General features: G+C 32.7%; 1 protein-coding gene across 3 annotated transcripts; it reads right to left on the bottom strand.

Annotated features, from left to right (window-relative positions):
• Window positions 1-51,723: 51,723 nt before the first annotated feature.
• On the bottom strand, window positions 51,724-57,882 carry LOC107606202 (ubiquitin carboxyl-terminal hydrolase 16). Of its 3 annotated transcripts, XM_088492918.1 has the most exons (12): window positions 56,940-57,862; window positions 55,448-56,727; window positions 55,278-55,360; window positions 55,096-55,184; window positions 54,928-55,013; window positions 54,659-54,818; window positions 54,455-54,575; window positions 54,125-54,282; window positions 53,631-53,715; window positions 53,319-53,531; window positions 52,781-52,842; window positions 51,724-52,673 (listed from the first exon to the last, which is right to left on the bottom strand). In XM_088492918.1, the coding sequence occupies exons 1-12, from the start codon at window positions 57,245-57,247 to the stop codon at window positions 51,971-51,973; spliced, it is 3,348 nt and encodes a 1,115-aa protein (XP_088349044.1). In that variant the 5' UTR covers window positions 57,248-57,862; the 3' UTR covers window positions 51,724-51,970. The 3 variants fall into 3 exon arrangements, with proteins under 3 accessions (XP_088349044.1, XP_088349043.1, XP_020962163.1); XM_088492917.1 differs by having other exon boundaries at window positions 55,278-56,727; window positions 56,940-57,882; XM_021106504.2 differs by having other exon boundaries at window positions 55,096-55,193; window positions 55,278-56,727.
• Window positions 57,883-72,089: the final 14,207 nt, after the last annotated feature.

Here is a 72,089-nt window from a genome sequence, read left to right as displayed (position 1 = left end):
ATTTTATTTATTAAAAAAATTCCAATAATATAGTATAAGCATTGAAAATAGTTAGGAAACAGTGTATATTAATTCCAAATTGGATTATTTGGACCAAGGTACGTAATGATATGATCTGATCCTACACAATTCACGCACTCTGCACTCACCTTCCAATGTAAACGTTCTGCGCTTCCTTTTTTGACCATCTTGAAATTAAATCTCTCTACCGACTCTCTTTAAATCTGTCTTTGTTTTCTCTGCTGTAAAATCTTCCACACTCAAATACCTTTTAATGTGGCAATCCTATCTAAAATCTAAGTCATTTCATGACAACTATACTAATAATAATATTTTTGAAAATTTGTTTTTAGTGAACAAAGGTAAGCGTACGTTTCGGTTTGTATTTTTATTTTTATTTTTATTTTTAATATTTTTTTATAAAAAAAATTATTTTTGTATTTATCATTTTTATAAAATTTTAAAAATAAAAAATATTAAAAATAAAATCAACAATAAAAATACAAAACTAAATATATTCTAAATTTTTCTTATAAAGGGATATATAATATTTATATAAAATTACAGATGATTAAGCATAATTACCTTTAGGTAATACAGATAAAAAAGGTAAAACGGTTAGAAGATGATTATAGTGGAGAGACCGAAAGAGATACACAACCGCAAAGAACCATTAATTAGTCGAGAAGAAGGCAGAGTTTAAGCTTGGTTTCAAATTTGAAAGCCGATTCGATCAGATATCTGATTGGCAATTCAAATTTAGTTTGGACCCTAATCATTTGAGAATTCTGGAGAAGAATTGCTAAAATTGAAACAGTCTTCTTCTGTAAAAAGTTACTTTGATTATTTCTATGATTTGGCGGCTAGAATTTATGGTATAGATGATATATTGCTATTAGATTGTTTTATTAGCGGATTGAGTCTGGATCTCAAGAGAGAAGTCAAGCCTCGTGTCTTTAATGTAAGTTATTTTATTAAAACAATAATGTGGTTTATGTAATTAATGAAACTAATTCTAATTATAGTGAGTTATATATGATGGTCGTTACTCAATGAAAGAAATAGAATTAGTGGAAGTTTTAAAATAATAAAAATAAAGAATATCCTTTCCCTCTCTATTTAGAACGGAAAAATACATAATTTATGGTTTTCAAAAGAGAGACGTGACCAAAAAAAGAAAACCTCTCTTAAAAAAGAACAAATTTTAATTTTCTCTGTGCCATTAATGAAAAAGTAAAAAAAAAAAGGAAAGAAGAGAAGGGAAAACATCCACAAACATTGGGAAGCTGCCTAATAGCTCAATTGATTAGAGCGTTGTATGTCCAAATGTCCATAACACAAAGGTCACTAGAAGTAGTAGAAGCGTAGAGCGGCACTCATAATCTTCAAGTTCCTGAATTAGGATCAAACTCTGACATCAAAAAATAACCATAACTCAAGAACGATCTAATATAGATCCGGATATGTTTTGAATTATGCTCTTATGACGTGATAATCATAAACTTTAAGGTCTTCTATTATTGTTAGAAATAGTTTCTGTATTGATTGTAGAAACTAAAAACTAACATGTGGTATCATAGCAAAGATATGAAATTTATGATTATTTATAAATTTAATGTTTTCAAATTTGTTTAAATCAAATAAATGTTATTTGAATATTTTGACAGAATGTTCCAATAGTGTAATTTTTTTTTTTGGTGAATTTGGAATAGATTTGTTAACTAGCAAAGCGGTCATATATAATAATGTAAAAAAATATATTTTTGTGTTTGTTGCTATAAGACATTTAAGAATCACATCTAAGGGTGGATTAATTATTCTTATATTAAATTAATAAGATTTGTGATGTATATATATGTACAATATTATAAATATTTAAATATTTAAAAATATTAAATATTTTTAGTTAGTGTATATCTGATAAGTAAATTAAAGTAAATTAAATTAAATTAATTAACATTATTGTGTTATTGTATGTTAATGTAACACCCAAAGAAAAATATTGATATACTTTAAATATTTTATCTAAATCTAAATAATATATTATTTGATTATTCAAAGTGTTAATGCGTGAATTTGTATTATATTTGCAGCTTCCATGAATTTGTTTGGTTCAAACAATAGAATTGTCAAATTTAATAGACTTAACTATGCTGATTGGTCTAAACAAATTTAATTTCAATTGAGTGTTATGGACTTAGACATGATATTAGTTATGAATCAAAAGCCTACTGAAATTACTGAGACTAGTTTCGATGAGCACAAGCCTTTTTATGAGGCTTAAGAATGGTCAAATAGGCTATGTTTGAACTTGATGAAAATAACAATGGTTGAAAATGTTAAGTCATCCATGCCTAAGACAGACAATGCTAAGGATTTCATGGCTAAAGTTACGGAATATTTTCAATCGGACATAACTGACAAGTCTATTGTGTGCAACCTTATGATAGAACTGACAACTAAAAAATTTGAATAGTCACAATCCATTCATGATCATGTGACTGAAATATCTAATTTGGCAGTAAAGTTAAAATCTATGGGTATGGATGTGAGTGAGGCTTTTCTGATTCAGTTGATCATGAACTCGCTTCCTCCTGGTCAATTTCAAGTGAAAACACACTTAAAGAAAAATAGAATTTTCAAGAAATTAAGGCCATGTTGATTCAAGAGGAAGAGAGATTAAAGAAAATGAAATATCACTCTCTCCATCTCATATTTCAAGTTGGATCCAGTAGCCGTAAGGATAAGTCCGGTAAAAAGGATAAGAAGGACCATGCTTCACTAAAGGTTCATGATGGCAATGTTCAAAAGAAGAAGGTGCTGAAATATTTTTCTGTAACAAGACTGGACATGTAAGGAAAGATTGTCCGAAAAAAAAAAGAAATGATTCGAAAAGAAAGGTATTTATTATGTTTCAATAAATTTCGAATCAAATCTATTTGAAGTGCCTAATAATACCTGGTAGTTAGATTCTGATACAACTACTTATGTGTCACATATGATGCAAGGATTTCTTTGGATCCAGTTCATAAGAGGAACTGAACAGTTATTATATATGGGAAACAAAAGGAAAGCACGAATTAAAAAAATTAAGACGTACAGATTGATCCTGGACAATGGTCGCTGTTTAGATCTAGAAAAGTGTCTTTGTGTTCCTGAATGTGTTAAGAATTCAACTTCTGTTTCGAATTTGGACAATGTAGGTTTTAACTTTAAGATTGGACATGGTGTTTTTTTTATTATATAAACTTGCTTATTATTATGGTTCTGGTATTTTAGTAGATAGTTTATATCATTTCAATCTTGATGTTAACTTTGTTGAATCTCTATTTAATATTGAACACAGTACTAGTAATAAAAGCGATGCATTTGTTAAAAATTCTGCTTTCTTGTGGTATAAAAAACTGGGTCATATATCGAAAGAAAGGATGTTAAGGTTAATGAAAAATAAAATTTTACCTAAATTAGATTTTTCTGATTGGGATGTGTGTGTAGATTGCATTAAAGGAAAGCAAACCAAAATCATTTCAAAAAATTTCAGCCATAAGAAGCAGTCAACTACTTGAGTTGATACACACTGATATTTGTGGTCCTTTTGATAATTCATCTTGGGATAGTGAAAAGTATTTTATCACTTTTATTGACGACTTCTCTCGATATTGTTATTTATATCTTTTGTATGAAAAGTCTCAATATGTGAATGCTCTTGAAATATTTATTAATGAGGTAGAGAGACAATTAGATAGAAAAATAAAGGTTGTGAGATCCGATAGAGGTGGTGAATATTATGAAAAAAATACTAAAAATAGACAATGTCAAGGTCTATTTGCAAAGCTTCTTAAAAGTTGAGGCATATGTGCACAGTATATAATGCCTAGTATACCACAGCAAAATAGTGTAGTTGAAAGGCGAAATCGTACTCTTATGAAAATGGTCAGAAGCTTGATAAATTATAGCATTGTACCTTTATCTTTATGGATGTATGTATTAAAATTCGCTGCGTATATGCTGAATAGGGTTCCTAGTAAAGCGATTCTTAAGACACCTTATGAACTATGGACAAGAAGGAAACTCAGTTTGAGGTATTTTCATGTTTAGGGCTGCCCCAACAAAAGTAAGAGCATATAATCCACATGAAAAGAAGCTATATGCAAGAACTATTAGTTGTTACTTCATCGGCTATCTAGATAAACTAAAAGGGTACATATTTTATTGTCATAATCATAATACGAGAATAATTGAATTTGGAAATGCTAGATTTGGTAACACCCTACCATACAGAGTCTTATGCTTAAGTCATAATTCAGAGATGGCAAGGTATTACAACCTCTAAAAATAAAATTTAGTACGTATAATAGTGTGAAAAATGATTATAACTAGGAGCCTTTGAAGAAAAAGGGGTACAACAAAATCGTAACTCGAAAGCGCAACACTCCGATCGAAAACGTAACGAATAAAGGAACATGCCAACGCGAGATTATATATATATACAAACGAGTGTCAAAAACAGAAATATCAAAACTCAAAATCCGGTTGCAAAGATAATCGGTCCGAGCATAGCAATATATACATGTAAATAAAATAAGAAACCCCAAAGGAAACCCAAAGGGACATAAATACAGAAAACCTATTCTCCAAAATCTCCTATAAGAGGAGTCATCACAGTTTGTATTATTTAATAGAGATAAAAGTATCTAAGAAAAACATATAAACCAAAATAAAGTCCCAAGAAAACAAGGATCTTCGCTTATCCAGGAGTCTCCAGCATGCCTCAGCGAGAAGCCTCACGTCCTGTATCTGAAAACCACAAAATCCGCATGGGTGAGAACCGGTGGTTCTCAGTATGGTAACAGTACCCACATATCTAACATGTAATGTCTCGGAAAAGTCGAAGGCAATTCTAGAACTTTCACCAGATAAATCAAAGCTTATAAACAGGCTAAACCATAAATGGCAACTGACTAAAGATTCTTCAGTCTATCTATTACTTCCCTTTCTAAGTCCTTCAGACCTCCCAACCACCAGCAGGAGTATAATATTGCAAACACATTTATTTCAGACAAGAGATATACAAATAGGAAATAGATACGGCATCTAGACAATTAGCAAGTAATATACAGTCAATTAGGCAATTCCAAACAATTCACGTAATATGTATATGATGAATGCCTGTCCCTAATGGCTGATGATATCATCTGTCAGTTATATAGCCAACCCGACAAGTCCTGGTAGCTAACCATTGGACTGTCCCTCTGTTGTGCATCCCCAACTCGAGTTATACTCAACATAATCATGATCATAATCCATATCCAACACCCTCACTAGTGTATATTCACGGGGGCGAGCTCATCCAAAACTTTCACAGTGTCCGGCCACACTTACGACATAGGGTCAGCAGAGTATCGAGTCTCCACCTAGAGCACGTGGTGGCTAGCCACTGCTTTCACCCAGGAAAACTCGTATCTCAGATAGTGGAAGTGCAACATTCACATTTCATTCAATAGCATATATGCATTTATACTCGGCCATAATCAATAATGGCTCCGCCGTAACCCGGTAATAACTCAGCCATCCGGCTCACAGTTCAATCCAGAACCAGCCAATTTATTAACAAATACAGCCTATCGGCCCATGGCACATACAGCACTTCCATCACCATCCTTCGTATCTCATATAGTCATCTTTGACCATCATTGATCATAAGTTTTCCCTTTCTTCATTCACAAGTTACCACATCCCCTAGCCCATTTCTCATTGCTAGGTATATCATAATGATTTAAGACATAAGGGGTGAAATCGGAGACTTAGAAGCATGAAATTTGGCTTTTAAAACTCAAAAATTAACTTTGGGATGAAAACAGGGCCACGCGTACGCGTCCTCCATGCGCACGCGTGGATGGCCAAAAGTTCATCGACACGTATTCGTCGCCCACGCGCACGCATGGATGGAAAAACAACCAAGTGACGCCTACGCGTCAGCCACGCGTACGCGTGGGTGCGTTTGTGCCCCACGCACAAAACTGGCACAATTCTTGCACAACTATCGGGAAAATGGCTGGGCATTTGGTGCAGCGCATCGACGCACACGCGTGGGCCACGCGCACGCGCGGATGGCGCATTTTTGAAAAACGACGCCTATGCGTCAGGCTCGCCTACGCGTGAGGGGGTATTCTGCTAAAAATTTTTCTAAGTTAAAAGTTGCAGAATTCACAGATTAATCCCCCAATCTTCCAACGGACATAACTTCTTCATTTTAAATCATTTTTCGTCGATTCTTCAAACGGTATAAACATCCTGGATCCAATTTCATTTATAAATAAGTTTGGCACAAAACGGGGATCCGTAGTCCAAGTTATGTCCCATCAAAGTATGCCCAAAAATCATATTTTCATACAAAACCACAAAGTGCCATTTCAAATCAAACCAATTTCATCCCTTTTAAAAATCAACCAAAACATACCAATTTTAACCATTTTGAAATCAATCCAAAACATACCAAAAATCAACCTCAAGCCTCCTCAACTCATACATTAACATTCTTATCAAAAATCACCACCACCATGCCACCATTTTAACACATCTCAATCAAATGGCTAAAAATTCAAACACATTAACATGTCATACATCCTTCCTCATCCCAATTTCTAATAATACAATTTCCAATCAACCATCATTATACATAGTCAATATCATACCTGCCTTCAACATGGTTTCACTCACAAAACCACCTCAATCATTCATCAGGCATATATCATAACATACATTTTTCTCACACATCACACCATCAAGGCATCAATATTCATAATCACATATATGACCACATCATATATCTCAACCATTCCACAACATCAACAATTCAATACCTATCTTAGGACCTCTAGCCTAAGTTTTCATACCACATTACATTTTAGATATAGGAAACCGAGACCATACCTTAGCCGATTTCCCACGCTCAACCGGAGCACTTCCAAACCACTTTTCCACAAGCTCTCAAGGTTTTAACACCTCCAAGAACAGATTTTTGCACACCAAAGCCCTCTTCCAAGCTTTCCAAAATCTCAATCAAGCTTCAATATTCACATACACACTACCTAAGCCACAATTATCATACCCAAACACAACATCTCAATACCCAAGTATCATAAAACAACAAATTACACTAGGGTTGAGAATCTTACCACACCCAAGATTCAAGGAGACAAGATTAATCTTCTCCTTCAAGAGAGTTGGGTCCTATAACATCAAAGAGTCCAAAATCTCAACACATTTCTCCATGAAACTTGAAATTTAGGGATGAAGAAATGAAATGATTTCGTGGCTTACATCAAGAATAAAGTAGTGGTTTTTGTAGAACTGCGTGGCCACAAACGATGCGGCAATCGGAGCTCTAGATCAAAAGTTATGGTGGTTTGAAGATCAACAAAGGGTTAGAACTTGAGAGAGTGTTCTTCTCCCATTCCCTTCCATTTTTCAGCGTGTTTTGTGTGTTGTGAGGAGAGAGAGTACTGAAAACTAGGGTTTTGGTTTAGTTTAGGTTGGGCCAAGGGCCCAATATGGGTCCAATTGGCCCGGTTTGGCCTGTTCGGTCCAATCTTGGTCCGATCTCTATAAAATTGGTATCGAAATTCTCGTCTCAATCTCCTCTATCATATTAAGCCATAAAAATTATATTTTTGACTTTCTAGGATAAATTCTCATTTATGAATTAATTAGTCATTAATTAACCGGGTTTTACAGATTTCTTGAAAATGGTCATTTTAGTAGGAGTGAGGAATCACAAAATGTGAATATTTGAGTGAACCATGTAATAACTTCTACACATAATAGTTTTTCTCAAGTTGTTATTCCTATTGTTGTGTCACGTTCACATAATATGCCAAAGTAACAATGCAACATTCCAAACTCACTATATGAACATATAAATGTTGAGCCTAACAATGATGTACAAGACCCAAATGCACAAGAAATAGATAAATCACAAGAAATTTTAAAAAGGTCAGTAAGGCAGAAAAGACCAGTAAAAATAACAAGTAGAACAAAAATCAAATGTGCAGAACTTTGAATAACGAGAATGAGTAGAAGCTCACCTTAATACAGAGCAAAAAATGCAAAAATTAAAAACAACAAATATAACAAAATCAAATCTAAAATCAACACAAGAAGTAGCAAAAATGAAACATGTAACTGAGTAGGAGTAAAAATTGAAAATGTGGAGTCCTAAAATGAAGTATGTGATTGTTGATCGAAAAATATTTTTGATAAAAGTGAATTGATTCGGAATGAGTTAGGTTCAATTTCTCGAGAAGATATACGCATGAGCATGAGGTTGGAAGCAATTGGCGTTGATTTGATTTTCGACTGTTTTGTTAAATCGAGTCGGCTTAATCGAATAGGAGATTCGATTCGAGACGATGAATAGGGTCTTCGATGAGCTAGTCGAATAGTTGAAGAAGTGGAGAAGTTAATGGCTTTTATTGCACAAGGAGATCATGGGGAATATCTACAATCATGCGGCGGGAACGGTTACCAAGAGAGATTGCACTTCAAATTTGAAATGTCGTATTTAATTGTAATTAATTGTAGATTAATTGTCAGTTATGTAAGATTAGCCTATAAATACTAAGAAGTATTAGTGAATAAGGGTTGGAACTTTTACTCAGAAAATACTCAAGCACACTCACATCCCAGGGAATTCCTGAGTCTGCAATCGAGTAACTTTTCTGTAGGGTTCCTTCCATCGTTTTATCCTTTCAGTTTATTCCCTTGTAAACTTTATGTTTTAAGCAAGTTTATTTTCCAAGTATTCTTTATCTTCATCTTTGTTCAATTTACATTTCTGCATTGTTTACTTTTAATTGATTCGGTTAAAAGCATTTTAACGTTATCCTTTAATTTCAACGCAAACCTTTTCGTTATTACCATGTTTTCTTTTAAAAAACCTTTCCTTCAATCTTTTCTTTAATTTATCAATTCTTAATTTATTTTAATTCCCAATCCCGGTCTAATCGAAGACACTTTGATACACTTTTAGAAAACTGGTACCTGCACAGAGGAGTAGGTTTCGCTTCCAGACCACTAGATATTGAAACACCATCGATTTGCTAAAAATTGACAAAATAAATTGGCACGCCCAATGGGACAGTTTTAAATTGATGTGTGTCAGATTAATATTTTTCCAGTATTTTTAGTGTATGCGATTACGAAGTGGAAGGATCATTCACATGGCTGATGAATTATCAAATGTGAATGGTGGTTCGTCTACCAGTGATAGCATACCAGTGTCCGTGCAACAAGCCGACGTATCTTCACGTTCGGAAGGTACAATCCGAACTGAAAGTATAGTCGTTACAACTATTCAAACTGGGAATGTTGGATGTAATATTCGTCCACATGGTCTTGTACCACCATATCAACCTCCATTAACTGCTGGTTGGCCCCCTTATGGTCTTCCTCCTGGTTATACCCCACCGGTGGGTGGTTTTGTGCCGCCTGTCCGCTTTGGGAATATGAATGGAGTGAATAATGTTCAAAACCCAGAACAACATTTTGAGTATTCTCGTGATTATACTGTGGGTTCCACTTTGAATGCTGCGAATTCGATGGCGGCATATCGACAACAAGTGGAGGAAAGTCATCATGATCTGGTCAATTTATTAACTCAGCAAATGACTACAATTCTGAATCCCATGATGGCTGATCATGAATCAAGATTCGAGCGTCTTGCTAGACAAGTCGAGAGGATTGCTCGAATTGTTGATTATGATGAAGGTGAAAGGCATAATGCTAGGGGAAATAACGAAGGAGTGGAAAATATTTTTCAAAATGAAAACAATAATCCAAATCGAGAAAATCCTCACGTGGTTCCCTGAGGTCAAAATGCTTATGACTATTTAGCTAGATTGCGTGGTGGCGAACGCTATCAAGTCACAAGAATTATAGAAGAGGTCTTGAATCGGGTTGGATTGAATGTTGGTTTTATGAACCAACCGTATTTTGTGTCTGCCTTTCCCCAAGTGGTTCAAATGGCAGAAGTGCCTAGAGGGTTAAAAAATCCAAAGATAACCACAAAATTTGCTGGTGAAGTTGGAGAATCAACTACTGAACATGTTGCTCGTTATTTGGTTGAGATCGGGAATTTAGCTAATAAGAAAAGTTTGAAAATGAAATTTTTTCCTTCGTCATTGACGAAGAATGCATTTACTTGGTTCTCGAATCTTAGACCAAATTCGATTACAACATGGAATCAGTTAGAGACTGCTTTTCATGCTCAGTTTTATCGAGGTGAAATGAACGTAGCAGTTACCGATCTGGTGGCTTTGAAATGTGAAGATGGTGAGACCATTGATGATTATTTAATATGTTTCAAAAATGCCAGAAGTAGATGCTATGTGTCATTACCTGAGAATGAGATAGTGAAAATAACAACTATGGGTTAGGATTTTATATGCGCAGAGAATTGCTCAACGTGCATATTCTCGATTTGGCCCATCTGGCTGAGAAACTTCGACAGACCGAACTTATGAAAAAAGAAAAAGAAAAATATAGGAATGAACAAAGATTGAAGAGTAAACCTTTTACTCGAAAAGAAAAAGTTGCTTATGTAACAATAGAATCTTCCAAAGAGGAAGTCGATTTCAAAACAGAAATCGATTTGGCCGAACTTAAGAAAGGCCCTCCCATATGTTTACTCTTTGCTGAAGAAATTGCCAAGTAGTGAAAAGTCGAATGAATCAAAACTAAAAAGTGGAAAGAAATATAGTTTTGATATTTCAAAATCGGATCAGATTTTTGATGTGTTGCTTAAAGATAAACAGTTAATTTTGCCTGAGGGTAGAACTTTGCTTTATGTGAAAGAGTTAAAAGGAAAGTCTTACTGTAAGTTTCATCAAGCAACAAGTCGTTCGACTAACAGCTGTGTCCGTTTCAGGGACTTGATTCAAGAAGCAATAATGGAGGGGCGATTGAAATTCGATGATGGCAAAAAAGAGATGAAGGTTGATGTAGATCCCTTCGAAGTTGATGCTAGTTATGTTGAGCCTTGCTTTGGAGTAAACATGGTGGGCATGACCTACGATTTTGATATGGCTCTTGATGATTTCGAGTCACATGTCAGATCAGTGTACCCTAGGACAGGGGATGGTTTGCTAGACTTCTTGGTTCAACAAAAGATCAAAGACCGGGACGTATCTCTGTGTCCGCGGTGTAATGCTGTTTTCGATGCTGAAGTAGCAGCAATCTTTGAAAAAGAAAGGATGAAGAAGGAGTTGGCTCATCGGGAAGATCAGGCGCGCCAGAGGCAGCCAATCAGGCGTATGGAGAGCTCTAGTTCAATTACTCCTCAAGAGAATGTATCTACACCTTTAAGCCGTTCTCAGGCTATAGGTGTTCAGTGGATCAGGAATTGCCAGGAGTTCCAAAGACGTGATCATTTGTATCGATATAATCCATAGTGGGGGCATCGAGCGCCTTCCCGGAATCAGTATTTCTACTATCGAGGTCGTTCCAGGGGTTATCCACGAGGAAGAGGAGGAATGAGAAGTTTCAATCAGAACAAGAAACTTTCGAGTGATACAGGCAAGGAACTGAGCAAGGGAGCAACGCCTTCTGTGCATTCTAGAATCGTTTTTCCTTCTGATGGAGAAACTTACCCAAAAGAGATTCCATCACCTGCGAAAATGAAAAAGGGCAAGGCAGTAGCCCAATCTTCTGGAATTGATAAAAATAAAGATGTTGATGTAGATGAGGAATATTTTGATGAGGGTGATGATGATATGGTTGGAACAATATCGATCATTCCTACTGAATATTTGAGGGAGTATGAAGGAGATCCTGATGCAGATTATGATTTGGAAGATGAGGAAGCTTTTTCCTTCATCCGGATAGAGGATGAGCCAGGCTACTTCTTACGGCCTACTGAGAAGCAAATGTCTCACCTTCGCCCACTTTATATAACAACTACTTTAAGTGGGATAATGGTGAATAAGGTTTTGATTGATGGTGGCGCTGCAATCAGTCTGTTGCCAGAAAGGATGTTAATTAAAGTAGGGAAGCATCCTGATCATTTAGTCCCTACAAACATTGTTGTGACAGATTTTAGTGGGGCTTCAACTCCAGCCAGGGGGTTGGTAACTCTAACTGTAAAGGTTGGCTCATCTGAGCGTAATGCTGTCTTTGTGGTGGTCCCTTCGAGAGCGAGTTATAACGCTTTGTTAGGACGAGATTGGATTCATGGTGTAGGAGCTGTACCTTCTACCGTGCATCAAAGTTTGCTTTTATGGTCTAATGAGGGTAAACCTGAAACCGTCAAGGCAGATTCAAATTTATACGTCGAACAAATGCATGTCGATTTCAGGGTTTATAATCGTAAGTTAAAGCCTCTAGATGTTGATCGATCACTGAGTCCTTATAATTGTGAAGGGTGTTAGTTGTCCTCGGAAGGCCTCTCAGTGAAGTTGCGCTATCCAGAGGTGGATTGTAAACCAACTGGTTGGGATTGCCTCTCTTGAAGATTTGGAAAGGACTGCTCAATGGACCAGGTTGAGGGAGTTTCCAACTATCTGGTAACAATACAAAATTATTTAAATAATTCGCAGTTATTAGAAAATAAAGATGGTTCTTCTAATGAAGTTGAATCAGATATGGTTAGTAATTTTGTTAATTGTAATGTGTCTGATTCGACGTTCCCATTCGAATTTAGTTATAATTTCCTTATTTCTTGTAATGAAACTAATGATGCAAGCCGGACTGCCGATTTAATAGCAGAGGCTCATTGTGTAGAAAATAAAAGTGATGTTGATTTAGTCAAAGATCTTGTTTCTTCTATTTCTGATAATTCTATTGATTTTACTTTTGATTGCATCTATGATTTGGAACCTTTGGGATTTGAAAGGTATTCAATCAAAGAGGATGATTATTATAAAGGGTTTGAATCTCAAGATTCCTTAGAAGAAATTAATATAGGGAATCTTGATGATGTTCGAATTACATATATTTGTAAAGATCTTGTTGATCCTTTTTGAACTGAACTCTTTAATCTTTTATGTGAATTTAAAGATTGTTTTGCTTGGGATTATCATGAGATGCCTGGTCTCAATCATTCATTGGTAGAACATCGATTAGTATTGAAACCTAATGCTCGACCTGTAAAATAGACTCCAAGGCGTTTTGCTCCTGAAATGAATATTAAAATTAAAGAAGAAATAGAATGCTTAATCAAAGCAAAATTTATTCGAACTGCACGTTATGTGGAGTGGGTATCAAACATTGTCCTTGTTATGAAGAAAAATGGAAAGTTAAGAGTTTGCATTGACTTTCGAGATTTGAATAATGCTACTCCAAAAGATGAATATTTTATGCCTATAGCAGATATGTTAATTGATTCTGCGGCGGGGAATGAAATTCTTAGTTTCATGGATGGATATTCTGGATATAACCAGATTTTTATTGCAGAAGATGACGTGGCTAAAACTGCTTTCCGTTGTCCTGGGGTGTTAGGTACATATGAATGGATAGTTATGCCTTTTGGTTTAAAGAATGCTGGAGCAACATATCAGCATGCAATGAATGCCATTTTTCATGAATTCATTGGGAAGTTTATGGAGGTATATATCGATGACGTAATGGTCAAATCGATTTTCATGAGTCAACATATTGACCACTTAAGGAAGGCATTCCTTACTATGAGGAGGAAAGGACTAAAAATGAATCCATTGAAATATACTTTTGGAGTATCGGCTGGAAATTTTTTGGGATTTGTTGTTCATAAAAAAGGGATAGCTATTGATAAAAATAAAGCAGATGCAATATTAGCATTGTCTGCACCCAAATCGAAGAAGGAAGTGCAATCATTTTTGGGTAAGGTAAATTATCTTCGAAGATTCATCTCGAATCTTTCAGATCAAACTAGGGTATTTGCGCCTTTAGTGAAGTTAAAAAATGGTTCAAAATTCAAATGGACCACAGAACATCAATCGGCATTCAATTCGATCAAGGCATATTTATCAAAAGCCCCGATCATGGCGAATGTTCGTCCATCTGAGCCTTTAAAATTATACATTGCAGCATCTGAAAATACTATTGGATGTATGTTACCCAGGATGATGAAAACGGGCATGAGCGAGCAGTTGATTACCTTAGTCGAGTATTAACTGACATCGAAGCAAGGTATTCCCCAATCGAGAAACTGTGTTTGTCTTTATATCATGCATGTATGAAATTAAAGTGTTATATGGTGGCTAAGTCAGTGAAAGTTATCGCAGAAACTAACTTAATTAAGTATTTGTTAAGTTTCCCTATGTTAAGGGGACGTTTGGGGAAATGGATGTTGGCATTGACGAAATTTGATTTACAGTATGTTCCAGCTAAGGCTGTAAAAGGACAGGTCATTGCAGATTTTCTTGTAGATAATTCGAAAGATCCGAATGACCAGGGGGCAAACATAATCGAAGTGGAGAGCAGTTATTGGAAATTGTATTTTGATGGATCCAAGTATAAAGATGGTGCAGGAGTTGGAATTCTCATTATCTCACCAGAGGGTATTCCATGAGAATTCTTGTTTGAATTAAAATATCCTTGTTCGAATAATGTGGCCGAATATGAGGCTCTAATTTTGGGTCTTGAAATTTTAATCAGCAAAGGAGCCTTAGAGGTTCAAATTTTAGGGATTCACAGTTAGTCTTAAAGCAGTTATCAAAAGAATTTAAGTGTAATAATGAGACGTTACAGAAATATTTAGTAACTACTTGGGAATTATTAACGTCTTTTCGAAAGATTTCCTTGGTGCATATCCCTAGAATTCAAAATGAAATTGCTAATGAGTTAGCCCAAATTACTTTGAGGTATCGGGTTGGTCCAGAAACTCTTAGGAAATTATCTGGTATCCATCAAATTTTAGTACTAGCAAATGAAAGAGAGATTTTGTGTATGGATGAATGGGAGGATTCTGATTGGAGAAAGCCTATTGCTCTTTACTTAAAGGATCCCAATGTTGCTGTTGGTAGAAAGATAAAATTACGAACGATGAATTTTGTCTTATTGGCTGATGAACTGTATAAAAAAGGGATTGATGGGAGTTTGTCAAGATGCTTGAGTCAAGATGATCAGAATATTACTTTGGGTGAAGTTCATAATGGAATATGTGGTGCCCATCAGGCAGGAAAAAAAATGAAGTGGGTATTATATCGAAATCATGTATATTGGCCGTTTATGATAAAAGATTGTATTGATTATGCGAAGGCATGTCTGGAATGCCAAAAACATGGTTCGATTCAACAAATTCCAGCATCTGAATTACATTCGATAATAAAGCCATGGCCATTTAGAGGTTAAGGCAATTCCTTTGATCGAGGTAAGTCAAAGTGAGATAATAGATTTTATTGAGGAACATATTATTCATCAATTTGGAATTTCTCAAACGTTAAGCACTGATCAAGGAACAATGTTTACTAGTCAGCGGGTGAAAAGTTTTGCAGCTTCAAGGAATATCAATATGATTACTTCAACTCCCTATTATGCACAGGTTAATGGGCAGGTAGAAGCAGCAAATAAGATATTGATAAGCTTAATTAAAAAGCATATTGGGAATAACCCTCGAACATAGCATGAAACTTTAAGTCAAGTATTATAGGCTTATCGAAATTCACCAAGAGGTTCGACATGGACGTCACCTTATAAATTGGTATATGGCCATGATGCAGTATTACTGTTAGAAATTAATTTGAATACTTTAAGAGTATTAAAACAGAATGATTTTCCAGTTAATGACTATTGGAATACAATGTTTGATGAGTTAAATGAATTGAATTCGGAACGAATCCTAGCCCTTGATCATGTAATTCGGCAAAAAGAAAGTATTGCTCGAAGTTATAACCGTCGAATTAAGGAAAAGTCTTTTGAGATAGTCGAGTTAGTTTTAAAAGTCATTTTACCGATGGAAAAGAAATCGAGGTTTTTGGGTAAATGGTCCCATAGTTGGGAAGGCCATTTTCAAGTAATAGGGACGTATTCTGGAAATGCCTATCAGGTTAAAGATATCGAGTCAGGCAAAGTGATTAACTCGATTAATGGGAAATACTTGAAACTTTTCTATTGTTGGCAAACATAAAAGTTCAATATATATATATTTATATATATAAAGTCCAGAAAAGACGAAAGTCATTACAAAAATAAAATTAGAAATGAAAAGGAATTCAAGGTGCCACTAGTTTTACCAAATCGGAGCGAAGTTTTGCCCTTTTGTTTTCTAGAATGGAAAGCATTTCAATTTGTTTGAACTTGTCATCTTGAATTCTCTCAAGTTGTTTCTCATATTCTCCTCGCTTGGTATTAATTGAGACAAGTTCTTGAATAAGGAGATGTTGATCTTGTTGGGCTGCAGCCAGAGGTTTGGCTATGGTGGCTCGATTTCGGTGTATGGTGGAAAGTTGTTCTTGAATTTGAGTTAATTCTGCTTCGAGTCTTGCTTCTTCTTGATCATGAAAAGCTTGAACAGAAATAGCATGAGAAATTCTTCGATCAAATTCCTCACGAGAGGATTGGATTGGTTGAGCAGTTGCAAGGCAATTTTCTATGTTAGATTTTGCTGTGAGTTCTTTATTTTTAGTTTCTTAAAGTTAAAACTGAGATGCAACGCTTTCATTGAGAAGTTGTTTAAATTCTTGGATTGAAGCAGAGTATGGTGTGTTAGTTGGGAGTTCAAAAGAAGAATTCAAAAGATCAGCCATGAGTTGGTGGAGAAGTGGATCATTAACCCATGTGGTAGGTGGATGATCCAAGAGCTTGATGAGCGATCGAAGTTGTTCACGAGTGTCAGGATCCAATTCGATTAAAGGTTTTGATGTAGCAGGTCTTGAGATTTCTGGTTCAGGTACTGGCACTTTGTTTTCCTGGATAACTTTATTCAAAACAGAAATCAAGTTATCCAAGGAAGCACTTGTAGGGGTAGTAGAAGCACCCGCAATTTCAGGTCTTGGCCCAAGAGGAGTTTGAAGATTAGCTTGGAATGAGGGACTAGGTTGCAACTCTGGAGGAGTTTCTACAACCTTGGATCGAGAAGAGTCTGAATTGGTGGTATCGGCATCTTTCGAAGCCGAATCAGAGTCCGGGATCGCCTGGTTCTCTTCAGAAAATGTAGCTTAATTATTTCGTGAGATTGATTCAAGTCTGTGGGTTTCTTCTGGAGAGTGCTACAAGGGATTTGCTGTCAGATCAATCACTTGTGTTGTGTGAGGAAGAGGTGGATGCGCAGCAGGAATCGATTATAGGGACCCCGTGAATTGAATTGAGTCATGTGATGTGGAGTGTTCTGGGTCATTTTTGTTGTTGGTGAATGGTATGACCAGGAGCCCCAATGGAAGAAGCTGATTGGGCAGCATTAATGGACTAGTACAAAAGGTACACAGTTATGAGTTTAAAATTTATTTTTTAAACTAATTAAGATGTGTGTAGTGATGATTGTGTTACCTGAGGAATTCTGAATCTTAGTATTAACTGAGGGCCGAGATCAGAATCAGCTGCGCCTTCCGATTGGGAGGAAGCAGCGAGAGAATCCTTATTGGTTGGTTCACTCTCATTAGCGCTTTCGCTTGATGATTGCAGTACTAACTGTTAAAAGTCCAGGGCCAATTAAGTTTAAAATAATATACAATTCGAAGGATATTTCGAGTTTGAAAAAATAGATTTATGAATAGAAGAATTACTTTTCGAGAGGTTTTGGTAGGAGTCATTCTGCTCTTATGTGGTGGTGGTCGAGCAGCATCAGCTTTCCTCTTGTGAGTTCATTTTGGGGAAGTTTTAGTGATAGATGTTCGGATGGAAGTTTGCTGAATGTCTTCTAAGGTACGGGTGTACCTTGAATAATAAGCAGCCCACCATTCGAAACAAGATTTGGTGATAAATGAACTGTGTTCATAGATTAGGAAGTTGAAGCTATCTCTTCGTTTTTTATTTTTTAAGAGACAAGCGTTGAAATCTTCTTGAGATGTCAAAGTAATGTGACAAAATGGTTCATTGTGTCGAGGTTGTGGGGTTGGGATAGCTTGAGAAAATCCCAGTTGTCTTGCAATTAAATGAGGAGCATACAAGGTTATCTTGAACCTTTCTTTCTTATACTATGGCAGCCCTATTGGTATCACTTGAACAGCTAACAGGTTTGCCCAAGTTCGATTTGCAAGTTTATTCTCTTCATTGGAATTTGGGAAGAGCAAACGATCAAGCCAGGCAGGATCACGATTGCAACGCAAAAAAGGAGTGAAATTGAGTTGATCGTTATCGAAATCTTTGCAAGAATGAAAGAGGGATAAGGCAGCCCAGAATTTGTCCTCATCTAACTAAGTGTTTGGAAAATTGGGTTTGTAGTTTGACAAACGAAAACCTTTAATGTATTTTTTGTTAGTACTACCACCTTCAGGTTTGGTCATAAAATTTTCAAAGATGGCATTAAGCCATAATTGAAGGAGCCAGAGCGGACCTCCTATGTTGATTATTTTGTTGTCTCGGAGATCACAAATGAATTGACCAAGTTCTTCAAAATGTGTTCTAGAAGACGCTTGGCCAAGTTAAGAGCTTTCCCTTCATGCAAGAGAGCAGTCAGGGGGAGGAAAAGTTTTGACATTTGTACATTTCGAGAACAGAACAAGATTGCATTTAACCAGTAAAACAAGAAGGCCACATGCTCACTGTCAGTGATTTCTGTATCATCTTTAACCATGTTGTGGGCAATGAATTCACTGTAAGAAGTATTAAAGACAACGTTGTATTGATTCTTAGATTGCATGTCAGGAGTACAATCTGGAGAATTTATTGGAAGTCCTGTAATGGCAGCAACATCAAGGAGAGACATCCCGATCATTCCGCAAGAAAGGTGGAAGTTGTTGGTTGTTCTATTCCAGAAACAGGCACCGCCCCAATCATCCAAGGGTGCGTAGTGAGCGAGAAATGGGAGAGCATTAGTAGTTCCTGTATTCCTAGGGCTCCCCAAGTAGCACCCTTTGTAGGCTCGAGGTGTTGGTACCAAGTTGTGAAATCGAACCCTCGAGGATTGATTTTTGGGTTGTTCCGGAAGGATTTTTGGTTGATAAAATGAGAAATGTTGAAAGCTTGGTTTATTAGTAAATCCTCTCCTTCAGCATTTGGGAAGAAAGAAAGCTTTTTGTTTGCTCTATCAAGAGTTTCAATTGGTCCAAGGAAGCAGTGCGTATCTGACCGATTTTGAAGGGGATTAGGATCCTGGTGTCATTGACCTGCAAATAGGGGTCGTCAATGATTTCATCATTGACTTGGTTAAGAATGCGAAGGGCTGGCGGAGATGGCGGTGCTATTACATGACCTTTACCCTTGTCTTGGGTATTGGCATGAGAAGAGGAACCAGCCATTGTCGAAGGAAAAGAAAGGAGGTTGAAAGTTGAGAATTTTGTGAAAGAATTCTTGGTGTAAAGAAAATTTAGAGAGTGATGAAGTTCAAGAAATTCGAACAAAGAAGAAGGTGATGAATTTAAAGCACCACTGTAGCTGTTACTATAGAAGGGATGCAAATAAAGGTAACTTCGCGAGGAAGATGAAGTGGTAGAGAGAGAAATCGCAAGTTTCGGAAGACGTGTTGAGTGGGTTAGTAATAATGGGGAGTTTTAAATGATAATTATTTCTAACTTGAAAACTGATGTTTTTGGATTAAGTGTTTTATTCTTCGATAATGTTATCGAAGGCAACCACATTAATTCAAGGGGGCAATTTGTTGATGGAAAAATATTTTCGATAAAAGTGAATTGATTCGAAATGAGTTAGGTTCGATTTCTCGAGAAGATATACGCATGAGCATGAGGTTGGAAGCAATTGGCGTTGATTTGGGTTTCGACTGTTTTGTTAAATCGAGTCGGTTTAATCGAATAGGAGATTCGATTCGAGACGATGAATAGGGTCTTCGATGAGCTAGTCGAATAGTTAAAGAAGTGGAGAAGTTAATGGCTTTTATTGCATGAGGAGATCATGGGGAATATCTACAATCATGCGGCGGGAACAGTTACCAAGGGAGATTGCACTTCAAATTTGAAATGTCGTATTTAATTGTAATTAATTGTAGATTAATTGTCAGTTATGTAAGATTAGCCTATAAATACTAAGAAGTATTAGTGAATAAGGGTTGGAACTTTTACTTAGAAAACACTCAAGCACACTCACATCCCAGAAAATTCCTGAGTCTGCAATCGAATAACTTTTCTGTAGGGTTCCTTCCATCGTTTTATCCTTTCAGTTTATTCCCTTATAAATTTATGTTTTAAGCAAGTTTATTTTCCAAGTATTCTTTATCTTCATCTTTGTTCAATTTACATTTCTGCATTGTTTACTTTTAATTGATTCAGTTAAAAGCATTTTTAACGTTTTCCTTTAATTTCAACGCAAACCTTTTCGTTATTACCATGTTTTCTTTTCGAAAACCTTTTCTTCAATCTTTTCTATAATTTATCAATTCTTAATTTATTTTAATTCCCAATCTCGGTCTAATCAAAGACACTTTGATGCACTTTTAGAAAACTGGTACCTGCACAGAGGAGTAGGTTTCGCTCCCAGACCACTAGATATTGAACCACCATCAATTTGCTAAAAATCGACAAAACAGTAATCTAAAATGCAGAAATCGAAAATGCAGAAATAAAAAATAAAAAATACAAGGAGAGTAAAAGCTCACCTTGATGTAAAGACGAAAATACAAAATCAAACAAAAAAAGGTAAAAAAAAGTAGCCAAAATCGCGTCTAAGATAAAGATGGGAGGAAAATCATACCGCACATAAAAGAGAGGGATGGAGAATTGTGCCATGCTAGAGAGAAAGAAAAGGAAAATCGCTTCGCGCCAGAAACAGAGAGCATCGCGCCTGAGAGAAAGGAAAGAAGATAGTTTTAGCACTTGGGTAAAGTAGAATGAGAGCGTGTTATAGAATGAGACTAGACTTTGTTTTTGAGTTTTTTAGATTTTGTATTTGTATATGTATTTATATATAATAGTTTAAAATTATGGTAAAAATTAGTGTATACGTAACATAATTAATATTAAAATTAGTTAGTGTTAGTTAATTAAAATTTAATTTTTTGTGTTTTTTATAATTAAATAAATTAAAATACACACGTAAACCTTTTCTTTTTATTTTGTCTTCGAACTAATACTCTAATACTCGCAAGTACACCTAGCTAGCTACTTTCAATAAAATAAAATATATGGGTTTAATCATAACTAAAATATGCGTTGATAAATATCTTAACTCAAGTGAAGGATCTAAATTCCTTGATCGTTGCCGCCACGTACGATACCAAATCAAAATAATTTTCAATCCTTCTAATGAGGGAATGTGATCTCATACCACCAAACCTAATCTAATGATTATTCATGTCCTCGTTTTATTGTATGTTGACTCTATTTCTGTCGGCTAGTGATGATTTACAAAGAATTTCTTAGACAAGAGATTTAAATTTAATTGCCTATTTCTAGTGGATTTAGTTTGAGGCACTCTTATTTAGTATGTACACATTTTCATTTCTTTTCTTTTTCATTTTTTATTTTTCTGATCTTCAATAACGAAGTTGATTGGTTCATAACCTCAGACCACTCAAAAGCGAGCATGTAAATAAGGAAAAGTTTCGAGAACCAATAATTTTTTAAAAAGTTAGTCAGTATTTAATTATATAAAAAAAAATAATTTTATATTATTATTAAATTTAATCTCACACCATTAAAAATATTATAAATAATTAATTAATAATTACAAAATATAAAAATTACTGACTCTCTAACACTTCTATGTAAACAAACTAAATAGAACTTAACTTTGTTACCAACTTACCATGCATCGATTGTGATACCAAGGTTCTAAAAATAGAATCTATTATTAAATTAATAAAATTAAAAATTTAAATATTTAATTAAAGTTCAATTGAATTCGATTAAATATAATAAAATAATATATTTATATATAATATATTATTTGAAGAAAGAAATAATTTTTTGTTTTATTATTTTAAATCAGTTAATTATTAAAAAATTATACTAATTCAATTAATTGGTTGATTTTTTGACTATTCGGTACCAATTGATTTTTATTTAAACCGAATCAATTTAATGACTGATTTTTAATTAATTCGATTGAATCGACTGTTGAGTATGATTCTCAGAACCATGGTTATAGTATTTCTCAATTAAAATTTTATGTTATGTAATAATATTTTTTTAAAAAAAAAATAAAATTGTATATTCATAGCAATCATATATAGATATGATGAATATGGGACAACTATGGTGTGGTCACAAAATCAAAAGGATTATGCAATTGGCCACACTTATATAGTGCACATATATAACATTGGATAGACGTCGCTATTACCCTACATCCAAAAGAGAAGCTTCATTTAATCTTCTATTCTTTTCTTCCTCCCTATCTATTCTTTGTCTATTTGCAAAGTGTTGCCTTGCCTGCCTGCAGGTAGTTAAACCTATAACCACTTAGCAAGGGACCGAACTCAGATGACAGAATAATTCAATTGAGTTTCTCCTTTCGCCTGTCGACAATGAGTTTGACTTGGGGCGGTGGTGATTTAGTGGCAGTGGGGGGCAAGGTTGCTTTGTTACCTATTCCATTAGGAACTGCAGATTTTTTTTGTCCATCACATTCATGCATTTACAATTCATGTAACGGTATTGATACTCCTAAAGGGTGTTCTATTTGCTCGTAGCTCGCGATTAATACTAATGCAAGACCAACAATGATATTGGTTTTACTGTATTACATACAGCAGGTGATAAGAATCATGAAACCAATATATGGCATCTCACCTTGGTTATATTTACAATTTTTGAATTGAATATAAAGTTTATTATTTAATTTTTATTCCGGATCGGAGTTATCTGAACGGTGATTTGGGACTGAATGTAAGGTTTAGACTCTTTTTGAGACAGTGTTTGACTTGTGCTAGTACCTGCTGCCGTCCGAGTTCTTCGCAAGAAGGTAGGATGGTACCTTTTAGAGTAGTTCTACTTTTGTTGGTGGATAACCGTTCTCTTTTGTTAGAGAGATCGTTGAGATCTCCCTTCTGAATTAATAAGAAATATCTTAAAAGTCAGTTACTTATTTAATTAGATAAATGAGATTGAACTCATGTTGCTATGTTCGACTTCTATAAAGTTAGGTAGGAATAGATTGAAACAATATCTGTATGTTAAATTTTATTCATTTTAGATGGGCTAAATTTTAGACCAGTACATGAATAATATTTATGAAAAAAATTTGTTTTTGCTATTTGAAGGAGTTGAATCCAAGATTTTTTGGTTATAATATAAAAAAGATTGTCACTTTAATTAATCTCACATTTACTATAAATTATATATATTTAATAAATAAAATAAAAAAGAATATTAGAAAAACAATAATATAAAATTAATTTATTTAATTTAATATTTATAATTTTATATATGTGATATCTATAATAAAATATTTATTACATCTAAAATTATTAATTTATTTTAATAATAATTAAAGAATAAAAAATAAAAAATAAAAAATAAATACATTAAAAATTTATAACTCTCTGTAGCTCTCAAATTATGATTCTCAAGCATTATTCTTAATATACACGTTAGTACTTAATAATATTTTAGTAATATTAATACGATGTCTATAATTCTAATGCACTTAACATTTAGAGAAAAAAGACAAATAGATTTCTGATCTTTTGTTTTGTGGACATTTTCGTCTTTAATCATTGAAAAATACTTTTAAGTTTCTGACATTCACAAAATTTGGACGGATCAGTCCTTCCGTCCAAATGCCTCTGTCAAGGACTGATCCGTCTAAATATCTCCGTCAGAAACTGATCCGTCCAAATTTTTTGAAGATCAAAAATTTAAAAGTATTTTTCAATGGTCAAAAACAAAAATGTACGCGAAACAAAAAATCATGACCTATTTATCTTTTTTTCTAACATTTATATCAAACAGTTACACTTAAAACAACTAAACAAGTGAAAAATATTGTAATGAAATTTTTGGAATTAAAAAAAAATTAATTTGAATCCGACCAAAAAGACATCAAATCGAATTGAATGTTGGAATGACGTGGGGTCATGATGGAACACTACCTCTCGAGGCATCAACGGCGATTGTTAAAACTTAAAATAAAGAAGTTGAAGACTTTGAAGCTAAGTTCAATGAATCAAAATTCCATTGACATGTGCCAAATACAAAATGGGGCCACCACGCTGAGCCAAACCTTATCTATTTATCCTTAATTTCTACAGATGATGCAATTACTTATATTTTGATTTTGATAATGTCATTTTTATTTTTAATATATTCATATAAAAACAAAACGAAAAAATAAAATAATAGTGATAATATTTATTTTTTAATATGTAAAACTTCCATTTTCCAAAAAATTCAAACACAAACTAGAAATATATATTAAGTTCTATTTTTATAAAGATACCAAAAAATGCCATTGTTTAAAAAATATTTAAAATTATAAACAATTTTATTATAGACATAATATATAACAAATTTAACGTCGTTTGATCCGTGTAATTGATTCTATTTAGTAGTAGAATAAAATTTTATTGTTATTGTTTAAATCAAGGTTCTGAAAACTGGTTCGGACCGGCTAGTCGAACCGGTTAAACCGTGAACCGTAAAGAAATACGGTTTGGGCAAATAGTAAAATCGAAAATTTTAAAAATCGGAGATGAACCGATAAATCGGCTGAGAATCGGTCGGTCGAACCGAACCGTGACCCGGCCGATTTTTTGAGCGGGGAGCCAAACGTCGCCGTTTCATCTGCTGCACTTAGCTTTCCCTAATTCCATCCTCTCGTTCGTGCTAGATGCCCCAACTCCATCCAGATTCTAGAACGCTCTTCCTCTCTCACACTCAGTCCAAGGTAGGGCTCCTCTCAATCGAGCTCTTGGCCGTCCCTCACCTGCATCCAGCCACCGCTTCGTTCCGCCGCCGTCGTTTCTTCGAGCAGCCACCGTCTGGTCGCTCACTTTCCCTCCATCGCGCAGTAGCCATCGATATCAACCTTCCCTTCCATGCTCTGTTGAAGGCTTCTTCTAGCTTCTAGGTAAATTTTTTTATTAACTATGATTGAACCATTGTTTGATTCTGTGAAGCTCTGTGAACTGTGAAGTCACTGAAGTGTGAACTGATTTACTGAACCATTCTAGCCTGTTGCGTGCTTTGTTCAAGGCTTCTAGGTTCTAGGTAATTTTTTTAACTATAATTGAATAATTTGTTGTTACTGTGAAGTTCTGTGAATTGTGAACCGTGAACTGTGAGCTATGTCTATGATTTAGCTTTTTTATTTTTATGTGAACTGTGAACTGAACTGTGAACTTTGTTGAATGATTGTTGAATAATTATGAATAATTATTGTTAGTTAAGTTGTGAATTTTGTTGTTGTAACTTGTTACTAGGTTGAATTATCATCGAATAATTTTGACTTGTGAGATTATTGGGTTGGAGTGATTTGCTATGGGTTCTTGTGAACCTGTGATTTTGGACTTGTTAGTTCGTTAAATAGTTGTTGTCATTCTTGTACTTGAGATTATTGGGTTGCTTTGCTGATGGTTGTCTTTTGTTATTCGTCTGCTTCTTTTCCATAATGCTTAATTCTGCTTCTTTCTTCTTAAGCTCTCCTTCAGGTTGAGATATTGTTTTGCACATATTTTCTTTCTCAGCATGTTCTTTCTGCAGGATATTTGTCAATTCATTGTGATGTTTCTTCAAGATTTCCACTTCTGTCATCAGGGTACCAAGTATCTTATCCACATCTTGGTTCCCTTGCAATACCACCTCGGTCATTTGCTCTGTTGGCTTTGCTTTAGAAAATACGTGCTTTTCTACCATCAGCTTCTTAATTTCAATCCTAAGAACCTGAATTTGCTTTGATAATGTGTGATCCTTTTCATCCTTTTGCCTTTGCACATTTTCAAGTTGTTTAGATTTAACCTCAAGTTCTTGTGATTCTTCAACCCTAGGTATGAATCTTGTTTTTTGTAATAATAATTGTTGAAACATTGATTAATTATTGGTTCTAAACCTTGTTGTTGATTGCTTGAAGCATGATTAATTTTTGAAGTATTGATTGATTAATTGATTAGGGTAGGGTTGTGTTGTGTCGTTCCAAGATGAATACGATTGTTTTGATTTATGATGCTTGCTGGTTGTTATTTGATCTCACCGCATTTCAGATTTGATCAATGAAATATTTTCCAAACATTCAGTTTTTGGTTTGCATTTCCATATATTGACTTGGATTTATACCTTACTCAAATTTATCCAATGGAATAAGTCAAGCTGATTTCATAAAAATCCCAAATGACTAATAAGATTGAATGACAAACTTGATCAGTTGAATGTTGGATGATATTTTTAAGTTTATATTAGAATATAATTATGTTTTAATGTGTTTATTTATATTTTGTTTATTATTTTATTATAGAACGATTTTTTCGGTTCAACCACGGTCGAACTGGTTGAACCTATGAACCAATGAACCAGTAGTTAAAGCGGTTCGATGATCGATTCGGTTTTCAGAACCTTGGTTTAGATAGAGTACATTTTGTATTATTCTTTTTACTATTATTCACTCTTAAAATTAAAAAAGAAAGTAGTTATGTTAAATCAGAAATGCTAAACAGCAAAGAGATTTTTAAACTAAATCCAATTGAGTTACACTTATTATAAACACAATTTTTTTACTCATTTAATCTCTTCTCTTCTTTCTTTTGTCTTTTCTTCCTCCTGCCTCCTCCTCTTCTTTTACTTCTTTTTTGTTTTATTTCATCGCCTTTGATATTTCTTTTTTTTCTTCCTCCTCCTCCGTTTCCTCCTATTTAATTTCTTTTTCTCTTCCATCATCATCATCATCTTATATATATATATATATATATATATATGTTCAACAAAAATATTGATTATAAAATTTTAGTATACAGCACAGAAAATTTTAGTGCAATTTTATGGTGACCAACACAAAAAACTTTATATATTAGTTTAAAAATTTTGTTTTCTATGAACTTATGTGTGGGTGAAGGCCGATTAGCTACCAGTAAAATAGTCGTAAAATCATCAATAATTTGACGCAAAATATAATTTGTGTCAGATAAGTTACCGCCTAGCAACTAATGCTTTTCTTGCTAATTACAAGTCCCAGATCAGTGAGGCAAATACAGCAGTTGCTAATTTATCGAAAAAAATTTTTGTGACCAAATATATAGTCGCAAATCCATCACTGAAGTAAAAGCTAATTCCAATGAAAAAATAGACTAAACGGTAGTCGCTAATTAGCGACAAACTCTACTGCAGCAGGCTCATCGCAAAATTCAATCTAATTTCGTAAACAAAATAGAATGCTTAGTTGATGCTAATTAGTAAGGAATTTTTCCAAACCTAACTCGTCGCAAGTTGTTCGCTAATATGATTGCAAATCTATCACATTTGTTAGAAAATCTATAGCTAATCTTTGAAAATCCTTAATCAAATTTGTAGGAATATTGTCGCTAAAGCAAAGCTATTCTAAATGAGAAAGCAAAGTTACGAAGTAGTCGCTAATTTGCTCGGGAATAATATGTAGTCAATTAGTTGCAATACTATCGCAAATGTCATCATAAATTTCTTTTAAACTAGTAATAAATCGATAGGTATCTCACGAATGTTTTAGTCGCCATGGAGTCTTTAATTTGTCACCATCATCAACAGCTAGTATATCGCTAATGTTTTCCAGAATATTAGTTAGAATACTAATTTTGTCGCTATATTAAAATAAACCTCATATTTTTTTTAGTCATTGAACTAAAAGATTATAATGCATACAAATATAATTAGTTCATCAAAATTATACATGTTTAAATGCCTATTCTATCTATTCAATAGCTCTAAATCTAATAATAACCAAGTCTTGGGCTTGATCAAACGCCTATTCTATCTATTCAATAGCTCTAAAAAATATGACTTAGTTAGTAAATTAACAAAGAAAAAGGCTCAGTTATAATATCATATAAAAATAAGTATTCACTCACTTATTTAAAAATGTTTCAATCTAGCTGCACAAATGTGATCATGCTTCTATAAAATTCATTATACATTATACATCTCAGATCCTCATTGCACATTGAAAATTTAAAAAAAAAAGTAAAAAATACAAATAAACAACACCTAAGACTTGACAGTTGATACATTGAGGTAAATGTATTAAACTGCATACTTACTTCTTCAAAACTATAGATATCTACATTAGTATCTATGTTCGCAAACATAGTTGGTTGATTTGCTGAGATATTGTTGGACAAGGTAAAAATATTATTTTCTCCATCATCCTTCCCTTTTATTATTATGCAAAAAATATGAAAAGAATAATCTATTTAAGTAAACCTGCAGGCATGAGCAAGAAAATGAAAAGAAGATAAACCTAAGTATTAGGTGAATTATTTTTCAAGAAATAGTGCTAGTAAATATGTTTCATGTTCAACACGAAGTATATCATAATGAATTTTTTTAGCATAATGTGTAATGATTTACTCACCAAAAGTATCGTACAAGTTTAATATAATAGAATTATTTCATGAGTAAAAAACAAAAAATAGAAAAGAAAGAAAATGAGAATTCAACTATGAAATAGTGGATAGTCAGCTATATGCTACAAAATCTCACAACAATTTTTTCTTCTTTTTCCCTAACAAATTAACAAATGATAGATTCTATTAATACTTTGATGCCAAGAGAGTTAACTACAAGTCTATAATCGTGCATTAGTTTCTAATAATCTAGGCCTCACGAATAATTCAAGCACAAAAAAATTATAAACTACTTAACCAATCAATATATGCTACGAAAAGTAACAGTTTAAAAGGTCACAAAAATCATTTCCAATGAGCAGAAAAAGGAACAATAAAATTACAATTCCAAGAACAAAATATAAAATACTTACCCTTAAAATGGAAAGAATCTCATTTCTGTGCATTTGTTGACAAGTTAAGCAAATTAAGAATGTCTCACTACAACAAAACAGTGAAGTGGCGGCGGTTTTTTGAGGGGTTGCGGCGGTTTCAACCGCCGCTATTTTCGGGTCTCGGCGATGATCAAAGTGTGGCCAGGTCAATCGTTGGTACAGCAGCGATGGCGATTTTAAAGAACCGCTGGAATAACCGCTGTGAGAGTCACTGGAAAAATCGCGGTGGTTTGAAACCGTTACTATGTGCTTGAAGCAAGCAGGTGTATGGCGACGGTTTAGGCAACTGCCGCAAAATTGAAATTTGAATTTACCGCAAAAAGCCTTACAGGAACGTCTGATATGAATTTCGTGGCGTTTTAAAACCGTCACGATACCTGCAATATATTTTTTTTAAATAAACAAATTTATATATAAACTACTTCCGAGTGCTTCGATCCTAATAAAAAAATTACTACTACAATATTAAAATCTACAACTCAAAATAAAATAGAAAAATCTACCAAAATAATATGAATATTGCATTTCAAAATATAATATATATTTAATATGTCTGACATAATCATAAATCAAACACAACCAGTGTTTAACAACTATATTTACAATGCTCATGTTACTTGCTTTGTTGCACTTACACAATTTCAATTCATATTTTTTTGGGTTATTCTTGTAACAAAATATTATATTTTCATATCTAACATCACTATATCTTAATGTATGAGAAATTACAGAATTAATCAACGTTTTTCAATCAAAAGCTTAGGTGATCATATTATATATAACACTTTCTAAAATTATACATTATATTATCCATCAAAAACTGTTCATAAGAAAAATTGAGAGGGAAGAACATTCTAATAGAGAAAGAGATAGAGTAACCTTAAATTGCATAAATTTGCACTTCTAGGAGAGAAATTTGTGCGTTCATAGTGATGATCAAGAAGGAGAAATAACTAGAGAATAAGATAATGGGTTATCAGTGATTATTAACTAGAAGAAGCATAAAATTGAATCAGAAAAGAACAAAGAAAAACACAATTAGCTTACCAGGGACATGAACAAATGCGAATAGTTTTGCTAAGCCATGATTTCTTGCATATTTTTGTTCTGAACGAAGAGTTTTTATTTTCACTGCAATTGGGGTTCTGGGCGCGAGCTAGGTTTTGGAAGAATGAAAAATTGAGGTAATGGCGGATAGTAGTGGGTAGTGGAGCTAGCGAGAAGTGCGAATGAAAGAGGAAGTAGGCTGTTTAAGCAGGTAATGGTGCGAATTTCATCAACCGCCGCGTAGCGAACGTGCAGGACGCCGCCGGGTTTGTGCTTCAGAGGCAGTTGCTTTATACCTCCAGTATGTGAAATTAGGGATTGCAGCAACGGCGGTTCTATTTGACCGCTTCCCTTTTATGGCCGCTGGAATTCACTTTTGTTGTAGTGTCTGGAGAACGATTTTCTTTGCGGTTTTGTCAAGTTATGCCTATACTGTTAGAACAGTTATCTGACCTAAGCATTTGCAGATTTTGTTGTTGATGCTTCCTTCATTCAAAATATTATTTTTTTTCCTGTAGAAAATAAGGAGTTAATTACTATTCCAGTAAATAACCACCAAATTTTCAGTTGAACCACACTCTCCCAAGACTCAACCAACCAAACTCCATCAGGATAACTAATATCTATGTTTTACCTATTTTGTGTTGACAATTTGGCATTCTTGATTGAAAATTCTCATCTCAGCGTAAGTGATAATATGCACCTAATAGAACTTTTAAATATCAGAAGACAAAACAAACAAAAACAAAAAAAAAATTAGTTTTTATATTAAAATAATAAGCAATTGAGAATGGCATGTCAAATTCAATGGAGTTGCTAGTAATTCATGAAAAATTATATTTATACATTAAAATCATATTTAAAAAATTTTTCAAAAAGCAGCATAAAATCTATTTCCATTTAAAAAATTTTCACTCTATTTTCACATGCAGTACCATTCCAATAATATAATTAAAGCAGAACGAATAAAAAAATTGCAAGGACAAATTAAAATTGAGTAGCAATGCTATGAGGCACTAAATACAATTGCCAAGTGAATTAATACATAACGTTAATTTAATTAGGGGAAAGAGGTGCATACATAGTGAATATTGGGCAGCAATGATTCTTCCACTCTAAAGTGGCTTCTGATGAGAGCCTTGCAAATCCAAAACCATAAGAAAATGGAACAAACACAAACACATACGAGGTAATAACAACAACAACATGAATGAGAATATTGCAAGCTAAATATTAATTTCAAAAACAAATAAATAAGAATTTGATTATTACATAAATTCTAAAACTAAAACATAACATATATTAAGATAAAGATTTAATGGAACAAGCATAAAGGCTTATTTTGACATTGTTAGGTGGATAAGGCATTTCATTGAACATATGAGATACATAAAACACAAAGACAAAAGTGCAATCGTAATTGTTTTACTCAACTTCTCTGTTCGTGATAGGGAAAGAAAAGAAGTTGTCAGTGTCGAGGGAAGAGAAGATGATGGCATTAAGAGCGTTCGCAGTGCGATTTGGTTCGATTATTTAAGAAAAAATCATTCTAACCAATGTTATATTAATCCCGCGATTCGATTTTTTTTACCAAAACCAACCGAACCAAACCAAACTAATTAAAATCGCTTTAGTTCAGTTTGGTTTTTCGATTTTTCAATTAATTAATAAAAAAATTTGTCCTACTTATTCACAAAATAATAACATGAAATCATACATTACAATAACTAACAAACTAACCTGAAATCAAAAGGGACAGAACAATAATCAACTTGACTAAAAAAATACTAACAATAATCAACGTGACTCAGAAATTGCTAACAAATTAGTAGAAGCACCAACAAGTTAAAACCATTAAAAATTTTGCAAAAATAGTAGAAGCAGATGGAACTATAATCAACCTGACTAAAAAAAATTAAAAAGCAAAAAAAAAAAAGCAAGAGACTGAATCAGAAATAGAACCAAACTGAATCAGAAAAAACAAATAAAATTAGAACAAAAAACAAATCAGAATAGAACAAATTCAATAAAATCAGAGTCAACAGAATCAAAATGCTAGTTGATTTCAACTATTACATTTCTTCCATATTTCACCTCCTTCCCCTAAATGTGCTAGTTGATTCCAAGCTCTAAAAAATTTATTCAAAACAGTGAAATTATAACAGAATCATAAAAATTTTCAAAACACAGAATGTTAACAACAAATGATGATCAAGGAAATAGAATCATAAAAATAGAAATTAAAAAATCAGAATCATAACAACAAACTTACAAACAGAACATCAAGAATTAGAATAATAGAAACATGAATTCAAAATAGAATTAAAAAAATAAAAACCCTAATAAGTAGAACAAAAGATAAAGAGAGCAAAAAAATAAACAGAACAAAAATCAAACCCTAAATCATCACTACAATTTCAAAAAAATAGCAGAAGCCATCAGTGAAGAAATAAAAGAACAATAATCAACAATAAGAAATATGACCAACCTGACACGGAGGCTCCATTTCTGATGTGTGCTGCTGTTGCGAATGGAGGATGACAACAGCTGTTGGTGCAGGGAGGACGATGGCAACTCTTTCAAGTTTAGAGTTTGGATACATTGGTGTACTCATTGGTTTGGAATTCTCTAAACCAAATTTTTTTACCAACTCTTTGGTATATTTACCTTGGTGCACAAAAATGCCACTAGGAGTTTTTTTTATTTGGAGTCTTAGGAAGAATGTGAGTTCTTCCATCATACTCATATCAAACTCACTAGTCATTAAGTTTCCAAAATCAGCACACAAGGCTTTATTAGCCGAGCCAAACATAATATCATCCACATAAACTTGAACAAGAATAAAATTATCATTAGATTCTTTAATAAAAAGAGTTGTATCTGTGGTACCTCTTTGAAAATTATTTTTTAATAAAAAAGAGCTAAGTCTTTCATACCAAGTTCTAGGAGCTTGTCTCAAACCATAAAGAGCTTTTGAAAGTTTAAAAACATGGATTGAAAATTTTCTATTTTCAAAACTGGGAGGTTGTGTCATGTATACCTCTCTATCAATAATACCATTTAAAAAGGAACACTTGACATACATTTGAAAAATTTTGAACCTTTAATGTGCAACATAAGCTAGCAACAATCTCATTACCTCCATTCTTGCAATCGGAGCAAATGACTCATCAAAGTCAATTCTCTCTTCTTGATCATATCCTTGAGCCACTAGTCTTGTCTTGTTTCTTACAATGCTACCATCCTCACCCAATTTGTTCTGAAAGATCCATTTGGTTCTTGTCACCTTCTTCCCATTTGAGCTTGGCACTGATGTCCAAATTTTATTTTTCTCAACTTGGATTAGTTCCTCTTCCATTGCTTTAACCCATGATGAGTCATCAAGAGCTTCTTTAACATTTTGAGGTTCTATTTGAGAGATGAGGGCAAGATCGTTTTGTTCCGTACTTCTTCTAGTTGATGATCTTATGGTAACTCTTTGTAATAGATTTCCTATTATAAATTATTGTGATAGTTCTTCAAGAACTTCCATTCTTTGGGTTTGGGTGATACTAGAGCAGATCTAGTCTGATTTGTTTCAAGACTATTAATATTTGCAGAATCTTTTGCTGTGGTAGGAGACAAAACAAATTTGTCTCCTACAATTTGTTCTGCAGAATCAAAGTCAGGGACTTCTTGCAAATATTCTGATTTAACGTGAACTTAGGTTCCACTCAGGTTCTGTTCAACTTGATTTCCTACATCATTATCTTCTACAACACTTGAAATTGAGTTAAATTCACAAAAAGTAATATGTGTGGTCTCTTCAATGATCCTATGTTCTTTAAGGTATACTCTATAGGCTTTCTAGTGATTGGGTAACCTACAAATGTACATTCATATGATTTTGAATCAATTTTTCTAAATTATCTTTTGTGTTCAAAATAAAATATTTACATCCAAAAATATGAAAGTACTTGAAATTTGAAGGAGTTCCTTTCCATAGCTCATAGGGAGTTTTCTTTAAAAGCTTTCGAATGATGGTTCGATTCAAAATATAACAAGATGTATTCACAAATTCAGCCCAAAGAAATTTAGGTACATCACTTTCACAAAGTATGGCTCGAGTCATTTCTTGAAGGCTTCTATTTCTCCTTTCAACAACTCCATTTTGTTAAGGTATTCTAGGACAAGAGAAATTATGTGATATACCAAATTCATCACAAAATGATTTAAAATCTTGGTTTTCAAATCTTTTTCATTTTTAATCTTTTTGCATAAAATATTAAAGGCTAAAAATGCATCATTCTTGTGAGCTAAGAATAGAATCCAACCGAATTTAGTGTAATCATCAACCACAACTAAACCACAATATTCACCCCCTAGGCTTTGAGTTCTAGTAGGACCAAAAAGATCAATATGTAGCAATTCCAATGGTCTCTTAGTTGAAACAACTTCCTTGAGTTTAAAAGAGCTTTTAGTTTGTTTTTCCATTTGACAAGCATCACAAGTGATGTCTTTGTCAAAAAAAAATTTAGGAATACCTCTAACTAAGTCCTTTTTGACAAGTTTTGAAATCTTAAATATACTAGCATGTCCCAATATTTTATGCCATAACCATTTTTTGGAATCCATGGAAGTAAAGCATGCTACATTTTGTTCTTTTAGTTCTTCCAAAGTAAGACCATACACATTATTATACGTTCTTGCAATAAACAAAAGATCACCAGCTTTTTCATCAACAACTAAGCATTCTAACTTTTTGAAAGTAGCCCAATATCCCAAATCACAAAATTTGACAATGTTTAAAAGGTTGTGCTTAAAACCATTAACCAAGAATACATTATCAATGAATGCAAAAAAAAAAAAAAAAATTTACCAACTTTACCTAAAGTTATGATTTTTCTTTTTCCATTGTCACCAAAACTCACAAAACCTCCATCATACTTGTTAAGTTTGATGAAAAAAATAGACTTTTCGGTCATGTGTCTTGAGCATCCATTATCTAAGTACCACATGTCTTTCTTCTTCTTAGATGCAAGGCAAATCTCTTCCTCTTGATCTTGATCAGCCATGAAGCAAGCATGAGCTTCATGTTCATAATCTTTTTCTTCTGAATCATTTTCAAAGTCTTCCCAAGATGCTATCAAAGCCTTTTTCTTGTCCTTCCTTGGTTTGTCTTTTTTTTTTTAACTTGGAATAATTATACTTGAAGTGATCAACCTCCTTGCAATGATGACAGATTATCTTGCTAAGGTCTCTCTTTTGATCCTTCCGAACTTGATCCTTTGCTCTTTCCTTTGCCCCTCATGAGTCTTCTTAGCCTCTTAGCAAAAAATACAATTTCGTCATCTGATAAATCATCATTGGAATCATCTTGTATTGAATTTGATGAATTTTATTAATTTTTCCCTGCATTTATTCATTGAAATAGTATGATTTTGTAAATTCCTAAATTATGCTTAAGAGTAAAAACATGCTTTTTAAGCTCTTAATTTGCTAAATTTGATTTACTTTAATTCTATTTAATGTCTTGATGTGTTTGTTAAGTGAGTTCAGGCTTAGAAGGCAAAGATTGGATTGAAGAAATAAAGAAAAACATACAAAGTGGAGAATTCATGAAGAAATGATGATTTAGAGTAACTCATGGCTGCACGTACGCATGTTTTACGCGTACGCGTGCATTGGGATTTTGTCAGGCCATGCGTACGCGTGACATACCGTATACGCATGACATTTGGCACGTGACTCACTTAAAGAAAATGTGGCTGGTGATTTCTAGATTCCTGGAAGCCCAAATCTAACTCAATTCTGAAGTATTTGAGGCTAAATCCAAGAAGAAACAAAGGAAGAGCAATTAGGTTTAGTTTAGGAACATATTTTAAGTTATATTCTAGAGAAAAAAGCTCTCTCTTTTCTCTAGAATTAAGGTAGATTTAGGTCAATCTCTCTTAGATTTAGGTTATAATTCTTATTTTGATCTAGTTTCAATTACTTTTTCTTGTTTAATTACCTTGATTCTCTTAGTTTATCTTGTTAATTTCTCTATTTTGTCACTTTTATGTTTATGAACAATTGTTGATTTTGATTTTTATTTAATGCAATTTGATATTTTCATGTTTATTGATGTTTAATTGAGTTGTTGCTATATTTTTTTTCATTTGGTAGTTGTAGATTTTATGATTATTGTCATTTTAACATGCTTTATGTTTATGCACCCCAAGTGTTTGATAAAATACTTGGTTTAGTTTTAGAGTAGATTTTAGTACTCTTGGCTAGAGATTGAGGACTTAGGTTCCTTGATGTCATTGATGTCCAGTGTGATTGGTAATTTAGGGTTATTATTTGGTTTTAGGATCAATTATGTCCACTTGACTTCACCCTCTGATCTTAGAGGAAAATTAAGTGGAATTAACCCTTTGTAATTACCATGAGTGCCTTTTAGCATTTTATTTCTTTGTTTGATCTTTACTTTCTTGCCTTTTCATCCGCAAACCCCCCCCCCTTATACTCATAACCAATAATATGTACACTTCCCTGCAATTCCTTGAGAGATGACTCAAAGTTTAAATACTCTCGGTTTTTATCGGTTTGCATTGTGACAAACAAAATTAAACTATGATTGAGGGTTAATTGTTGGTTTGGATCTATACTTCGACGAGATTATTTTTCTGAAAATTCTGAACCAACGATTTCCTTCACGTCAAGTTTTTGGCGCCGTTACCGGGGAATTGCAAATATGCGCTTGTTATTGGTTATTATATATATGTTAATATTGTGAATAGTTGCTTTAGTTTCTTTGTTAGTTTTTGCTAGTTGTAGGATTTTGTTCTCTTTGTTCTTATTAGCTTTTGCTTTTGTTTTCTCTTGTTACTATGAATTCTCACCTTTTTTGCTATGAGTTTGGTTCTCACTGTGTTGTAGGAAATGGAAATTTCATTGAAGGTTTGCATCAAGGATGGAAAAATCAAATGTGGGAGGAGTCTCAAGCATATGAATAATCTTCTTGGCGGCAACCTCCTCTGGTTTCATATAGCTACAATCCACCCCATAATGCACACAAATATGAACCAATTTCTCAACATTGTTCTCTACCATACTGACAAGCCTCATCTTACCAAACACCTTCCTACAACTCACATCCACCAAACCACCAACCTCATGTGCTATACCCTTGTGACCACTATGAACGAATACCCGTTGAACCACCCTCATTCCAATACCAATACTTCCAAGAACCACAAATTTTATATACACCACCTCAATATTCCCACCAATATGAACCGCCTTCTAATTATGAACCCTTTTTTTCAAACAATAAACTCTCCTCTCTACCTCAAACACTCATGGATGACACTCTCATTTCAACTCTCCAAGAGTAAAGGGAATTTCGTAGCATTCTTCAAGAGCGACGTGAAGCTCAAAGGAAGTTATTAGAATTCATGGCTACCTTGACCGAGGTAGTAACCAATTATGTCTCACAACGCTTGTGCACTCAAAGTACTCTCATTGCCAAATGTGGAGAATCAATTGAGGAGCGTAGTATGAAAGAGAGGTTGAAAACTCAAGTGGAGGATGAGGAGTGGCCCTTTGTATTAGAACAAGTGAAGGAAACCGAAATCATTGAAGAAGAAGAAGTGGTCGAAGACTTAGGAGATGTTGAATACAAAGAAGAATTTAAAGTTGTAGAGCCCTCTTCCGTTGAGTTAGAAAGTGATGTTGAGGAGGATAGTGCACAACTTCCAAGGCATATTGTGAGTGAAGAAATGGAAGAAATGGAACAAGCAAAAAGTTCTATTAGTGATGATGATTTTGCAACAACGTTTGATTTTCTTGAGTCTATTGAATTTTTTCCCATTGAATTGGAAGAGGATGTTAATATAGACTTTACTCAACCTCCGACCTATAACTTGAGTGATGGGGAAGAATTGGAAGAAATTGGTGAGGAAGAGGTTGAATTCAAAGAAGTTTATCAAGTGGTGAAGTTCTTCAAAAAGAACGGACGGGAGTAGAAATTGCTTTGTCAAGACCATTGGAGGCATCTACCACTAAGCCATTACCATCCATTCTTTTATTCAAGTAGGTAAATTCCTTGTCCCTAAGCTTTATTTTCCTGCTTGAATGTAGTTTACTTGAGTCGGATGGTTAACTTAGATCTCTTTATGGATTTAAGAACAAAAGGGAGATGGTTAGTAGTTGGAAACACCATTCTAGGTTCATTGTGGTTGCATCATCAAGGTTTAGGTGCAAGGGTTGGAGTCATGCTCAATTGATTGGATTTAGGAGGATGTTTGGATGTCTAAATGAGAACTCTAGGTGCTTATTACCGAGTGGAATGATGAGAATCAACTTGAAGATAGGTGTAAGAACAAAGTTTGGGATCCTAGCATATGTGATGAGGATCAATTTTGGGAGCTCCGAGCTTGTGAAGATCTTTATCAGAGCTTGGTGAAATTGGTTAGAAATTCTGACAATCACTTGAAAACCAAGCATTGGTAGAAGTTTAAGGATGAACTCAAGCACAAGCCACCTTGATGAGAGCTCTACAAAATGTTCAACTTAAGGACTTTAACCAAAAGTGCTAGGTGTGAGACACCCCCACCATAGTAAACTCTTTTCATTTTCTTTTTTGTATATATTGGTAAATAAGTTGGATTTTTATTCTTAGTTAGGTTTGTTAAGTTCACTTGGTAGTCTAACATGTTTAATAAGGTTAAGTAGTGGTTTGGTAATTTTTTTGGGTGTTTAGATTGTTATTATAGATGCTCCCCTTTGTGTTTAAAAAAAAAGCACTTTTGTTATTATAGATGACCTTCCATGTACACGTGACTCCCCTGTTTCACATTCTTCTTTTTGCTTCTCTTCTCTCCATTTCTTTTCTTCTTTTCTCTTCTCCTCTCTTCTTTTCCTCCTTTAACCATCATCCATCGCCACCATTCACCATCTACCACCATCTCCATTTGCTAGTTAGTTAGTTTAATTTTCTATTTTAGTAGATTCGGTTGTTAGTATAGGTTAGATTTTGGTGATAAGTGTTGGATTATTAATCTGATTTGCTGTTGTTGTTTATTGCTACTAATTACTGACATGATGCTATTTTAGCATCATTGTTGTTAATACTCTTTTGGATTAAAATTGAGGTTATAATTTATTGCTTGGTATTAAATTTTTTATGCTTAACATTTGTGAGTACCAAGTGCATGTGAATTGCCTTCAAAGCATTCTAAATCTTTTAAATTACATGTTTTGGCCACCATGTGATTTAAATTCTTTAATCATGACTAGACAACTTCCTGATTGATGATTATGTGCATTTATCTTAATACATTATGTTACTTGATCATATGCATCCATATTGATTATTGCTTTGATCATCCAGTTAATGCATTGAACTTGTAAAATTGTGAAATTGGATTGTAAGCTCACCTAGGGACATCTTTTTGAAATTCTCAAGCTATATGGACCTGTTTGCTATGTGATTAATCTCATCTTATATCTCTCTTTTACTAATTTGCATAGCACCCATGTCTCCCACTTCATGTCAACTAGGTGATGCGAAAGCAAAAATTCAATGTGTGTCATTGATTGATGTGTGAGTTTCATATTTCATTTGATCCATTAAATTCCCTTTCATATCAACTAATTTTTATTCATTATCGATTTCACAATTGCTTGATTATTGCTTGAGTTCTTTCATGCTTCTTCATTACTTGTTTGTTTGTCTTAACCTACAAGTTTTCTTCAAAGTATCTCAAGCACACTAAAATGAGTGAAGTGCATACTTTTTTTGTGTAATTGTGACATAATTTTTTATTATACTGTGTGAGTTCTATACTGCACGCAACTTAGAATTCACACACTTATGTTCATCAATGTCACACTAATTCACTCACTTGATTTTAGTGATCATCACCTCATTCCAACAATCTATGCTCCCTTACTTTTGTATTTACTTGTCTTACTATCATGTTTTCTATCTTTCAGGATAATCCACCATAAGCAAAAAAAAAGGAAGCAGAAGAAAGAACATGCAGTAGCCGATTGATCAACCAGATGAAGATGGCAATTTGTGAAGTCGTCGTACCCTCCTTGCTCATCCTAGAATGCACCGAGGACGGTGCAAACTTTTAAGTGTGGGGAGGTCGTTCGACCAATCGGCCAATTTTCGGGTGAAAAATTCTAATCTAAACACTTTCATATTTCATTTATCTTTCTTCTATTACTAGGTCTTTTAGAATTCTTAGTTGTATTTTTCTTAGTATATTACATGTCTTTTCATATATACACATGTATATAATAAGCTTAGTCAAAATAATAAAAATTCCAAGACCATTTCTTTATAGAGCATTTCAAAATTGATTTGAGTTAAAATATTTTCATTGAAACTTGCTTGAACTATATTGTGAAACATAGTTTTGAAGCTAGAACACACATCCTAGTGAGTTTTGAGCCTTAATGTGTGGTTGCATCATATAACCACTATTTTTCTTCTTGTGTGTGTTATTCTCTTTCTATGATTGTAATCTTTGATTTGTGTGATTCTTTATATCCATTATTTTGTGTATAATGCATTTATATGATTGAGGTCATCATTTTATTTAGCTCACTTACACAAATAACCTACCTTTTATCCACCATTGTTAGCTAATTTTGAGCCTATTTTAATCTCTTTTTGTTCTTAATTTTAGCACATCACTACCCCTAAGTGAAAAATAATAAATGTCCTTCATTTGGATCTTTGATTAGCTTAGGCTAGTAAGAGTGTGTATCATTCAAGTGTGGAAAAGTTTGGAAACATTGGTTGAGGTAAAAGTATATTTTGGATTTTCATTAAAAATATTAGGAATTGGGTACATATTCATGCATTCAATGTTTAAACCATATGCATTGATACTCTTGTATATAATTTTTTTTTTGAAAAAAATAAATAAATAAAATAAAATAAAATAAAATAAAAAAGAAAAATAGAAAAAAAAGAAAGCAATAAAAAGGGGACAAATGTTAACCCTAAAGTAAAGTAATAAGAATAATACATATGGGATATGAATTGGAAAGAATGAATGAGTGTGTGAAAAAGTGAAGAACGGGTAGTTAGGTTTGCATTTGAATTGTATAGGTTGTTATGTGTGTTAGGTAAGAGTTTAAGTTAATCAAATATCCAAATTTTGAGCTCACTTGACCATATGCATCCTTACCCTTACCCTAGCCCCATTATAACCTTTGGATAAGTTCTCGTGATAATTGCATGTATGCCTTGAATAATTGTTGATTGTTAGATGAAAGACAAATCTTAAAAAGCATGATTATAGGAGGATTGAGTGGATTGACCCTAAACACTTGAGTGATTAGAAAGTATACACATCCGGTGAAGGGTTTGATTGCTCAATTCCATATTTCTATCATTGATCATTGTTTATCGTGCAAGTTTTGTAAATTCTTTTCTAGGACTCAATTCAATTGTGGATTTGATTTGATTGTGATTGCTTTAGCCTATATGTATTCTTGGAAATTGATTTATTTTGACCAAGTAGTTGCATGCATTGCATATATGTAGTTTGGTTTAAATAAATGTTAATATCCCTTTCTTGTATCTTTCTTGAGTTTAGCATGAGAACATGCGTTTGAGTGTGGAAAGATTGATAAACCACAATTTTATGGTTTATCTTGTATTGAGTTTGGTGGATTTTATCAACTTTTCTCTATATTTATTCATTGAAATAGCATAGTTTTGTAAAGTCTCCCTAAATTCTGTTTAAGAGTAAAAACATGCTTTTTAGGCTCTTAATTTGGTAAATTTGATTTACTTTAATTCTATTTGATGTCTTGATGTGTTTGTTAAGTGAGTTCAGTCTTAGAAGGCAAAGATTGGATTGAAGAAAAAGCATGTAAAGTGGAGAATTCATGAAAAAATGAGGACTTGGAGTAACTCATGACCGCGCGTACACATGCTTTGCGCGTACGCGTGCATTGGGATTTCGTCAAGCCACGCGTACGCATGACATACCACGTACGTGTGACACTTGGCACGTGGCTCACTTAAAGAAAACGTGGCTGGTGATTTCTGGATTCCTGGAAGCCCAAATCCAACTCAATTCTGAAGTATTTGAGGCCAAATCCAAGAAGAAACAAAGGGAGAGCAATTAGGTTTGGTTTAGGAACATGTTTTAGGTTATATTCTAGAGAGAGAAGCTCTCTCTTCTCTCTAGAATTAGGGTAGATTTAGGTTAATCTCTCTTAAATTCAGGTTTTAATTCTTGTTTTGATCTAGTTTCAATTACTTTTCTTTATTTAATTACCTTGATTCTCTTAGTTCATCTTCTTAATTTCTCTATTTTGTCACTTTTATGTTTATGAATAATTGTTGATTTTGATTTCTATTTAATGCAATTTGATGTTTTTATGTTTATTGATGTTTAATTGAGTTGTTATTATTATTTTCTTGCACTTGGTAGTTGTAGATTTTATGATTATTGCCATTTTACCATGCTTTATGTTTATGCACCCCAAGTGTTTTTAGAGTAGATTTTAGCACTCTTGGCTTGAGATTGAGGACTTAGGTTCCTTGATGTCATTGATGTCTAGTGTGATTGGTAATTTAGGGTTGTTAGCTGGTTTTAGGATCAATTATGTCCACTTGACTTCACCCTCCGATGTTAGAGGAAAACTAAGTGGAATTAACCCTTTGTAATTACCATGTTGTGGTCAATGATCTAGATAGGAAGCCTTGACTCTTAATCCCTTGCCATGAGTGCCTTTTAGCATTTTATTTCTTTGTTTGATCCTTACTTTCTTGCCTTTTCATCCGCAAACCCCTCTTATACTCATAACCAATAATATGCGCACTTCCCTGCAGTTCCTTGAGGTAGCGTTTGGTGGAGAGACAGAGACGGAAATACTGAGACGGAGAGACAGAGACTAAGAGACAGGGATTGAAATAAATCTCAGTATTCTGTTTGGTGCAAAATGGGAGACATGAATTGAAACAAGAATAAAACTCTAATTTAATTTGCACAAAGGGTAAAATTGGAATTAATTAATTGAAATGAAAGTATTTTAGGTATAAAATGTTATTAAAGTTTCAGTCTCCATCTCTAAAAATTTCAGTCCCCTGTGTCCCTACTTTTTGGAGGTACTGAAATACTGAAATTTTAGAGACAGAGACAGAAATTTTAGTACCAGTCTCTGAACTAACAAACACGATACTGAGTCTCAGTCTCTCAGTCTCTGTCTCAGTACCTCAAAACAAACGCTACCTGAGAGACTACCCGAGGTTTAAATACTCTCGGTTTTTATTGGTTTACATTGTGACAAACAAAATTAAACTTTGATTAAGGGTTAATTGTTGGTTTGGATCTATGCTTCGACGAGATTATTTTTGTGAAAATTCTGAGCCGACGATTTCCCTCACGTCACTCAACAGTAGATTTTAAGGCCACTTCTTTCTTTTTTACGTCATGGTTCATGTAGGTGATTTCATAGGCAACGAGTTCTTCTCTCAACTTATCATAAGATATTTGTTTTAGATTATCACTCTCAGCAATGACTGTAGCTTTAGTTTCCCACTCTTTGGTAAGGCTTCTCAATGTTTTCCTCATTAGCACTTGTTCCGTGTGAGTCATCCCCATAGCATCCAAGCTATTGATGATGACCGAGAATCTGTCAAACATTTCATCAGTGGTTTCTCCTTCTTTCATAGTAAATATCTCATATTCTTTTTCTCAACATGTCAATTCTTATTTTCTTCACTTGTTCGGTGCTCTCATGAGTAACTTGGAGTTTATCCCAAATCTCTTCTGTTGTTTAGCACCTTAATATCATCCGGTACTCCTCAAAACTAATTTAACAGTGCATCATGTTGATTGCTTTAGCGTTCAGCTCCACCTTTTTCTTGTCTTCATCATTCCATTCAGCTTCTTCTTTAGGTGTCGCAACTTCTTCTGCACTTGTTTTGATTGGAACTTGTGGACCGTTCATAATTATCTTCCAGATATTGTAATTAACAGATTGGACAAATATTCACATTCTTTCCTTTTAGTAGTTGTAGTTTTTGCCATTGTAGAAGGGAGGACTGTTGTTAGACTGACCTTCAGTGAGTGTGTAAGCCACGATATTAGAACCCATGTTGTTGGCCATTCGGATCTTTTCTCCAAGCTCTGATACCAATTGAAGGTTTGTGAATGGTCTAGAGAAGGGGGTTGAATCTATGGCCTCCTTTTCGAACCTCTTTTTGCTTTTACTTCTGACTGGAAAAGGAACTTAGTTGCTTATACGTTTGTTAAGTTGAGATTCAGGAGACAATTTTATTTTGTCTCTTCACGATGCGTTTAGGAATAGAGCAACTCTTTACTTGTGGATAGCTGTGACTTCTGAGAAATATGCAATGCAAGAGATACTTTTATTTTGTCTATTAACGAAGTGAATCAAAAGAAGATTAGAGAAGAGAAAATCACACAGTCATGTATCCTGGTTCAATCACCTTGTGCAATATGACCTACATCCAGTCTTCTCCACAATAATGGAGGAATTTTCATTATCTTTTACAAAGATGACAAACACCAATTTTCTTAGGATTCAACCCAATCCCATCTGGAACAAACCCAACTTCTACGCAAACTGAATTTTGCTAGGTTCACTTTCTAGACTTGCAACCACTAACTGCTCATCCAACTTAGCAAGGGAATCCCCTCAGAATCATGTGTACAAAACAGAAAAACATACAAAAGTTTTTGACATAATTTTTTGACTTTTTCTTATAACTCTTTTTGTCTTTTCTCTCAATGGCTTTTACTGATTCCTCACTGAATCCCTTTTTTCCATTGAAAAGAAACAAAGAAAGATGAATATTGAAGAATAAAAAATTCAATGTAAAACTCTGAAGGAAAAGAAGGGTTAGCTTGTAAGCTATGAAGACCTAAACTTGTGTGCTCACTCATTGAATCAATCTCTGGCCGTTTACCCCTTTAATAGAGGAGTAAAGTTTCCAAGGCTTGAAACTTAACTTGAACAATTGACTTCTGCTTCCCCAAATACAGTAGCAGCAGCGGCGCAGAAGAGAGATGAGACAGTGGCAGTGAATAAAGCTTACATGCATTCTTACCTAGCTATTTCTTTTTCTTTTGTTTTCAAATTTCTTCAAAGATCTAAGCCATTCATCAATACTTTGGCTCCAAATTTGATTCTTAACCTTTAATCTGTAGCAGAGTTTCATAACCTCTATTTTCTTCAAATATCCGTTTGGTATATGAAGGAGGAAAGCATTCTGAACAAGCAACAATGAAGCACAAAGATGAAAATGATTTTTCTAATTCACCTTCTTAATTTAATCTTTGCTTTTTGTCCTAGCCTCTTACTTTCTTCTTCTTTCTCTTTTTTTTTTTTTAAGTTTGGTAATCACTTTTTCTTCTTGATTTGAGTCCTAATTAAAACTTTTCTTTTCTTACTTTCTTGGAAGTAATCACGTGGGTTGAGAAGAGAAAAGAAAGAGAATGAGTTTAGTCACTAGCTTTAGTTCATATGGAAGTGAAATTACTTTTTTTTCATTTTGGATATTAATATATAACCATCTCTTGGGCCATTAGTGAGTAAATGAGCTGAACGTTTTGATTATGAGCCTAGACTATCATTGGACCAATTTCTTCTAATTTTGGCCTGCACATTTAGCCAAACACATTATTCACATACTTTAAACTTTTGTCCTTTTATTATAATATTTAGTCTTCATCTAATTGTTGTTATTTTCTTAAACTCAACATTCTCAATTCATAAATTTTAATTTTTATCTATATTTATATGTGCATGATTAATTTTGTCAAAGTAGAAGCCTTTTTTCATAGTATTTTTAATTTAACAGACAAAAAAATTTAATTTATCCCAAATTAAAATTTTATTGAAGAGTTTGTCACTTTAGATTTTGTTTTTTAGATTCTTAAATTATTGGTCATTTAACACAAAATTTTTTATTAATTAAAATGTAAAAGTAATATAAATTCAAGATTAGCACAAATTTAAAAATTTTATTTTCTATTTTCTCTTTGTATATATATAATCACTTTTCAAATTTTTATTTTTTTTTAATTTAACCTTTAATAATAACAAATACTAATAGTTTTAAAAATATATATGTATAATATTTTTTAAAAATTAATTTATTAGTAAAAATAAAAATAAAATAAAAAATTTTTAAATTTCAAAATCAGAATTTAAATTATTAATATAAAATATTAAACAAGGTTGTCCTCCAATAATAAATTGTCCAACTTTCTTGTCTCTTTGTTGGTGCTTTCTTCGACAGAATTCTCAACACAGGATTTTACGAGCCACAATGTTTAGTGACGGTGGAAGCTAAGGTAACACCTGTCTTTATGAAATCTTACACCATTTCATTTTTTATTTTTGCTTCCATTTTTTATTTCTTTTTCTAAAACAAATTATCTTCTTTTAGCAATACTATAGGACTAAAAAATATTATTATATTTTGTCAATAATAATTTATATTTATATATATAGATATTTTATATAAAAAAATATATAATTTATATTTATATTTAGAGAAAAGAACAAATAGATGTTTGAACTTTTGTTCCGCAGGTATTTTCGTCTTTAACCATTGAAAAATACTTTTAAGTCCTTGATCTTCACAAAATATGGACGGATCAGTCTCTGACGGAGGTATTTGGATGAATTAGTTCCTAACGGAGACATTTGGACGGAGGGACTGATCCGTCTAAGTTTTGTAAAGGTTAGGGACTTAAAATTATTTTTTAATGGTCAGAAACGAAAATGTCCGCAGGACAAAAGGTCAGGGATCTATTTGTCTTTTTTTCTCTTATATTTATTAAAATTTTATACACATAAATTAATATAATTTATATCAATATTTTTTAGAATTTGTACATATAAATTAATAAAATTTATTTGACAAAAAATTTAATATTATATCGATCAAATTATAATAAAAAATATTAAAAATTGATGTTCTAAAAATTTTGCTTTTTTTTTTTTCGATGCAACCTTTTTGGTGATGGCATGTACCGCGCATGCACGTCCTTGCTGCTCTGTGTTGAATATATATCGAATATATAAATATTTTTAATAGAAAAAATAAGGTTTAATTATTCTATTGGTCTCTATAATTTTATAAAATTTTTAATTGGATTCTTATACTTTTTTTTCTTTTAATTGAGTTTCTGCACCAAACTTTTTTTCAATTAAGTTCCTCTTAGCAGTAATTGGCTTAATTTTATAGAGATCCAACTAAAAAAAATTGGTGCAAAGACCCAAATAAAAGGAAAAAAAATATAGAGATCCAATTAAAAAAAATTAGTGCAAGGACTCAATTTAAAGAAAAAAAAGTACAAGGACCTAATTAAAAATTTCGTAAAACTATAGGGACCAACAGAATAATTAATACAAAATAAAATAAAATATTAATTTTAAAGATGTGTATTTTTATGGGTTATGATCATGAAAACTTTGGTTATAGATTATGGGATTCGATGAACACGAAAAATAATTAAAAGTCGAGATGTAATTTTTTTTTTAAAGACCAAACTATTGAAGATCTTGAGAAGATAAATAAGCCAATAATAACTGTTAGACGTTCTGCTGATGATGAACATAGTCTTTTCACTAGACCTCCTATTGATTGGGGAGATGTATAAGTTGATAATGATGGTGATGATTTGCATGATGAATTTATACCTCAACCTGAGATGCCAGATATAGAAATTTTACCAGATGTTGAAGTTCCACTTGAACCACCAGTTGGGTCTGAATTGAGAAGATCTACTAGAGAGCGTCATACTTCTCAGAGATACTTTAATTTTCTCGTGAGTATGTGATGAACACTGAGACTGAGGAGCCAGAGAACTACCAGGTATCTATGTCTGATGAGCATAAAGAAGATTGGTTGAAGGCCTTGCAAGAAGAAATGAATTCCTTACATGAGAATCATACGTTTGAATTGGTGAAGTTATCGAATGGTAAGAGAGCATTCAAAAATAAATGAGTATTCAAATTGAAAGCGGATGAAAATTTCTCACGATTAAGGTACAAAGTTCGGTTGGTTGTGAAAGGCTTTAAGCAGAAGATAAGTATTGATTTTGAAGAGATTTTCTCTCCAATTGTGAAGATGTACTCTATTCGAGTTGTGCTTGGATTAGCGAATACCTGGAATCAGAGGTTGAGCAGTTTGATGTGAAGACTACGTTCCTTGACGGTGACATAGGAGCAAGCAAGCGCCAAGGTAATGATACACAAAATTTGGTTTCTTCATACAAGGTCATGGGTATAGTAAGATTTCTTCTTATCATTATGTGTATATTAAGAAATTCTCTGATGGTAATTTTATAATTCTCTTGTTTTATGTTGATGACATGTTGATTGTTGGTCATGACACTAAGAAGATTGAAAGTCTTAAGAAAGACTTAAACATATCCTTTGCTGTGAAGGATTTGAGCCCTGCAAAGAAAATCCTTGGCATGAGTATTACTCGTGATAGGAAGAATGAGAAACTGTAGTTGTCGCAGTAGAAGTACATTGAGAAGGTTTTAGAAAGGTTTAGCATGAGTAATTTCAAACTTGTTAGTACTCCACTTGCTAGTAATTTCAAGTTGAGTTCGCAGCAATGTCCTACAAGTGAGAAAAAAAATAGAAATGAAGAAGATTCCATATGTATCTGTGGTTGGTAGTTTGATGTATGCTATAGTTTGCACCAAGCCGGATATTGCTCATGTTATTGGAGTTGTTAGTTGGTTTCTCTCTAATCCTGACAAGAAACACTGGCAAGCAGTAAAGTGGATTCTTAGATACCTTAATGGTACTTCTAGAGTTTGTTTATGCTTTGGAAGTGGCTAACCTGTGCTGGATGGTTACATAGATGCGGATATGGCTGCGGATCTTAATTTGAGGAAGTCTACTTCTAGTTATATGATGAATTTTGCAAGAGAATCTGTGTCGTGGCAATCCTGACTTCAGAAATGTGTTGCTTTGTCTACTACTGAGGTAGAATATATTGTTGTTGTTGAAGTTTTTAAAGAACTCTTGTGGATGAAGAAATTTCTACAAGAGTTAGGCATCAATCAAGAGAAGTTTGTGTTATTTTGTGATAGCCAAAGTGCTATCCATCTCAGCAAGAATCTGACGTTTCATTCTAGATCGAAGTACATAAAGGTGAGGTATCATTAGATACGCCAAGCACTTAAGATGAAGTCATATGCACTTGAAAAGATCTATACTGATGACAATGGTTTAGATATGATGAATAAGAATTTACCTGCAGTGAAATTTGATTCTTATAAAGAGAAGGCGGACTTGGTAGAGCAATCTATCCCCACTTGAGTCGGTAAAAAAAGTTTTAACTCAAGTGGAACCCACACTTTAAAGTAAAATAAAAATAAAAATAAAAAGAAGAAAAAGTGGCTATAAGCCACGTGAAGAAAGAGAGAGAGAGAAAGAAAACAAAACAGAGAAGAAGAGAGGGTTTCGACGTTGAGAAGAGAAGAAGAAAAAGGAAAAAGGGCAGTCTAATGTTGTACACGTTAAATTGGTAAATTTGTTCCATTTCTTATGAAATTTTACTATGTTGTTCTTGGCTTAGAAATAAACATTAGGATACAACTTGCTAATTGTATTGCCTTTTCTTTTGTCTAATTTGAGATATCCACTTTTGTGGAGAGTTTATGTTGTTTCCATCAGTTTTAATTATGTATTTTGTTGATTGTTGAAATGTCCTAGTACTACTAAGAAGAGTATACTCATTATTTTAATAGTGAAAAGTTTTACTGAACTAAGTTCCGTGAGTTTTTTTGTCTTTTTTTTAGAAATTTTTTCACAATAAAAAATTTGCTATTTGATTATTAATTTCTCTCATTATATTTGATATTTTTAGTATTTTTAGTATTATCTATTTAAATCGTACAAATTATAAGAAAATTATTTTTAGTACCTTCCCTATTAAACATATTTTTGTCAGAACCTCAATTTTTCAACAGAGATCAATTAGTTTCCATTTCTCGTATCATTCAGTTGTATTTTATAGACCAAAGAAAATGAAGATACAATCATGGGAAGAGATGGGATTGATCTCTTCGTGTATCTCCAAAACAAGAATAAAGAGTTAGAATTGGTGCATGGAATGCTATGAGCCCTTTGAATCAATAGACTTGGCAGCCAAGTTTCTTGTCTCTTCTCTTTCCAACTTGATAGAGGCAGGCTTCCACAGTATCTTTATGATGCAAAATAAATAACTTTAATAAAGCTTAGTTAGATAATGCATGTGCTAAAATTTTACAACAATAATCCATATAGAATTATCCAACATGAATTCATCCACTATGCTATTTTTTTTTCTCTGTCTTAATTGAACTACCAATATTTGGATTCTTTTTTTTTTTAATTCTTAACAAGAACATATTAAGAGAAATACTTGCTATTTTTATCATTAAGTTTATTCAAGTCTTTTTTCTTCTTTCTTTTATGTGTCTCCTCTTTCTTATTCAACTAATTTTTATTGTGCTAAACTGCTAATTAGTCATGTAGCATCAGTGTTTTTTCTATGCTTAAAAATCAAACTGAAGTAAATTGTTTGTAGTAATTTAAAGAAAAACATTGATATGGGAAACCTGGAATAATGGGTAGGGCCAAGAATTAATGATACGTGTGTTTAGTAGAAAGTACAAAGAGTAGGGCATGGACACAGGTTGTCCCTTTAATTTTTTCAATATTGTGAAGTAATTTGAATACAGAACCGAAAAGGGATTGCACTTTGTTGAGTTGGATTTTATTACAGGAACAAAGTTGTCTCACCCTTTGTATCCGTTCCATCACTCTCTTTTGTTCTATTATCAATTTATCATCAACTACATCCTCTGTAGACCCTATCTGCCTTATCAATTTCAATTTGATTATTTTAACGAACTTCATCTCAAGCCATGTTGGCTTGGATTATTTCATTGCAGATTGATGTAATGAAATACCAATACCACCAACTCATGTTCCATGGTCCAAACAAATAAACAAACAAAAATTAGAATTTAGCTAATATTTATCCTAAAAGTTGAGAATTTAAGATATATGTTAAGATTATACTATTTTTTATTTTTTATTTTAATAAATACATAACAAATACATTATTTATTTAAAATTTACATGTTTTATAAAAACTTTTTCAATTGATCATCTTAACCTGCTAGCTAAATTCTAAAAATTAAAACACCTCATGGTCCAAACAAAAATATTTAAATAACTATAACAATGATTTAATTCACAAATAGTATACGTCAGTTGTTAACTTGTTATTGCCAAGAGTGAAATATATTTGAAAGAAAAAATAAATAAATAGGTATAAACACTTCAGAAAGAATAATATTTTAAATATGATAAAAACCTTTAAAATAAAAAATTGGTAAAATTAAAAAAACAATAGTTTAATCACCATTGAATTTATTACTTCTATTATATATAAAATCTACTATTTTAATTCAAAAATAATTAAATCCTTTACTTTTTCTTACTCTACCAATTTCTTCATTTTAGAAAACCCTAATCTTTAAAATATATATATATATATATATATATATATATATATACCTTTACTTTTTCTTACTCTACCAATTTCTTCATTTTAAAAAACTCTAATCTTTAAAATATATATATATATATATATATATATATATAACTAGTTTCTATTTGACCTAAAAACAAGTTAACAGAATAGGATTATCATATTACAATCTTATTGATTCACGTGTTCAAGTTTTTCTTTCAGAAAAATGGAATGATAAGACTTATTAGTTACAGTAATTAATCTATATACCTACTACATCTATTTAAGTGACAAGCAAAATGTTGATGGCTAATTCCTTTCTATAAGAACGCCATCTTTTGAGTACATTACATAAATGGTAGACTATCCCTCATTATATACTGCACCGGCCTACCTATAGATTAAAACTAAATAAATTTTTCAATCCGTTCTGTCCCTTGGTTTTCTACAAGGTGCACCAGAGCTTATGCCATTAAAATGGTTAGATCCTAGTCTCTGATGAGAGTTAGTATCCCTAAAATTACTGTTGCTGCTAATCCTAGTACTTTCTAACTTCCTATGGTGTAGAGTGTCTGAATGTGAGAGAGGCACAACACCTCCTTTTCTTTCTGCATGCCCCATTTTGTTCCTGTACAAATTGCCATCTATATCTGCACTTGAACCATGAGAAACTGAATCATATCGGTCCACATCGGCTAGGGGTGAATGCCTGAAGTTCAGGGGAGAAGATGAGGAAGAGGTGGAGGATGAGGTGTCGGATTCGGAGTTCCTCCATGGGCTACCCCAGCCGACCCTTGAATCACCGAAAATATAATTGGAGAACTCATCTGTGGTAGTCGAATCATGAGTGCTATCGGTGCTGCAAGAACCTAAGTCGGAATTGCTGCTGATTAGCGATGAATTGTCACTTGACGAGTCATCTTCTAAAACTCTCTTCAGGTGGTGAAACTTTGAATAGAAGGAGTCCAAGGTGGGTGAACCATCTGGACTACTGATATATTCAGCAGGACCAGAAGTTATAGATACATTCCGAGTTTTCGTTGCGGTCTTTCCGGTTACTTTGCCTTTTGATTCTGGGGACAATGTCTTGCCTCTGATTGATCTTGGGGCCTTGGGTGAACACCTACAGAGGGAATCAGATGGTGAGAGAAGCGCACTAGAGGCAATTGTTAGTAAAAAGGAACATTGCTTGCACAAGATGCACCAGAAAAATAACACCAGAAGGGTTACCTTGCATAAAAAAGCATATATGATCCTTTTGTTAAGACTCTCTCCACCTCAACAGGTGTCACCTACAAGACATAAAGGACATGGTTAAAATGAAGTACAATATACTCGCACAATTGGTTAATAAATCCTGCCAAACAAACCAAAATTGCATATGAAGAAACTTTGTTAGGTGCATCTGACAGGTTTGAATAGTAAGTAATAATGAAATAAAATTATTTGTTTTAAAGTTTAGAAATGATTTGAAAACCTGCTTGTCGATAAACCTTGGAACAGTTTTATCCAGACCAAATGATTGTCATATGATTTTACGATAGAAGATTTTGTCACAGAATTCAACCAAGCCTATGCAGATATACTTTTATTCACAATAATAAAGAACAAATGATATATATCGGTCACAGATTTATGATGTTACAAGTGGTGGAACCAAGGCTACATATTACTAATTTGGTGTGGGAATCTAGCAAGTACCTGTAAAACCAAGCCAAGAGATATGTCTTCAGGATATATGCAAACAAATGGAAACTGAGGGACTTACCACACTGTCATCAACCTTGAACCACTTGTTTTGACTATTCTTCACATAGCTCACATAGTGACCAGAAAAGGCAGCATTCATGATATCCAAGTGAACAACTACACCATACAGTCTGTATATAGGTGATTTATCACTAGTCCCACTCATGAAAGGAGCCAAGTCAAGAGTTTTAGGAAACTGGATAGGCTTGTTAAGCTTCCCAAACTTTCCTGACTGCAAGACAAATGTAACAAATTTAATGTACTATCTGCATATAGACAGCACAAATGAAGGTAATAACATATTATACTTTGAATTTAAGACATAAAGTACCTGAAATCTCTTTAATGCAATTGTAAGAACATTAGGTGCCTCAGAAATGGTCAGCTTCTTCTTGGCCTTCTCATAAGATTTACATCTTCAAATGGAGAGGTTACATTAATAATATAGAAAACTAACTTTGAGCACAAGCAATTTGAACAATAAAAGCAAAAATGCCAAAAAAACGTTAGTAAGCCAAATAACATACCAAAGCCTTAGTAATCCAGAATCCACATAAAATGCCAATGTTAAAAACACTTGTACACCAAACAAGATTCTGCAAGCATGGGAGAAGGCTAGCTAGAGCTTCCATATGTGCAGAGACTCTAGGAGTGACTTTCTCTTTTTAAAGTTCAAACATTTTTTAGGACTTAATCCTTTTTTGCAGGATTACAAATGTCTACACTGATTTAAGGAACTAGTATTTATATCTTAAAACAGAATTCAAGTTCCTATTATATAACAACACTGAAACTTTTAAAAAGGCCACTCTAGGACCAACCAACCTGACACAGTGGTACTTATTTTCTCCATCCAAAGACTCGGTACTTGTAAATCGTCGAAGAGCTTCCTGCAGGGTTGCTATGTCCCCTTCTATCTCAACGGTAAGATCCATCATCCTTTCCTGACGTTCAGATTTTCCTCCACATTTCATGCATTTTATCTGCAAAGTATGAGGTGCATGTTTACTCTCCACATTATTTGAATTAATGGATCTTAAAATGAGGAATTTATCTATTGCAAAAGCATGGCAACACTGTATTGGTGCATTATAACACAGGAAAGGGGGAAAAACATAATAGTTTAGTAGATTTCAATATATAAACATAAATTACCTTTGATCTAAGGTAACCCCCAAATGTTAGACCAATTAAAGTAGTGTCCTCTTCCAATGAACCACATACATCAACCCCAGCATCCATAAGGCAAACAGATTGCATTGTGTCAATGGCATGCCTGTTGAGTATAACACCAGATTCCTTAATCTGAAATGAATTACAGGACAAGAATTATGTGGTTACACTTACAAAAGGGTTTACCTTAGAAATTCATGTGCATCTTCTTCTTTGCCATTACCAAGTTGACTTCCAGTTCTCCTTAGTTGGGAGAGTATGCCCTTAGGAGAGAGTGGATATTTTGTATCCTTTGACTTCAAAATCAAACTTTCAAACTCACAGTTGAAACATTTTTTATTTGCACCTGAAATTTGCATAGAATTGTTTAACCCTATTAATGGGTTACAGAAGATAATATTCAAGAAATATGGCATGCAGATGATTCCAATGGAAAAACTGATTTGCTTACATACATGCTGTAGAATGTAGTCCTTGAAGAAAATATGCAGTCAGGGGTGGTGTAAATACTAAGCACTGGAGTACAGCATTGGCATAACAGCTGCAAAAATAAATGAACAAACAAGCTCTTTGAACTAATTATCTTATCAAATGTTTCTAGCAAACAAATCATTTCAAATTACCTGTTCCCACAATTTATAAGACCAAATGGGCTAAACTCCCCCTTGTTCGAGTTATAAATCTTGACAAACAATTCATAAGGAAAAAGACCCTGCAACATCTGTAAATGTAAGATAAAATTGCACAAGGCACAAAAGAACATATAAAAATAAACAAATAAATAGAAATTTGTTCAAGAAAGAACCTTATCACTTTGTTTTCCTGCGGTATCATTCCAAACTAGTGGAAACTGCTTTGAGAAATTTGATCCTCGGAACTGATCAACAACTTTTAAAACAGATGATTTCAAGCCACTCTTAGAATTTGCAGAACAGCTAACACCCCCAGACGACGTACTAGTGGCAGATTGATTACCATTATTCACATGTTTTGTACTGGAATTTGAGTGAGCATCAGTTCTACAGACTAAATTAGAATCAAGGTCACGTGTCAGGCATCTAATTTCAGCAGACTTAGAATTGATGCCATGGTTTCCTACAACACGATTTGATGCCATAGAAATATACGATTGCAAGTTATGGACGTTCAAAGAATCTGCACAACCTGAACCTTTGCTAGGACTGGGGGATGGTGGGTAGAGACAAGATAAGGGTTGCACAGAGCTGCCTTTAGATTCCAATTGATCAGATTCATAAACAGGGGCAGCAGCAGGGTTTGGAAGTATGGAATCTTTGCTGTTCATGAATTTAAGATTTGTAGCCTTTGAAGAATTCACTGTATCTCTGTCATTCTCCGTTGATGCTGATCCTGAGCAAGGCACATTGTCCCCAACAGTATTGGGAGAAGCATTATCAGATACAAAATTCTTTGCCTCACTATCTTGCGCTTGCATAAGAGCGATGGAACTAAACGAAAAGCGAAATGACTGAGAATCAGATCCTGTATTGTGAGTGGATTCATCCGAATGGGATGGAGAAGTGTCACTGTTGACATCTTCTTCAATCCCAGTTGTGCCAAGAGTTCTATCCCAGAACCCGGAAGACACTATGGAAGGCTTGATTGTTGCCCCCTTCAGCATACCTGAACCTGAAGTACCATTTTTTGCAAGTTTTCCTTCTTCTTTACAAAGACCAGATCTACTTTCATTTAATTTACGCATTGTCGAAAAACCATCAACTGATTCAACCAAACTGGCAAATTTGGGTGATGAAGACATAGCTACAACCATGCTACTGTCACTTGAAGTGCTATCTGGAACGTCAAGTGTTGAATCAACAAAAATCGGTCCATCAGATTGGTCATGCTCGTTTGATATAACACTCTCACAAATAGAGGAGTCATCAGATGATTCACTAGCACTTGGAGAAGCTGAGAAGCCAGAAAAAGAGTTACTTGACAACTCAGAATTAGAATCTGTTATAGTTCCCCCTGCAAGGCACTCATCTCTTACATTTTCATTTTTTCCATATAAAACTTTAGAAGAAACACCAGCGACTGAAGTTTGTTGGTTTTCACTGGACGCTTCATGCTCTGCACCTGCAATTTCAGACTTCTGGTCAGCGATTCTAGAGAATTCTTGCTCGGTTGCCTTGTTGCCAAGATCACTAACTACATCACTCTGCCGAAGGATTCTTTGCAGACGGCATTCCAATTTGTGCCCTTGGCGCCAATGAAGAGTTTGACACTCAAACGAACTGAAACACATGATACCAAAATGTATATAACACAGACATCTTACGCATACGGTAAAGTCCACAAATAAAATAAAATCACAGAGGAAAACCAAGTTATACAGAATGGATCATTCAACAAGTTCACAAGGCAACAAAACAAAACAAAACAAAACATCTTTGAACAGCTAGCAAAAAAATGAAGAGCATAGAAGAGAAATGGAAGATGAACTCACCAGTAGCGAACCGATTTGCACTGAGCGCAGCGTGCGGTGGCGGGAACAAAGCACACGGCACACTGATTGCTCTTGACGGCGGTTTCCACCGCGGCACCGTAACCATACGTGGACTCTCTCTCGGCCCTGGCAGTTTCCTCAGCAGCCAAAATCAGAAGCCTCCTGATCTCTTCCTTCCTAGCCACTGAAATCCGCCATTTACGGCGGACATAAAAGAATCCGATCGCCGGAAAAACAAGACAAATCAGCAGCAGCAACAGCACCAAAAGGACCAGGCTCGAAAACCCTAGATCCCCGGTGTAGCGCATTTATCCTGCACCCGATGCACATCCAGCTATGGCAGCGACAAAGCCTATGCTCCTCCTAATCCTCCTTCCACCACCACACATAGATGAAGAAACTAACTGATTCAGCTGAGAAAAGCGGCACAACTTGCAATGTAACCGTCCGTTTCAAGTTTCAAACCAAAGGCTCCAATCAGGTAGCTTGCTTTCGGTGATTAAACGGTGACGAAATACGCGGCAGCGCGTGACGGTGAGATTAACGAGGACAATAGAGAGTTAGAGAGAATAAAAACAAAAAAGCGTATGCAAGTAAAAGGAGGTTTTCTTCTTTTTCTTCTTCCTTCTTTTCTTCAATTGAGTTACTGCTTACTGAAAACGATGGCGCAGTGCAAAATTGAGAAATGAGAATTCTCCGGTGGTTAGATTCGTTTTGGTTTGGATGGGAAAATTTTGTGAAGAGAGAGAAGAAGAAAACGCGGTAAATGTGAAGAAATAGTATTAAATTTAGAGAGAGAATTAAAAATTGTGATGGTTACAAAACGGGAAATTGATTGTTGAGGGAAAAGAATTTTGTTCCAAAGTTCCAAGTTTCAAACCGTTGGGAAGCGTGAATTCTTCGCCCATCAAATATTCGGATCTCTGTAATTAAAGAAACTTTCACAACTTTGATTCTTTTGCTGGTTTTGTGTAAAGTGTTTTCTTCTTTTTTTTGTTTTTCCCCAAGGTATTTCCACTTTAACAATTTTTAAATATTCTTAAGGTCCAGTAAAAGATTTAAATTTTCTTACAAATATCACAATGATTTATTATATGTTTAACAACAACAAAAAATTATTATATGTTTGTATAACACGGAAATTTAATTAAAAACTGCTCCCCAATTACCCAACGAAAGTATTTAGAGTCATAATTTGAAAACTAAAAACAGTCATAATTAACATATTTTTTATTTTTAATGTATTTGTTTTCTTATTATATAATAAATATATTAGATAAATAAATTCTTAACAGAATTAATTATGATAATTAGATTTTCAATAAATATTTTTATAAGATAAATTAATCTTTTTTTATAAAATGACAAATTTGTCTTAAAAAATTTAAAACAATAAAAATTTATTGAAGATCAAATATCTTATTTAAAATTTATTGAAGATTAATTTAAATATTTGTTTTTTTAATATTTTTTATATTTTCAAACATAAATTTTATGTCAAACGTTCTTAATATAAAAAAATAAAAATATACAAACATAATATTCGTAAAAAATAACGCATATAATATTTTAAAAGAACAAAGTGATTGGAAGAGACCATCTTAGAAAAAAGACTTTGAATTTTGACTAAAGAAAAAAAGAGAGAAAAATATTTAAAATAAAATAGTGAGTTGGACTTAAATGTTGAGACAAAATTAGTAATTTGATCATATATTTAACCTAAAAAAATTGCACAAAAAAGGTTCGGTTTTGGGGGGAAATTATGGGAGCAGTGTATGTGAGTTGGAAGGTTATGGCAGGCAGTGCACGTGAAGTGGGGCCCATGAATGAGCGGAGCCCCTCTTATACGGTACGGATTGATTCTAATGGTTTCTGATTCGGGGGATCGGACGGTGGTGGTGGGGCCTGGATTCCATGGACCCGTTGATGAAATTTTTTGGGATTAGCATATGTCGTTGTTTGTTTCTTTTGGTGTGTGAGAGATTCTGTTGGAATTAACCATTTTACAAGTAAATTGTCTTCTTAGGTTTGGGGTAGGTCACAAACACAATTTTGGCTTTTCAACGTAAGGAAAGGAAAGTATCTCCTACTTTTTATTATTTTGTTCTAATAAGTAATAATATATACATTTCTTATGAATAAAAAGATTACAAGTCATGGATCAATGATTATATATGAACGGTGATAGGTCACTTTTACCATTTCATGAAAACCAAGGGATAGCGATTTTTTCCGTTGTTGTTATTATTATTATTGTTCATATGTCCATGTACATGAAAATAAATTGAATTATGTGTTACTGTTTATTAGCAATAAAGAAATTAATTATGCCAAGAAATAATAGTTCAAATGGCATAATTTTTCCATATTCAATTAAGAGATTGCGGGTTTGAGTCTCTATATTTTCGGTAAAAAAAATAAAGAAATTAATTATGAGCTATGAAGCACGGACACTTCGTTGAATTGCGACACTCGTCCGACATGCGTGTTTGTTGTGTCCAAACCGTGTCTTAATAAAAAATAAAAAAATTTTCACCGGAACACGCTTAGACACACCTAAATACCATCACGTGTCAGCGTCTCCAATCTTTTGGTGTATGTCATAGATTATGAGTGTTAACTGTGAGATTGACTAGGATGATCAATCAAAAGTTGAGTAAAGTATTGTTTTTGTCCCCAACGTTTGGGGTAAATCCTATTTGTGTCCCTAACGTTTAAATCGTCCTATTTGTATCCCTAACGTTCGTAAAAGTGATTCAATATTATCCTGTTGTCAATTACACATCATGAGCACTTTAGTTTGAGTTTTAAAAATCTCTTTTTGAAGTTAGAATACAAATGTCTGGGATAAAATCGATGATCTACTCCGAAAAATAGCTCATCAAATGTTGAAACTAATTCCTACAATATTTACATAATTCGTTTTTCTAGGGACATAATTGAATCTAAACATAAATAGTGGGTATAATATTAAAATCGAACACATCCAAGTGAGACCTAATTGAGAATGAATACATCCAAGTGAAAATAATTGAAAAATATAATCTGATTTGTTAGTATAATTGATAGTAGGATAACATTGAATCATTTTTATAAACGTTAAGGACACAAATAGGACGATTTAAACGTTAGAGACACAAATAAGACTTATCCCAAACGTGACAAAAACGATACTTTACTCATCAAAAAGTCTAGTGTTTCCTGTTTATTGCTAGAGATTTAAAATGAGAAAAGGTTGTCTCAATAAAAGACTTTTTTCAATTTTAAATGAAGATTAAAGACTCTAAATGACAGTGTAATGTTTTTTTCCCCTTCAAAAATTGGTATTAAAAACACTTGTGTACCGCGGCAAAATCTGACCAGCGTTGGTTGTATACTTGTATGGAGCATTTTTCTTTTTTTTTTTTTTTACATAAAATCTCTATTATATTACTAATTTAATAATTAAAATATGTTATATAATATTCTTTCGTTAAAATTGAGATAAAATATTTTTTTCTAAAATTAATAAAAAAATTTTATATCATCTTATCTATCTTTCTTCTTTTTCTATTTTTTCGATCCTTCTCACTCTATATATAACTTATAATTTATATTATATTACTAATTTAACAAACTAAAATATGTCATGAGATATTCTTTCATTATAATTAAAATAATTTTTTTTCAAATGAACAAACACACACTCTCTCCTTCTTCTTTATCTTTCTCTTTCTTTTCTCTCTCATTCTCTATCTTTTTCTATATTTTTATTCTACCAAAAATAAAATTAATAAATTAATATAATTTAAATAAATCATGAAATTATAAAAAATACATTAAATTTATAATTAAATATAATAAAAAACATCCTATAATATTATTTACATAAAAAATATTATTATTATATACATATTTTTAAAATTTTTTATTTAGTTTCAAATTTTCAATGTTTAACTTTTTAAATATATTTTTTTATTTCTCTTCCTTCAAATATTTATTACATATAATTTGAATACAATACTAATGTTGTGATTAATAATTAGAATCAACATTCAATTGTTTAAAAAAATAAATTAATTTTATAACTATTAATATAATTTTTTTATACTAATATCTAATTAGAGAGAGAAAAATTATGTTTTTAAATAATATACATGAAAATTAATTATTTTAATTTGTGTAACAAACTTAATATTTAATCAAATATAAAAGTACAACCATTAAATTTTGTAATTTTTAGATAATAAATATTAAAATTAATTTTTAGTAAAAGATAAAAATAATAACTAAACAATTTATTATTTGATTTTTTTATTTACAGAGATTCTAATCCTTTTAGCCGATAAAAATTTTTGTCTCTTGCTATTTTTTTTATAGAAATAGTTTAACTACGTAAATTTTTTCTACTATATTATATAATATCAGAATAAAATCCACATAATTTTAAAAAATTTATATTCTCGGAAAAAAATATTAGTTGTAATTAAGAGCACATGTTGTGTACCGCGGGAAAATCTGACTAGTATGGAGCATTTTTTTCTTCTCTTTTGTGCTACATAACAACAATTAGATAGACACTGATAAAATGATATAATGCTAACAAAGCGCATAAATTATATAATTTTTTACTTTAATTTAATTAGTCCATTTTGTCAAGTTAGATGAAAAGGACATACATGGAATGGTACTATGGTAGATAGATCACACATGGTGTGTTGGATTTGTATCCTAAAATTGAAAAGTGAATATTATAACTTCTATTTTTAATAATGTCTTATTTTTTTACAAGTTTTTTTTTTCAAATATATAATACAAAATAATCATGTGTGGAGTGAAATTATAAAAATAAAACAAAATTATAATTTGTTCTTAAAATATTAGAAGTAGAGATAAAGAGAGACAAAGCAAATTAAAATAAATAAAGACACAAATTTAATGAAAATAGTTTGGATCAATATATTTTTACTCTTTATAATTATGAATTTATCTTTTTTCTTTCTCTTCTCTATCCTAAATTACTTTTTTTCTCTTTTTTTTTTTTTTTACTTCTATATCATTTTAACTCCCCTCTCTTTCTCTCTCTAAGAAAATATTAGAAATGAATCTAATTAGATTAAAAAGACAGTAAAAGAGAAAAATATAAGTTAAAAAATTCTTTATTTTTAATTAAAAATAATAATTTTTGTATTTAATAAACTATAAAATGATATTTAAAAGATTTTATCGTGGACAAAAATAATTTCAAAAGACACAAACCACAAATAAATACTTTAAATAAAGATAGTTAAATCTAACAAAAATAACTATTCATTAAGTGATTAATTTATGTTTTAAAAAAAATACTGATATAGCAAACAAATTAAAGATGATGATGTGGTTGAAAACTCAACCAAACCAATTAAGCAGTATAAACATGTATTTACTAAATCAATTCTTAAGCTTTTTTTCCACTTCTTCATTTTCACTTTATCTATTTTTATTACTGAGTAATTTTATTCAAACTCCTGTTTATAAATTGTAATCCAAACATATACTAGATCGAACCATCTACCCACTTCCTCGCTTATTACTTTTCTAGAATATATAGCAAGAGATAATTAGCAAGAGAATAATTTGTCAAATTCATCGTTAATTTGTCAAATTACTTGGTGAGATTTTCACCTCATAATTACCTATTATCCCAGAAATTCATGATCATCTTCTAAGCCAAGAGAATTTTTTTAGGTATTTTTCAATTATTGTAATTTTTTAATTATAAAAATTATTAAGAATTTGAGATAACTTTTTATAATTATATAAAACGTGATGCCATATCACAGTTGTATTTTCACCTCATTATATATTTCTGTTTCACTATGTCAATATTTTCTGTTAACGTAAATAAAATTATTTGACGAATGATTATTTTTATTAGATTTAACTATTTTTAGAGAACTTATTTATTGTTTGTGTCTTTTAAAATTATTTTAGCCTACGATAAAAATTTTCATGTACTATTTCAATGATTTACTCTTTTTGTATTCTATATATATTTTCTGTCTTATCTATTATATTCTAAGTAAACTTAAGCTAAAGACATTTTATGAATTCTGTTTATTATAATCAAACGCAATACAAAGATACAAAAAATATATATTTCTATTCTTATTATATTTATTTCTAGTGCCTTAAAAATACATACCAAACATACTTAGAAATTAAGAAATATATGTCTTTTCAAAGAAAAAGTTGTGAGACTTAAATGTCTAGTGGTGGTGGCAAATACAATTCGTAGCTAGGTCGAACTAATGCTTAAAAAGTCGAGCATGTGTAAAATAAGTCAGTAACAAAGCATTAAAACAAGATTAGGTAACAAAAGAAAATTCTACCCATCATGTTATATATTTTCCATATTTCACACCTACATCGTTGATTGTAATAAGTAAGAATAAGATGGTGAATAGTACATACGTCATCATTATCACTACTCTTCTTTTAACAGAGTTTACACTTTGTTTGAATGTTGAAAAAAAAAATGAAAAAAAAGAAAATAAAAAGAAAGAAAATAAAAAAATTGAGTTATTTATATGTTATGTGGATAAATAGAAAATAAATAGAAAGAAAATTTTTTTTTTATTTGAATGAAAAGAAAAAAAAATATAATAGTATAAAATTATATTAATACTCTTATTATAAAATAAAGTATAAATATTTTTATTTATTTATGTTTTATTATATTTTATAAATATTATAAAATATTATAATTTTATATATTTGATTTAGATTATTTATTTAATACATATAATGTTTAAATATAAATTTTTATTATAATAATATATTAAAATTAAATTTATATTAATATTTGTCAATAATAATATAACTAAGGGTAATATTGGAAATACAAAATTATAACATTTTTCTTCTTATTTTTTTGTTTGTGATGAAAAGAAAATTTTTTTAGTGGAACCCACAAAAAAATTTTTCTTTCTTTCTATTTTCTTTGACAACTAAACAAAGAAAAATATCATTTTTCATTCATTTTCTTTTCTTTCATTTTCTTTCTATTCATTTTCCATCAAATCAAACATAGTGTTAGTATATACACTTCAAGGTTCAAGCTCATTGCTATAGTGTCTAAAAAATATTATCTAATTTATTAAAAAAAATAATATTTAATTTAAAAAATATATAAATAAATAATTTTTAAATATTTAAAATTTATTATAAAAACACTAACTAATAAACACTATAAAATTTTCCTGCATTTTAAATTTGAATTTGAAATAATATCAAACATATGCATAGTATATCATAGCGTCATCATGCACGTTTGCCTTTCCAATCGAATATGGAAAAGTATAGGGTACCAATATACTATCTACCAACTTCTGCCAACTTTTATTTATAATTGTGTTTTATGGAAGTGTGTTTGTGGATGTGTCTAATAATTAATATATTTTAAATACATATATAAAAAGACACATCCAGAAAATATATCTATAAAGACACTTCTATTAAACACCGCTATAAAAAAGACATTTTTATTAGACATATCTATGAACACACTTCCATGAAACACAATTATAAATAAGAGTTGGCAGAAATTGGCAAATATGCTGTTGGTAACGTAGCGGAACCGATCGAATATATAGGTTTAGAGCCACGCGAGAACTTGACGTAAAAGTTGGTAATCAATTACCTAATAAGGCAAACAAACGATTCAAATTTTTAACCAAAGTAGCAAGAAAATCACAATACCTTTATTTATTTTCTCTTGGGTTTGTATTCTAGAGAAGCTTGAGAGGACTTTTAGAAAATTTGTGTGCTCCCATAAAGGTTCATTTTTTTAGATATTGAATAAAAATTAGTGTAATCTTTTAATATTGGAAGCTGCGGTATTTTATAAAATTCTCAGAGCTATAAAATTTGCAGAAAACAGATTGTTAGTTCATATTTTTTTTTTAATTTATAAAGATAATACACAGACTGCATATTGTATTATTTTAATACTAAATTACAATACATAAATTACGTATTGTATTATTTTAATATTAAATTACAATACACAAATTACGTATTATAAATACACAGATTGCATATTGTCAGCACAATACGTGTTCTGCGTATTGTGTTTGTACAGAATAGCACTCTCATAATACTGTAAAACCTCATTTTTTGTAATATTAACGTAAAATTCTATTTACTCTTTGATATTAAAATAAAAAATTTTTCATAGAGGTGAGAGAAAAATTAAGTGAAAGAAGCGTGTGAGTTTGATGGGTGAATTTTAGGAAGTGTCGGTCACAGTAAGATGTAGCATTAACCTGTCTTCTTTGATACAGGTTGCTGCTTTGTTAGTGAGTCTTCTTCAAAATTTCATTTTGACCCTAGCTAAGAAGAGATATTATGTAGTAATCTTTGATCCTTGATATATTTTTATTTTTTTCCTTTTTTTTATGTTAATGGCTCATAAAAGATTCACACAAGTAAATAAGTGATGAACATCTATAAAAGGATGGGCCAAAACTTTACTTGAATGCTTGTTAAATTATGAAAAAAAATCTTAAAACTTAGACTAAAAAACCCACATTCATGGAAGGATGAATACTATCTTATGAAATAAAAGTTTGGGAAAACTTAATATAAAAAAAATCTGAAAAAAGTTGCTGCTTCTGCAAATGAACATGGAAAAATCTAAAATTCTTTGGCTTTAAAATGCAATTCTCATTTTGCAAGGAGAACTGTTTGAAAAGTTAGTATCCCATAAATAAAATTCATCATTCTAATCATTATAATAATTAATTTACCTTTTTAATACTATTTTATGTATTATTGGTTTTATTTTGATTTTCTTTTACAGAAAAAATATTAAGATATTTTTTAAGTATTGGTGTAGACTGATAAAAAAAAATTTACCATTTACAACTTTTAAAATTTTAATTTTTTAAATTAAATTTTAAGTAATTATATTTTTATATCATTTTATTTAAAAAATTGAATATATCTAATTAATTTGGTATTATTTTATGATTTGTTAGTTTCCTAATTAATTATTTTAAAAATATATATATTCAATATTTATTAAATATTATAATTTTTAATATCTATCATTTTAAGTATAAAAAGTTTAGTTTTTGATTTAGTTATTGAATATTTTAAATAATTTAAGATTCGAATAATATTATTTTAAAATATTTTAAAATATTTATCTATAAAATTATTTATTTATTATCATCTGAATGACAAACTCTAAACAAAATTATATTAGTACATTTTATTTTTATATAAATGTTATTGTCTATTTTTTTATGTTAAAGGTTTGGTCCCTTTAAAATTATTTTTGAAGTTCTGCTACTGTGTTCACACATATTTTGGAATTCAGGAGATCATTCTAAAAGATGGAAAAGACTCACATAAATGGTAAGTTTTAGAAAGCGCCGGTTCAAAAAAAGCTTTTCAGATGCCTCTGGCACCCTAATGCAAAAAGAAACGATTTTAAAGATTTTTTTTTTCTTTTTGATATCACCTCGGTTGGTAAGATTTATTTTAAAAGAGACTACCTGCTTTGTATTTATTGCAAAACAGAATTTTTAAATTTCTAATTGTTTACCATGGATTGGTGCTCTCATTCATATAGGCCGGCCCAGTGAAAAGTCCAAGTCTATTAATTTTTTTAATTATTTATGATTTAGAACAAAAAATAACTTTAAAAATTAGCCGATATTAACTAAAATAGTTTTCTAATTAAACTCTTAATTAATAATTAACTTTTAAAAAATATAATTTTATATCTTAAAATTTTAAACTACTTTATTTTTCAATAATATTTATCAATTTTTTATATAATTTTTTAAATTAAAATGTAAGTTTCACATTGCCAATAATATATTATTTTATAGAAAAATTTTTTACATAAATATAAATATTTTTAAATTAAATTTAACATATGTGATAAATATTAGCTAATAAGAGTTTGGAATTGGTTCCATTAACATGTGTTACATATTGTTTGGATCAATAGAAAATGCAAGGAAGGAAAATATAAGGAGGAAAAATAGATGGAAAACTTCATTTTCCATTAATTGGATGAGAATGGAAATTGGAAGGAAAGAAAAAAAAATGGCATGGGATCCACTTTTAAGTTTTCCTCTCACTCTTGCAAAGAAAATGGATGATAATACACAAAGTGAAAGTGAAATTATTATTTTATCCATGGTGTTAGAAAAAACAAAAGAAAAATGAAGGATTTTAATGTAATTTCACTTGGTTATGATTTTTTCTCTCTCTTTTTTTCTATTCATTTTCTCTTCATCCAAACAACATAAAAATCAATTTTTCTTCTTATTTTTTTTCCTTTCATTTTCTTTCCTCTTATTTTCTTTCCTTTCATTTTCCATCTTCCATCCAAACAAAGTGTTAGTGATGTTGATACTAAGTCCACTACAACGGTATCTCTTCCTAAAAATTCAAGAAGAGCAGTGGTTTATCCACATTTCTTTCTTCTTTTTGTTGTATTTGTTTTTTTATAGTTTATTCAAATTCACGTTAAATTTTTTAAAATTTTAATATTTATTCAATGAATTCATTTTGAAATTGATATAAAGAAATTTTCAAAAGTAATTTAACATTAATTTAAATCATCATATAAAAATATATCATTATATAAATTGTTATATAAATGTATACCCCAAAATCGTTTATATATATATACGGTTTCACTAAAATAATTAAAAAAAAAAGACATCTGCCAACCCAACTAGGTTCAGTCTCTTGACAAAAATATATTTATGCACTTGCCATATATAATGTCGAATTTGAATATCTTCCCAAGACCATGAAGCAAATTTTTAATACTGAAGAGATCTCATTAACCTGTTGGCCAGTCAAAAATTACACCTCAAACTTACATATTGATACTGAAAACAACACGTATCTCATAGAAATTGTGCCAACATCCAAAAAAGTACAAGGCGTGTAGCATGCCTAGTTAGGGCAAGCGCACTTTAAAATTCACCAGTTTGATGAAGTGATTTTGTTATAATGGTGAATTACACTTTTGCAATACACACACACACACATCATGCTATGTCAGTAAGAATGAAGAGTAAAAATACTTTTACTCCCCAACAGTCCCTCGCAAGTTTGGAGTGTGATGGTTGCGCAGTCTAAGCTTGAGAAATAGCTTCAAAAAGGGGCTAGGCACCAATGGTTTTGTTAAGATATCAGCAAGCTGCTCTTGATTAATAATTGAAAGAAGCCTAGTAAGACCGATCTGCATCTTCTCACGAATAATATGATAATCAATCTCGATGTGCTTTGTCTGTTCATAAAAGACGGGATTTGCTGCCAAATGCAATGTCGATTGACTATCACAATAGAGGTTGATGGACTTGGAAAGTGGGAGCTATAATTCGTTGAACAGATTAAAGAGCCGTTGTGCCTCACAAGTAGCATGCACTAAGGCTCGATACTCTGCTTTAGTGGAGGACTTGGCTACCGTCAATTTTTTTCTTACTCTTCCACGAGATGAGGGAGGAACCATGGAAGAAGCAATAGCCGAAAACCGATCTACGGGAATCATTGCAAGAGGCCCAGTCAGAATCAGAGAATCTGACAACGTGCTGATCAGAGGTGGAAGAGAAGAAAAGACCTGTAGTTGGACAAACTTTAAGGTATGTAAGAATCCTCATAGTGGTAGAGAAATGCCCAGAACGTGAATGATCAAGGTACTGACTCAATTTGCTAACAACAAAGCAAATGTCAAGCCTTGTGTTAGTCAAGTAGAGTAGGCGTCCAATAAGCTTTCGAAAAGGTGTCGAATTCTTGGTGAGCTTGCAAGCATAGTCCATACGGGTAGAGCTCGGTTTACACTCAAGCAGTCCATAATCACTCAGCAAATCAGTGACATATTTCTTCTGATAAATGACAATGCCCTGGCCAGAACAAACCACCTTCATCCCGAGAAAGTATTTCAAATCACCTAAATCCTTAATGCTAAAACCATCATCGAGAAGTTGCTTAACGCTATTAATTTCAGCAAGATCATCCCCAGTAAGGATGAGATCATCGACGTACACTAGGATGATGCTGATCCCCGTGTGCAGTGTGCTTAGTGAACAAAGAATGGTCAAGTCTAATCTGAGCAAGACTAGCCCCACGTAATACAGAAGTGAGTTTCATGTTGCATTGACGGCTAGCATGCTTCAAGCCATAAAGGGACTTCTTCAAGCAACATATCAACCCTCGCTCAGCAACATCAAGACTTAGAGGGAGTGTCATATAGACTTCTTTATCAAGCTCTCCATGGAGGAAAGCCGTATTAACATCCAATTGCTTGAGAAACAATTTATGTAGCTGCCAAAGAAAGAACAATGCGCAGTGTGGTGACTTTCACAACGGGCTGAAGGTATCAATATAATCAACTCCTAGAATTTGGGTAAAACCTTTGGCAACAAGCCTGGCCTTGTGCCGTTCAATGGTGCCGTCTGGATTAAATTTAACCCGAAAAATCCACTTGCAACCTATTAGAGTTTTTTCTGTCGGTAAAGGAGTTAACTCCCAAGTCTGATTCTGCTCAAGAGCATTCAGCTCAGCTTTAATGGCGCTCCTCCAACATTGCTGAGACACAGCATCCCTAAAAGTCTGTGGTACGGTATTTTGGGAGATGACCATAGAGAACCTTTGAAAACTGTGACTTAAATTTTGATATGATACTGTAAATGGATATTTGCAATGAGTACTAGCGTCACTGATGGAATTCACACAATGATAATCTTGAAGATAAGAGGGTGGCCTATGGTCTCTAGTTGATCTCCTAAGAATGGGACGAATGAGCTGGGGAACTCACTCAGATTCAGGACCTACAACATTGATGGGGATGTGTCATGCGGAAAGGTGGGTGTGTGAGATGAGTGGAATGGTCAATCATTTGATTCAAGACCTAAGGGAGAAAGAACCTCAGGAGGGTCGATGCTGTTAGTGCCAAAACTAGTGCATTCATGTAAAGAGAAGCCCAGAAGATTAGGATGAACATTAGAGTCTAATGAAGCAGAATCATGTAATGGAATGTCATAAGAGAACGAATCTAAGAAAGGAACATACATTGGTGTAGGGGGCTTGGTGAAAGTTGGTGTGTTGCATGTAAGAAAAGGAAAATGATTTTCATAAAACATGGCATTACAAGAGATAAAAATTTTTCTGGTTCGTAAATCAATTAACATGTAACCTTTGGTACCCTCTTGATATCCAAGAAAGCAACATTTATGTGCTCTTGAATCCAATTTAGATCGCTAGGAAGTCAAGATGCTTGCATAAACAAGACATCCAAATACTTTGAGATGGGAAATATCAGGAAGTTTGTTATGCAAAACCTCAAAGGGAGATTGATCTTTGAGAAGGCTACTTGGATATCTATTTATGAGGTGCACTGCATGCTTAACATCATAGTTTCAAAAACGAGCAGGGATATGTGACTGAAACATGAGGCTTCGGGCCACTTCTAAGATATGCTGATACTTTCTTTCTATGATTTCATTTTGTTGTGGTGTCTCCACACAAGAGGTTTGATGAATGATACCATTTGAAGTATAGAAAGAAAGCAATGTAAATTCTGGTCCATTGTCTGACCGAATGGACTTAATTGATTTTTCAAACTGAGTTTTCACAAATTGAACAAATGCTTTAACTAAATTAAAAGCCTCTGGTTTTTGTTTCATAAAGTAAATCCAGGTAAATCTGCTTGTGTCATCAACAACAGTAAAAAAATATTTGTGTCCACTAAGGGAAGGTATACTCAATGGTCCCCAAATGTTTATATGAACAAGATCAAAACAAAAATTTGCTGTACTAGAACTAAGAGGAAATGGCAGCTATTTTTACTTACCAAAGTGACATGGATCACAAGGATCCTTATGTAATTTGCAATTTATGAAGGAAAATTTTTATTTCATTAAAAGCATTCTAGTGTAAGGTAGATGGCCTAGCCTATTATGCCATGTGCTACTTGAGACTACATTGTTTATTGTTGGAGGTGCACTAATCTGTGATGCTATATGGAATGCATGATGTGCAGAGTTTTGTTGAATGTAAAGTCCATCAGCAACTCTAGCTACTCCAATCATCTTCTTTGACAAATCCTGTACTTCACAAACAGTATCAGAAATTTTCAATTCACATTTTAAATTTGTAGTGAGTGATGAAACAGAAATAAGTTTGAAGTTGAAGATAGGTATATATAGTGTATTTGTGAGGTAGAGGTCATTAGTGAAAGAGACAGCCCATTATGCTGCTGATAGTGTATGATCCATTGGGGAGTCTCACTATTACAGGTGGGATATGGAAATAAGAGTCAAAATTTTGAAGTGAATATGACACATGATCTGTTGTACCAGTGTCAATCACCCAAGATTTTGATTTTTCTGTTTCATCACCACTGTTCTCTGCTAACACATGCGATTTAAAGTTGAAAATGCTAACATATCTACCCATAGAAAAAAGAAATTACCATTTGTACTCATAAAAAATTGTTTTTACAGACAAAATTATCCAAACTCTAAAAAATTATCTAAAATCCCTAAATTACCCTTATCTTCACCACCACACCACCTCCTTCACCCAATCACCTTTCTAACCCTAACCCTCTTCACCCAGCCACCACCCCTCTTTTTCTTTCTAACACACTCTCACCACTACTTCCCACTCAGTCCCCACCGCTGCTCCAATGGCTCCTTGCCACACCCTCCTCTCTTTCATTGCCGTTCCTTCATCACCATAACCTTTATCACCTCAATTAAAGCTAAGTGCATTGAAAAATAGTGACCTCATAAATTAACTCGGAGAAAAGCACCTTTGGAGGAATCACAATCAACCTAGAGAGGGATTTGAAATGGATGACGATGGGTGAGAGTCAAAATTGAATTTTGGTTTCAGCTGAGTGTGAAGCTGTTTAAGGAAAACTGTGAAAAGGATGTCATGGAGAAAGCTGACAAAAATAAGGCGGAAAAGGACACAGATCTAAGGTGTGAAGAGAGTGAAGAGAAAAGATCAAATCTGAATAACCAAGCACAGAAGCCTCATGTATTTGGATTCACTTTTTCTGGGAGAAAAAAATGGCGAAAGAGACAGAAAGAGAGAGAGAGAGAGAAAGAGAGAGCTTGTCACGATTTTGGTTCGCAAAAGAGACCACGGTGG

The sequence above is a fragment of the Arachis ipaensis genome, chromosome B7 (assembly GCF_059453495.1).
Source record: "Arachis ipaensis isolate K30076 ecotype BB chromosome B7, ASM5945349v1, whole genome shotgun sequence".
NCBI lineage: Eukaryota > Viridiplantae > Streptophyta > Magnoliopsida > Fabales > Fabaceae > Arachis > Arachis ipaensis.
Note: the sequence above shows the minus strand (reverse complement) of the source record. Positions and strands in the feature narration are given on the sequence as shown.

Coding starts and splice junctions, on each gene's coding strand:
- LOC107606202 (XM_021106504.2), bottom strand. CDS start 57,247: ATGCGCTACACCGGGGATCTAGGGTTTTCGAGCCTGGTCCTTTTGGTG. Junction 56,728..56,939: donor TGCAAATCGGTTCGCTACTG/GTGAGTTCATCT, acceptor CATGTGTTTCAG/TTCGTTTGAGTGTCAAACTC. Junction 55,014..55,095: donor CTTATAAATTGTGGGAACAG/GTAATTTGAAAT, acceptor TTATTTTTGCAG/CTGTTATGCCAATGCTGTAC.